The sequence below is a fragment of the Episyrphus balteatus genome, chromosome 4, assembly GCF_945859705.1.
Source record: "Episyrphus balteatus chromosome 4, idEpiBalt1.1, whole genome shotgun sequence".
NCBI classification, from domain to species: Eukaryota; Metazoa; Arthropoda; class Insecta; order Diptera; family Syrphidae; genus Episyrphus; species Episyrphus balteatus.
In genome coordinates, this window is record NC_079137.1 from 79,493,248 (window position 1) to 79,547,982 (window position 54,735).

The following is a 54,735-nucleotide window of genomic DNA, read 5'->3' on the forward strand; positions in this document are numbered from 1 at the left end:
CACAGATTTCGTACACAATTACAAAACTAGATTTCATATTCTATTTGCAGTTGAAAATCTGAGATTTTTACACAAAAATCTCAAAAGTTAATAGAAAACGATATTAGCCCCTTACCCTGTTCCATTGGAGGTGGTAGTTTACTCGTGAGTAGAAATCTAGTACAACAACTACACATTCCTATCTCATCGAGTAGAAGAGTATGTGCTAATTCTAGTACTAGATCTACTCATGAGTAAACTACCACCTCCAATGGAACGATGCTATTAGTAAAATTCACAGATAAATTTGTGTACATACAATCTCTTGGAATTGTTTAATAGTTTTAATTAGTTGTAGGACACATTTAGATGATGTTTGGAGAGTTTTATTGGGCAGGCTCAGAAACGTTAGGGACTAAACATTTAGGTAATTTCTCGGTCTCTGATTGGTCAGCTGTCAAAAAAAATCCTTCCAATTTAGGTAATTTTATTGAAAAGCTGACTGGAAAGTTAGGCAAGAAAATTTTCCCTAAAAATTTAGGAAAGTTTTTTTTGTCAACATGACAGCAGATAAATTTATTTGTGTGAAAAACAACTAAAAAGTGCATTATCGGTTATAATTAATTTTATTTATTCATTACAGTTAAGTGAAATTTGGTGTCTTACCCATGCGGCCGGTAAAATTCTTAAATAAATTTCGAAATTTGACAATAGCATCACATCCAAACTAATTTAGTCAATTTACTGAAATTTCCGTTCAGAAAATGACGTTGCCTAAATATCTAGTCCCTAATATTTCCTGAACGTGCCCATTGTCAAGAAAATAACTAAAACGCCACATTTGGCTTTTGTCAATAAATCCGTAAATAAATTTTTATACAAAAATTATATTTCAAACTCTTGAACATTACTGTACCAAAATAAATTTCAAAACAAACAAACCTTTCATTTTGACACATATGCCTTCTGTCAAAACAAAACAAGAGTAGAATTTAAAAAAAATGCACCTCAAATTATTTATAAAATAATTTTTAAGTATTTTAAATGTATTTATATAAAAAAATAATTTATAAATAAAATGTTAACAATATGTGATTTGAATCTTGATTGTCTTGTGCGAATATTCTGCTACTGCAGTCCATCTGACTTGGTCAATTTATGTCGTGCCAGTTCATTTTTCAACTCGGTCATAAACAATCATATTTATTTTGCCAAAACACTTGATTTACTTTTATGTGGACATCGAGATGATCCAGCTATTTGTGATAGGTTTTAATACTCTAGAGCTTCCATCTATCTTCTTAATTCTAAAAACACTTCTTTTTCCGTAGAACCTTTGATGAACTTTCATATCGAAGTCGTCTCTCAATTGGAGCAAATTGGCTCAATGGACGCTACACTGAAACCACTTACTTTAACAGCAATCGAATGTGTGCTGCAAAAATCCACTTGGACAAAGACAATTTATACATAACTCACCAAAGATATTTGAGAATTCATAAACGTTTGAGAGACGAGCCAGTAAAAAGGCGATGCACCGAAGAAATTTGCACAAATTCCAAAGCAGACATTTCGGATTTCTCAAAGAAAAACAACACTATTTTTGCTGGGCGTGTTTATGGCAGTGGATTTATTTATGAAGAGGGCATTGTCACCGATGTCCGTCTGCACGATGTTAGCGAGTATTTGTGGTGCGTTGATTTCAGCAACAATCTGTTCCTGTCGAGTACGGATAAGTGCACAAAAATGTGGCAAAGAGCTGACCAATTTGGTCTGCTTTATCTAGACTTGGCTAAGGAATACCCTGAATCTTATAAGACAATGCAGTTAAATCAAGATGGTGATAGATTCTATGGAGGCTTGTACACAGACAAAGAGAATAGAGCGCTTAGAGAAGTTGATATCGAGACGTAAGTGAGACTTATTATAAGGGTCAAAATCATGGAGGTGGAAAATTTCGAGGACCAAATTCTTAAAGAATGAACTTTGTTTTATGATAAAAATTTGGCTTAAAATACCAAAAATTAGTACTAGAAAAACGTTCCATTGAATGGTGGTCTCTTCAAAACGACTTTAGGTGTCTGGAAATAGTATCAATGTGTTTTATTATATTAAGATAGAAGGGCTTAAATAAATCTAATATAACTTTAATTCTTGGTTCAGAGACCAATTTCTAAAAAAAAAATGCTTTTTATGCATGTCCGAAATATTTACTTGCGATAAGGTACTATATAGGTACGTATGGGCAACTCCATGAAAAAGTGGACACGAATTTTGAACAAACTATGCAGTCTTTTTTACTTTTTCCCTATTTACAAACGGCAACTCTTTATGCAAGTTGCAAGAAAAGATTCCTTGTTGTATTTCCTAATGGCTAGAAATCAAATTCAGGGAGTATAAATAATCTAAAAGACTTTTTAAAGCATAAGTTTATCAACTACAGAAGAATTTCACATGAACATGACAGAAAAACAAGCCCACAGAAAACAAGATGAATGTAATAGCGACGATGACAATATCCCCTCATGATTACTAACATAAATTAAGATTTAAGTAAGCTTCGTTACACAATATTCGATTTTAAAATAACTTGAATGAAAATGCATCTATTCTTTACTTTTGCAACACCAAATCGCAAGTAACATAAGTTACCAAAATAATGTAACGTGAGTAACTAAACATTTTATAATTTTTCCTCGAAATATTGAACAAATGTTTAGTTTTGTGACTAATTTTAAAAGCTTGTAATTTTGTATGTATGGAATCTGCATTAAAAACAAATTAAGATTCTTAATTTATCGGAAAAACTTCATATTGTCAGACTCTTAAAACTCGTGTCCGATTATTGTAACGTGAGTTACCAACACACTTTCATTTTTCCCAAGCAAATGCTAAAAATAAAAAAAAATGTTTTACTTAACCCTCTGTAGACACACCTCTTTTTTGTGACGTGATAGGCACACGGGTGCGAATTTGTTTCATACTAATATGAAATCTAATATGAAATTGATGTAGAATCTTCCGAGGAATTCGAATATTTTCACAATTACGAAAAAAAATATTTTCACCCTTATAAAGAGACTTTTTTGTGACCACTTTTTTTTGAAAAATCGTAATTTTTTATTTTTGTCCTGCCAAATTCGCACCCGTGTGCCGAAAGAAGGTTAATTATGAAAGTAATAGTAGTTATGCTACATTCATGTACAGTATTTTCGTATCAATTTACATGTACTTGTACATATTAAAATTGACACAAAAAAAATCTATTTATGTATGTATTGGAAATTTTTGTGAATGTAACGTGGGTTACCATGGAATTGCCCATATCAAGTTATGCATTCGTAAAAAAAAAGTTGAGATAGCAATTTTCCATGATAATACGATGATAAAGAATGCGAAAAAAAGTGGGTCTGGAAAGTCCGTCTGTCTGTCTGTCAGGATGTGAGTCGGTCTGGATAAGGAGCTACAGCCTAAGCTTCAAACTTATTACGTAGCAATTTTTGGATCCTGTACAGAGGGGCTTTGGAATTAATTTTTTTTTACCAAAAATAACGGTAGGTACCTATCATATAACAATTTTGGAAAAGTTTAATTTTCTCAAAAACGGCTCATACGATTTTTATTTAAAAAAAAATCAAGCATTTGTTTTTAAATAAGGTCTATCTTCTAATGAAAAAGTTTTTTTTTCAAAAATCTTTATTAATGGTACCTCCCATAGAACCGTTTTCTAAATTTGAAATATTGCCTAAATATAAAAAAAAAATTTAGACAAAAATAACTTTTGGATTTAAAAAAAAAAAAAAAAAAATTAGAATCAAATTTTCGAAAACGTGACGATTCATTTTTTTTTGAATTTTTGGTTAACGTGTTGATTAAAAGTTTCTAGGAAATGGCATACCAAATTTATTTTAAATTTTTTTTCAAAAAATTATTTATAAAAAAACACAAAACGGCTCTAACGATTTAATTTTTTTTTCCAAAAATGCATCTTTATGAAAAAAATTAAACTGCATTCTTATATGTGAATTTTTGATCATATGATTGAAATTTAAAGTTTTATGTTATATTTGGGCTTTAATGATCTTTATTTTTGGATGCAATTAATGAAACACTAATTCATCTTTTTGTTACCCTACGTTTCGCCGGTTTCTTTCCAGCTTCCTCAGGGGATTTTTATTTGACTAATATAACCAAAAATACAATTACAAATTAGATTCATAAGGAGCATTCTTTTTTTGTATAAGAACTTACTTTTAGTGGTGAATTTGCATTTTTTTTTTTTGGAGCTCAATTTCATTTAAAGAGTTCTTTTTACATTTCGCCGGCGTAAAGCAAAATTGTTCTAAATCCACTTTTTACCGAAAATGAGATAATGATGCAGTTTTACTAATTTGAGGGTTCTTTTTCCGAATTTGAAAACCGTTTTTGTAAAAAAAATTGATTCCGCAGATAATATAATTTAACTAGCTGACCCGGCGGACTTCGTTCCCCCTTTTCCAAGTTTTATTTCCAATTTTTGATTTTGTAATGTGTTAACCTTTTCCCATTATACATAGGTACATACATATGTAAAACTGTTTAAAATATTAAACAAAGCAAATCATTTGTTTGACAGCTATTACAAATTTTTATCGGAATTTATTCAACCAATAAAGGTTATATAATTCACAAATATACAAAAACTGGCTCTGGTTTCACTTCTTATTTTTTTGTTGCAAAAAGTGCCTAAATCGATGAATCCCGCCTGCCATTATAGAAAAATATGACTCATTCTCCCTTTCTTTTGTGAAACTGTTAATGATTTGTTTTTTGCACCAGAGGCCTGGAATTCCAACACCAAGAACGATCTTTTTACTTTTTTTTTGTTTACACAACCTGTTTTCTTATGACGTTATCACGTAAAATTATCGTCCTTAAACCGACTATACAAACAACCATTGTTTTTGTTTTGTTGACTTTCGTTTTAACTTCCAAAATATTTATTTGCGGAATGTAGCATCCACTTTCAACGCTCATTTTTAATCCACTTTAAAAATAGTATTCTCTCTCTTACATATTTTGGTTTCATTGAAGTTTGTATTTGTTCGTTTCTTAACCGTTACCGTGTGAGTAATGTTGGAGCCAGTAACCGAAACAATAGCAATAGGATAAAATCTTAAAAAAAAAAACGATTAAAAATGAAAAGATTTCGTCTTAATTCTATTCATACATACGTCGAAATATTTCTTTAAAAAAAAAATAAATCATTTGATTTTTATGCGGAAATTGTATTAATGGTAGTTGAAACAACTTTAACAAATTTTAAGATGCAGTCATAAATTTAATTGAGATATACTGATGGTAAACAATTTTCTTTGCGGGACTAACATTTTAAAGAGTTAATTCATGTTTGTTTTTATTACCCTTGAATATGAGCGATTTTGAACCCCAAATATTGAATTTGCTTATAACTTGACAACATACCAGGTCCAACTATAAAACAAAACCTGTCTCGAACGAACCTTATCACACACACACACACACACACAAAATTTCATAAAAATCTATATCTACTGTCATTCGGACTTCAAATATGGAATTTAACTATAACTTGACAACAGCGACACCTACTGGGTCCATACCACACACACAAAATTTCACAAAAATCTCTCCAATCTGGTCAAAATATGCAATTTTTCTAAAACTCGACAACAGCGCCACCTACCGGGTCCAATTATAAAAAAAAACCTGTCTCGGACGGACCTTATCACATAAACAAAATTTCACAAAAAATCTGTTCAGTCGTTCGTTCAAAATATGAAATTTTTCTATAACTCGACATCAGCGCCACCTACCGGGTCCAATTATGAAACAAAACCTGTCTCGGATGGACCTTATCACATCCACCAAATTTCAGAAAAATCTCTCCAGGGGGCCAATTCTGGTTCTGTGAATAAGTGAAACGAAAAGCTTTTCACTTGTTCACTCATTTTATTCTCGTTCTGTGAAAAAATGAAAACAAACATCAAAAATATTCATATAAATATATATTTTTTTCACTAAATTATTTGTGATATCATAGGATGAGAATCGTTTTTCGTTTCAAATGAATCGAAAAAGTGAAAAGAGTGTTTGAAAGCTAAAATGAAAAAGTTTTTTTTTTCGATTCACGTTTTCACAGAACCAAATTGGCCCCCAGTCTGGTCAAAATATGAAATTTTCCTAACTCGACAACCGCACCATCTACCGGGTCCAATTATAAAAAAACCTGTCTTGGACGGACCTTATCACATAAACAAAATTTCACAAAAATCTGTTCAGTCGTTCGTTCAAAATATGAAATTATCCTAAAACTGGACAACAGCGCCACCTACCGGGTCCAATTTTGAAACAAAACCCGTCTCGGATAGTCTTTATCACATACACAACATTTCATAAAAATCTGCCCAGTCTTTCGTTCAAAATATGCAATTTTCCTAAAATTCGACAACAGCGCCACCTACCGGGTCCAATTATAAAAAAAAACTGTCTCGGACGGACCTTATCACATAAACAAAATTTCACAAAAATCTGTTCAGTCGTTCGTTTAAAATATGAAATTATCATAAAACTCGACAACAGCACCACCTACCGGGTCCAATTATAGAAAAAAACTTGTCTCGGACGTACCTTATCACATAAACAAAATTTCACAAAAATCTGTCCAGTCGTTCGTTCAAAATATACAATTTTCTTAAAACTCGACAACAGCGCCACCTACCGGGTCCAATTATAAAACAATCCTGTCTCGGATGGACTTTATCACATACACAAAATTTCACAAAAATCTGTCCAGTCGTTCGTTCAGAATATGCAATTTTCCTACAACTCGACAACAGCGCCACCTACCGGGTCCAATTATGAAACAAAACCTGTCTCTGATGGACCTTATCACACCCACCAAATTTCAGAATAATCTGTCCAGTCGTTTAGAAGGAGTAGGCTCACAAACAAACGCACAGGAGAATTATATATATAAGATGTGACATAGAACAATAAAAACAGGGAAGTAGCCTTTTGAAAATGAGCGCGAGTATTCTTGATTGTTCTAAGTCCCATCATTTTTTGTTCTAAGTCCACTTTTTATTTAAGACTGGTGCGTACTTGTATAGGAATTGTTCTATGTCCAATTATATGTTTTTAAAAATATTTAATAATAGTATCACCTACTAATGAGGTAAACTTGTATTGTATGGTTTACTCACGAGAAAAGAACAAACTTTATAAAAAACATAACTTAAAGGCGAACGAGCAGAAAAATGTCGCTTTAAACCAAATTGAAACTTAAAAATCATCCCCTGTAAAATTTGCTTTTGTGACAATTTTGCTTTACGCCGACGAATTTTAAGTTTTTTTGTCTACATTTACCAAATTTGTATATAAAAAGTTTTTAGTTCTAAGAGCAAGTTCGTGCGACCCAGTCGTGCATTTTATTTCTTTTGGTTTTAGATAGCTTTTTTGATAAAAGAAATATACAGCCATACTAAGATAGGCTACTGATTGAAAATACCCAAAAAATGCTGAAATATGTGTTTAAGTACACATTATTTATTCGGATTCGGAAATGACTTTCCCGGAAATGACGTTTAGACCTTCATTTATTTTTATTTTTTTTTTGTCACAAAGTAAAACGAAATGCTGTTGAAGTTATATTGTAGTGGCCTCGATTTTTGATCATAATATCACCAAAAAATGATTAAAATATTGACACTTTAAGAAATTTTGGTACAATGCGTCATTTTTCTTGGGATGACTTTTATTAATGTTTTTTGGAGTATATTAGATGCAATAATAAATGGAAACTTTTATAACCGAAACATATGCATATATTCCTAGATGCATGCCTGTTATTTTAATTATTGGTAAATGAGAAAAAACCTTAAATTCAAAAATTCCTGAAAATAAAATTTTTCACCTCCATGATTTTTACCCATAAATAGTCAGATTTTCTAATAAGTATTCTTTTTTTTCAGTGGAACTCAACGTATTCTTAACTCTAAAACCTTCTCTATTTATGACCTAAAACTCAAAGATGACAACGTATTCTTTACCGCTAACTTCGACACAACATTCCGAATGTACGATCGGCGAGTGGACGCTGACGTTGGTATATGGGAAGATCAATTCGGTTCGTCGATCTATTGTCTCGAGTATGATGGTCTCTATGCAGTTTTGTGTGGCGTCAAACATCATTGTCGAGTCAATTTGTATGACATTCGAATGCCTGAGAAATGTGTCCAAATATACTTTCCTTCGGCGAGAAATGGCCGCAGTTCACCTGTTTACAGTATAGCATGCGATAGTCGATATTTATTCGTAGCTACCGATCGTAATTTGCGAGTTCTTGATTTTAAAGCAGATTGGGCAGCTAATCGAGATTATAGGAATTTATTTAAAACCGTTATTAGAGGCTAAGTCAGTGTTCACAAAACAGTGTTGGGCCTTCTTATGTGAACACAGTATTGTAAATTTTCATTTATATTTTACCATTTTAAAAATTTATTTTGAACAAAAGTTTAAAAAGGTTTTTTAAAATCCGTCTGGTACGGGTTTTTTTTTGTAATTTTTCGAATAATGTTGATAAGAAAAAAAATGAATTGAATTTAAAGACGAATAAATAAATTTCCACACTTGTTTATGAAACATTATATTTTGTATTTCACATGATTTTTTTAAAAGCATTATATTTTATTTACTTGAATTTTCAAATTTTTTGTGAAGTCAAGGCTTTTTGCTCCAATTTTTTATTCGGCCCTATCGAGGTATCCGTCGGAGCGGAAAACTATCCGTTTTCATACTAGTCAAGCTTTGAGGTGTGTTCAAAGTAAAGACTCTCCGATTCGTATGAAATCGGATAAATTTCCGCTTCGAAGGATACCTCGATAGGGCCGATAGAGTAAGGTTTAAAAGCTGAAGAATTTTTTAGTTTTCAGTTATAAATACAGCTTAAAGAGATCTTTCATCTGACGTCTCACTTAATAAAAATGGAGAACATTTTTAAAATGCATTTTTCTCGAAAATCTAAAAAACAATGTAATTTTTTTACCTAAATGCATAGGCTTGTTCACTGTGAACTCATATCTGTAAACTAAAATTTGTTTCGAGACTTTTGTCCGCAGATATCTGCCTCCGAATTTAAGAAAAAATGTTGGATGCGTCAATTTATTAAGAGAAAAAGAATTGTTTTCCCCTGGAACCCCTCAATGTGTGCCACTGACTTTTATATCAAAAAAACATACAAGCACTTATGTTAGCGTCTTTGACTCATTTTATATGCTTTTTTTTTAAACATAATTTTTATAAATTAAGTCACAGTAAAAAAAAAATTTGAAAAAAGAATTCAATTTACAATCCAGAGAAGCTTATAGCATTTTCGTTTGGTAATTCTTAGAATTGTCCGGGACTGTCTGATCCGGAATGCCAAACGATCAAACTTGGATACTTCTTTTTGGTTCTGAAGTTTGGGTTTCTTTGTATTTGTGAAATCCAAATAATGCGAACTCCTGATGAAAGTTTTATTTTGTTTATTATTGTTCATTCCATAAAAAGTTATCGTTTTTTTGTTTTCTTTACTTTATTTCAATATAATTTTAAAAAAAATTTATGTTTGGCTAAGTAAAAAATCTCAATATTCAGAAATAAACAACAAACAATAACGTTTCCTTACTTTGACGTCTTAAGTGTGAACATGTGTGTGTGATTCTTGTTTTGATTCTGCCTCAAAATTCGGAATCGATTTTCTCTTCTTTTCAAAGAAGGTCAAAACCTTTTGCAGTAAACCGAGTGGTTGAGGCGTTGGACTGATAGTTCAATGTACTCTTTTGAGTACAATTTGAGTCTTATTCTGGTCGAATGTTCTTTTTTTTTTAATTTTTCAATTCAAAGTTATTTATCAAACATTATTCATTGCGCTATAGGGTGTTATTTTTTTAATTTGTATCTGCATTCGATTCCAAAGTTTTAACACTTACCCATGTCTATCTTTGAATTAAGCTCTATTATGCTTTTCAAATGTATTATTGACGTTCTGTGCTATTTTTTAAAATTTGTTATATATTTACTTTTGAATACGCTTGGTAAGAGGCAGAAACATTGTTTAAAATGTTCCACATACGCCAGAGTGAACGTTAAAATTCCAAATTGGTACAAACCTTTCTTCCTTTATAGATGGAAATTTTGTATCACATGTAACTTTAGTCATATTTTTGTGAGAATTATGCAAAGTAAAGCAAATATTTCAACGGAACCGATCCAAAGTCAATCTGATTTCAAAGCAATTTTTGTATGGATGTTCCATAACTTCAAACAGTTCCAAAGCATTTTTAGCATTAGGTAAAGAAACACTCTGTAAGTTTTTGTCGTTGGAATCTGGGTTTAATTTGTATTGACTGGATTTCAATGCCTCACGAAAACGTTACTAATATTTAATTTACATCAGACTAAAACTATCGTTATGCTGTCGTGTTTTAAACGTTCAATGCTGTAAACAAAGCTCAAGTAATCGTTAATAAAATTAATATATAAAACATCTTAATTTATAAATAAACATAAATTTATTTGTGTATTCTTCATTGTTTTTTTTGTTTTTGTTTCATTTTTCTTTTCTGTTTTTCTTTAAACTTATCTCTAGAACGAAATACATAATTTAAATCATACATACACTTCATATATAAAAAAATATATTTTATACACAGAAACGGAATTTATCTAAATAACACGTTTGACGGATTGATTTATGATTTTTCTACTATTTTATTTTTGTTTGTTCTCTTTTACATAATTTAGTTCTTCTCTATCTATCTACCATCGCTCTTTTAGTTCTTTCAAACTAATTACACCAGTTCGACCTTTTTTTTTTTAGATGATTTTTTAAAAAAACTTCCTCTCAAACAAAACAGAAATGATATATATAAATATATATATAAATATTGCATTAATGACAAAAAAAAATAAACAAAAATAGTAATCTATGTGTTTGAAAAAAATTGTAACAAACCACTTAAATTTAAGTTTGCTGCTCACAGAGATATTATATAGAACAAAAAAATGAAGAATAGAATAATTAGATCACATTTTTTTTTTTAATGAGGAACCACAATCAATTGTTAATTGTTGTGATCCTTTTTTATTTCTGTTGTGGATGATGATGATGTCGATGATGTTGCGTCTTCGTTTGAAGACGATGATGCAGTTTGTGAGGAGGCAGTATTATCTGAAACAACAGATTCTGCTGCCTGTGCGTCGTCATCAGTTTCATTTAGTGCAGCGGCTATTTCTCCATTGAACTGCAACAAACAACCCAAAGCACCAAAGTAACCTTCGTGCTCGAGGAAGAGTGCTTTCATTGTATGATCGGACCAAAAGTCCATGGCATAGGCAAGCAGTTTCATTGAAATTGGATTCACACGCAGAAAATTTCCAACAAAGACTATCTAAAAAATTGAAAAAAAAAAATTAGTTTTAGACGTTAAAGGTCTTGGAAATTTATTGTCAAGTACCTTATCAATTTTGGCATTTAGGGCACACATCCTTGCAATTGAACCAATATTATTTGTGATTGTTACAAGAGTGGCATTGGCGAGATCTTCGCGGGATACTGAAGCTCTTTTTTCTTTCAGGTGCATTTGACCATAGCTATTGTGGAAGAAAAAATTATATTTGTTCAAAAATTGGGAATTATTTGTTGTCGTTCGAAACAACTACCTGGATGCAACGAGATCACCAGTCAAACCAAATCGTTCATAGTCTCCACCATAGATGTCTCTGACTAGCTTATCGACTTTTCTGTTGTCTCCTTTAGTGGCAAGTTGTATAGCTTCTTCGAATGTTGTACATCCAGTCAGTAGACAACACAATCCCAGGAATGTTCCTCCGCCTAAACTGTAGAAAAATACATTTCAAATAAAACTCTTCTAAAAGAATGTTTTCTCAAAATAAAACTCACCTTGTACCAGAAATACGTTTATAGTTGTTCGGTCCATAGACAGCTAAAATGGAAACTCCTGAGCCAACATTAACCAATATAAAGGGATATGGTTGGGAGAAGTCAAATGCACATATCTGGCTCTTTCTATTAATTTTTTGGGTAAACAATTGTTATATAAACTTAATAAACAAGTTGTAATCAATTGGACTTACAAAATATCACTGGCATTCTCGTAAAAATAGCACTCGGTTTTGTTTTGAATCTCAGCAAAGAGAATTCCTTTGATTAATGTATCTAATTCATCAAATTTAGCTAGTTTCATGTTAACTTCCTAAAAATAGTTACGGAAATTATTAATAAATTGGGGGTTGGATGGTAGAAAAGGAAACTTACATCTCTGAAATTCTTTTCGAATTTATAGGCACCACCACCAGTCGCACAAACTGTTGTTACTAGTTCAGCCATACCTTTCGCTTTGGCTAAGGATAAAAAGTTACCCATGTCGGAGGTTTGGAATCGAATGAAATGTAGCGAGCCACGTCGTTTGCGAATCACTACATTGTCCATCTAAAAAACAAAAAAAAAAACATTTTTTTTTATTTTTTAACTATCTGTATATTTGATGTACATATAATAACTACTGAGGGGGTTTGCCTTTGGAAAGCAAAAATAACACTGGATATATAGTTTAGGACAGAAGAGCAAAGATCTCGATTGAACTAATTGAAAATAAGCAAGTTATCAAATCACTGCAAGATGAACGTATGTATGTAAGTCCAATGGTGGGTCAAACAAAAATGCCGCCAATATTGTGTCTATTAATGATAAGCGATTATGCTGCTTTGTTGTCAAGAAGGGAATTGTCAACGATTGTGAATAAATATCTACGAAACTCCTTGACCTTAAAAAAATTGGAAAAATGGAATTTACTGCTGAGTCCGAACAAGTAAGCAGAAATAATGTACTTTTTCATGACAATGATTAGCACCCAGGCGTCATAGTCCTTCGTACTAGCCATTAAGCCAACGGAATACCACGGGGCTTTAAATTCATGCTTAACTATAATCCCACTACAATCATTGAAGAGGTGATATTAAACTAAAGAGGCCCATTAGACACTCAAGAATGGAAGTAAATTGAATTCAAGTAGGTACCGTATTGGAGTTGGTTTTTCATGTCTGCGGATTTGTTCCACTGAACCATAAATTTGGCTTAAACAAATTCAAATAAAGAGTGTAATTTTTAGAGATACATACAGTGGTGGAAAAATAATTAGAAACACGCTCTTTCTTTTCAAAATGTTTGTATGTTCTTAATATGAATAAAAAATATTAGAAATATTTTTTAACAGAGGTATTTGAAGAGCTTGATGTTTTACTAAGGATCTCCTCTTTATTGCACCTTCTTTTTCTAAAAAGTAAGGGGTTGGTGTGTCAGGAATATTGTTAAGGACGTTTTATTATTTTTTTGGAACATGTGGCATTTTTCGAGGACTGCAACCACATTAACCAACTAATAGAAATTAGTTGGTGATAGTCCTTTTTATTAATTGTACGTTTAATTAATTGACCAAGTTTGGCAAATGTAAATGCTAAAAATCAAAAACAGGATATTTCTTAGTAATTTTTCCTCAGTGTTTCTAATTATATTTCCACACAAAATTGGACTATATTTTAGATTTTTTGCAATATTTTTCTTTTGTTGGATAAATTCTAAATTTTTTTTCCTAAAATGTTACAAGGATTGTATCATCACTCATGTTTGCTAAAAATTTGTTAAATATTTTGTATTTATAGTAAGAAAAAAACAACATTTTGTAAACAAAGGAGAACGTTTCTAATTATTTTGCCACCACTGTATACAATTTTTTTTTTAATAGAGTTCAAAAAATTTAATGGAATGACTGAATGCTCATAAGTTTCTTGGCTTTCAATTTTTTAATATAATAATTTCTAGCGATTGCACAATACGAATCCTATCCTGTCGGTCAAATTTTAAGCATACCCAGTCTTATTTCGACAATAATGCGTCGGATATTGGTTTTCTAATGATCACGCATTTGGACTACAGGTCATAAAAACTTTATTAAATTGAATATTATTCATCAAGTCCACAAAACATAAAAATTATGAATTTATTTTCATTATTTTAGTTTTCTTTCTTATTATAATAAAGTTTAGCCAGAAATAAAACGAAATGACGAAGTTTGGCAAACAGAGTGCGAATTTCGGAAATAATTTTTCATAATATTTAATATTGTTTTGATATACGTTTTTTCATGGTAATGTGCCAAGATATACAAAAACAAAAACCAAACAATCTTCAATAGTATGACACCTAATTTGACAGTTACCTTTATCGGGAGTTCGAATTACGTTCCAGTGCCTACGGCTCGCTTAAGATCTACTCTATCGGATCGCTATTTCATTGTTTAAAGTCTTCTCTCAAGGAACAAAAGACTAGCTATTCACCCAGTCATTATGCATACGCAAATTCTTTGTTCACCTCAATTATTTATTAATTTTAATTAAATTTAATAAGACCTGATAAAATTTTTCAACATACAAAAAAATGTTACTCATTCGCCATAGTAACTGAAATAAATACTGATGCTGTTGATATGAATATTTGAGATATATCTTCAATTTTTTTTTACGTTTCCATACTTGCAGCCAGGCTGAAAGTTTTCCTTCAATTTTAATATAATATTGGAACAACAACTTAAAGGTGCTACTACCAAATGTTTATGGCTAGAGTTACAGCTGTTTCATGGATGTCAATCCGATCATCAGACTCCTTTACGGACTCCTTGACGGAAAAAAATTTTCGAATAAAATGAAATGATTGGCGTCCGTGAAATAGCTTTTATAAACTTATAGCTTATATACACTTGGTGGTAACACATTTAAGTAGTTGTTGTTGTTCTAATATTATATTCGTGGTATATTCATTCAACGACACTTTCCTTGCACGAAAGAACTATTTTTTTTTTCTTAATTCATTAATTCTTTAATTTTTACTTGCGATATAGGTACTATAGGGCAAGTTTAGGATTCGTAAAAAAAATCGAACTCGAGATAACAATTTTACATGACATTACGATGATGGAGAATGCCAAAAAAGTGGGTCCGGCAATTCTGTCTGTCTGTCTGTCTGTCTGTCTGTCTGTCTGTCTGTCTGTCTGTCTGTCTGTCTGTGTGTCTGTCTCTATCTGGAGCTGCAGCCTAAACGAGTGAAGTGATTTTCTTCAAAGTTGGTAGTTAGCAGTTTTTGGTGATTCCCTAGAGGGGAAATTGAAATTTTTTTTTTATGACCAAAACTAACGGTACCTGCCATATAACGGAAATAGAAAAGGTAATTTTTTTCAAAAACGGCTCTAACGATTTTGATTAAAATTTTTGTGTGTAGTACTACACATAAGGGCCAACTTTTTAAATAAAAAAAATATTTTTTGTACCGTTATTAACGGTACCTGTCATAGAACGGTTTTTTTCGTTTCTGAATATCTCGAACAAAATTAACCCGATTTAAATGAAAATTTTTATACAAAAGTGTGTAAGTAAAGATAATATTAAAATTTTAGAAAATTTTCAAAAAACGCATTTTTGGTTTTTTAAAAAATATTTTAAAATTTTTTTTTGAAAAATCAATTTTTTGAAAACGGATCAATGAAAAATTTTGAAATTTAGTTTTTATGTGTAAATTAATTATTTCTTCAAAATGGCATACCAAATTTTTTTTTGAAAAATGTTAAAAAAATTTTATATATAAAAAATTATTTTTTTAAAAAACGGCTCCTACAATTTTCAAAATTTTTTTTCTAAAAATACCTTTTTATACGAGAAATAAAATGGCATATTTGTTTTTTTTTTTAAGATATTTTAAAACGGAGTTTTATTAATTATAAAAACAGATTTAATTTTTTTATACTACTTATGAAATTTCTTCAAAATATCAAATTTTAAATTTCTTGAATAAAAAGCTTTAACATTATAGTTACTTTAAGCATAAGAGCAAGTACGTGCGACCCCAGTCGTGCAATTTATTTCATGGTGAAAAAGCCACCAAGATTATTGAAAACTGTTATCTTAACTTGCATATTGTATAATTTACTTCGAGTCAAAATTTTGCTTTAAACACTCAAGCGACCGCTGAACATTTCTACTAGGAATGCTTAATTTGATTGAGCGATTGCTAAAGATTTCTAAACTTGTGCAAGTTTACATGGTCAGAAAAGGATTTAAGTGGGTTGGTGGATTCATCTGCCACGGAGGGCGAGACAGTGTAGAAGATATCTTAATAGAGTTCCTAATCGAATGATGCAAAAGCTGAATATACTTTCTTAAATCTACTTTATTTAATATAATATAATAATAAAAATTAGGCAATTTAAATCAAATTAGGCCTTCAAACCTGCAAAAAGTAAATAAAATTGATATTGCCGATTTGCTAACGAAAACTATATTAACCTTTATATAAGAAAAAGCAACTATTAAAATATGCTATTGCAAAAAACTAATTTGATCTAGGTTAGGTTAGGTAGAAATGGCTGTCAGGAAAACAACTGACACACTTAGACCATTTATTGGTCCGTTGTGATACCATGATTTTGTGAGGAAATTCCTCACTAATTAAACCAGTTGGAGCTTTTAATAAAGCGGTGAAGGTTGAAGATGTCAGTATTGATTAGCTCACTGGTATCTTCTAAGAAATATTTTTCCAGGTATTTTTTACGTCTACTGGAAAGGGCAGGACATGAGCAGAGAAGATGTTGGATTGTTTCTTCTTCTTCCTCATCAAGGCAACTTCTACAGAAGTCGTTAGAGATTACGCCAAGTCTTATGGCGTGTCTACCTATGAGACAGTGTCCTGTTAAGACACCTATTACAGAGCTGATATGCAATCTGCTTAGAGACAACAAATTTTTTGAACGTTTTGGATCTAGCCTAGGCCAGATCTGCTTGGTCGTTTGGCAAGTTATAATGTTTGACCATCGTATGTTTGTTGCCTCTATAGCTTCTTGCTTCAGCATGAGTTTGCACGTTGCGATTGGTATACCAATATTTGCCTTATTGGGTAAAATTGGTATTAGAGTTCCATTTCTGGCGAGTTCGTCTGCTTCACAGTTTCCCAGAATATCTCTGTGACCCGGCACCCAGAAAAGGTGAATGTTAAACTGTTCTGACATCTCCATGAGAGATGATCGACAGTCGCGGGCAGTAACGGAGTTTGTGGAAACCGAAGCTAACGATTTAAGGGCGGCCTGGCTATCAGAGAAGATGCGGATATCCGATGTAGATATCACGTTTTCTTTGAGCCAAGTCAGTACTTCTTTAATCGCCATTATTTCCGCTTGGAACACGCTGCAGTGATTAGGGAGACGGAAGGAAAGACTAACATTAAGTCTATCGGAGTAAACCCCGCCACCCACTCCGTCATTGGTTTTAGAACCATCTGTATAGAAATGAATTGAATCATCTCTTAGAAACTCGGCATTGTCCCATTCTGATCTATTTGGGATGGTGACTTCATAATTATTGCCGAAAACCAATTGTGGGGTGGTGTAGTCGGAGTGACTGTGGATTGATTCGAATGAATTCAGAATATTTGTGTGGCCAATAGAGTTATTGGTCCATTGAGAGATGGCTTGGAGTCGAATAGCAGTGCTCGCGGCCACCTGCTTGCTGAATATATCTATGGGTGGAAGATTGAGTAATATATCAAGAGCGGCGGAAGGTGTCGAACGGAGAGCTCCGCTGATGCACATGCAGGCTGAACGTTGGACTTTGCTTAACTTGTCTCGATATGTTACTTTTTCCAGAGCAGTCCACCAAACTGCTACCCCGTAAGTGAGAATAGGTCTGATGACTGCAGTGTATAGCCAATGAGTTATTTTAGGAGATAGTCCCCATTTATTCCCTATAGCTTTTTTGCAAGAAAAGAGTGCCACTGTGGCTTTTCTTATTCTTTCTTGTATGTTGGTTTTCCAGTTTAATTTGCTATCCAAAATAAGACCCAGGTATTTGGCTTCGCTGGCAAAATTAAGTGGAACACCATTAATAGAGGGGGGGTCTAGTTGTGGAATTTTATATTTCTTTGTAAAGAGGACAAGTTCTGTTTTTTGAGGATTTACCCCCAATCCACAGTTTGTTGCCCATTTTAGTAGCTTATTTAGAGCAGTTTGCATTAGTTCTATTATAGTATGGAGATGTTTTCCTGATATGGCAATGGCGACGTCGTCAGCGTATGCAATCACTTTGAATCCATCTACTTCTAGACCGACTAGTAGTTCATTAACCACTAAGTTCCACAGGAGTGGGGAGAGTACCCCTCCTTGTGGTGTACCTCTACTAACAGATCTTCTTGCTGAGAAATCTCCTAGAGTTGAGTTAATAATTCTGCTTTTCAGCATAAGGTCTATTAGCTCGCTCAGTGAGCTATCTACTTTAAGGTTCTTCAGTGCATTTGTGATTGCTATGTTGCTGACGTTGTTGAACGCGCCTTCAATATCAAGAAATGCAACTAAGGTGAACTCTTTATGATGGAGGGAATATTCAATAGTGCGCACTACAGTATGTAGTGCTGTTTCAACCGATTTCCCTTTACAATAAGCGTGTTGTGCTGTAGATATAAGATTGGGATCTATGACATTACGCAAGTGGATATCAATCATTCGTTCTAAGGTTTTAAGAAGGAATGATGATAGGCTGATAGGTCGGAGGTCTTTCGGATTGACATGAGAGAATTTGCCTGCTTTGGGTATGAATACAACTTTAACTTCTCTCCATAGGGCAGGGATGTGTTTCAATTTTACACATCCATTCAGAATTATCTCTAAGATGGGAATTAGAATATCTGAAGCCATTTGAAGTTCGGCTGGTATTATACCATCCGGTCCAGCGGATTTGTATGGTTTGAAGGCGTTGATGGCCCACTTTAGCTTCTCTCTTGTAATCAGACCAAGATTGTTTTTTGAATTTGTGTCTGGCCCTGATGGGTCGACTCTGTTTATAATGTTTGAGCTACTTGGAAAATGAGTATCTAGTAGCAAATTGAGTGATTCTTCACAGGAGTTGGTCCAGGCCCCGTTATTTGTTTTCAAGGCACTGGGCATTAAAGGGTTTGTTGAGAGAATTTTTCTTAATCTAGAGGCTTCTGAAGAGTCTTCTATTTTTTCACAGAAATTTCTCCAAGAAGATGTTTTACATTTTCTTAGCTGTTTTTTGTAGACTTTCAGGGATTCTTTGTATAGGTCCCAGTCTGAAACATCTCTAGTGGATTTGGCGAGATTGAAGAGTTTTCTACAAGCTTTTCTGTGCGGTTCTAGCCCTGAGTTCCACCAGTGTGGCTTCTGCTAAATTACTGGTAATTATTTTAAATATAGTATATTCAAATTTTATGTGTTGATTTTAAATTAATGAAATTAGCTTCCAGGTTTTTTTTTCTAAAATTCAGATTTTTCCGGTAGATAAAAAAAATAATATAATAACCTTCTCCCATAACATGAGAACTAACACAATTCTGCACTTTATGCGCACGTGAGACATTAAAAAGCCCATAAAACTAGTTGTTAATGAATAATTGCAAAAAAAAAAAGGCGTGTTACATGCATCTCTAATAGACCTTTCTCTCATATTTATAATTCCAAAAAGCTATAAATAAATTTCTTTGTATGTTAAATGCATTTCCATTTCGAAATACAACACACTCAATGTTATATTTTTAGCTTTAAGTTTACTTAAAGGTCATGTATGCATGATTTCAAGAGTAGGTCTGGGGTAAGTATTTTTGAAAAGGATGAATAATTTATAATTCATAGCCATCAGGATAAATTTCTATTAATTTAAAAATTCATAAGGGAATCTGTGCTTTATGGAAAGCATCTTTTATCTTTCTGTGGTTTTGTATAAGACAAAATAGCTTTGGTAAGCTTTATGGTATACTCAGGTACAAAGTCTGACGTTCGCCTTTCAATTTCAAGTGATTTTAAAAATTTTGTGAGATTTATGTAGGTGAAATATTTTATTTACGTAGTTACAACAGTCGGTTGTTGTATGACATAATAATTTTTTTGCGTCATTTTTACAATTTGCCATTTTGTAAGCTTCAAGCACACATCACAGCCACCAATGCAAACTTTTCAAGTAGGTATGAAAAAATAAGAGGAAAGGTCTGTAAAGAGCTTTGTACCGTGCATAGTTAAGGGCTCTTGATCTAAAGTGTCCTTAAGTTGAGTGATGGTAGTTCAGGGATAGAATGATGTTATTTTGTTTCTATTTAAATTTACGTCATGAAAAATACCATTTCATAGAAATGCCTTACAGATATCATTTATTTTATTTTATTTATTATCATGTTTGTAGGACTTATTTTCCAATGACAATTTAAACTAAAAGGTTTCCAAATTTCGAATCCTATGTAGTGTAAAAGCATCTACACATAAATTTCGAACATTCATGGTTCTTCTAAAAGAGGAACATTTGAACTTAAGCATTGTTCTTATCATCATTGGCTTGAGCACCTGAAAGTATGCTACGAAATGAGTTGTTGATTTGTATTCCAACCCAATAAATTAGCCAATTTGAAAGGAGTGATTTCGTACAGGTGATGTATTTGCAGTTGTTCCAAACCGCATTTTCTTAAAAAAAATATTAAGTCATTTGTGAAGAACTTAACATACTTTTAGTCTTTTAATATTAAGTCATTTGGAAAGAACTTAACATACTTTTATGCGCTATTTTTTTTTAAATTTAATTCGTTCCATTCTCTAAGATGGTCTTGTGCTTAAAATATTAGACAGAAATCTTATTAATCATTTTTGTTTAATTTAGTTATTTCTACTAACCTGCAAATGTGTATCTCGATGGCCAGTCTTTCCATAGGCTGAATTCTTTGTTAAATATCTTCGAATGTTGCGTAGAATTTCAGCTTCCTGATCTTGTTCATCGGGTGTTATATCTTTTGGTTCAAAATACACTAATTTTGTCAGTGTACCTCCAATATCCATACCAAACCATGGCATTGCTGCAACAACAAAAAAATGCAAAAAATTAGTAAGTATGTAGAAGGTTCTACTGCTTGCATAGGTAAACAAAGAAATCAATATATTTTCAAAATTAACATTTTTTGTATCAGTGCCTTAAAGCGTCGGTCGTCGACGACAACAATTGTGTGCTTATTACATTATTGAACAGAACATTCCAAAAGGTCTTTTAACTCCTGTATTGGTATACCTTACGTAGATAGAGGAACGTAGACAACAGAAAAAATTATAATTTGAATATCAAACAAGCACATTTAGTGCATATACTTGACTTCTGTATTTTTGAACTAATTTTTGTGTCGTACCTCCCATGTCGTAAGCACGTGGTTAAATCAGACAGGATATAGTTTTTTTTTTTAGTTTTTGAATTATTATTGAACCCGAAATACCAAACTATTGTATAAAGGGAGTTCAACGATTTATATAATGAAAATGCATGTTTTTTTGATTAAATTAAGCGTGCCGGGGTGTAAGGACTTTGAGTTTTGAACAATTCTCAATTAAAAAAATGTATGTTCATTGGAATTCATTAAAAAATCGTATAATTGTTTTTGGTAGATTGCCGTGGAAGTTGGTTGGTGGAAAAGTTTGTTTTGTAAACAAATTACGGACAATACTTAATGTATTCTACACTAAATTCTTGTAGTTACAAAAATTCAAAATTAAATAATTAAGGTTAAAGGTAACTGTTGGAATCCCCTATGTAAATTAGCAATCAAAATTTTGGCAGAAAACAAAACAACATTCAAAAAAGTAAACAAATGGTTTTAAAAAACATAAACTCGATCACAATTGAATTTTGAAATTGTATTAATATTCTTAGGTAGCTATACCCGTTTTTTGAGAAAAAGAAGGTTAAGGGTGTGAGTATAACAAAAAGAATCATTGTTTAAAACAAATCCGTTGGACGCCAAAAAACATTTAATTCGAATGAGTTTTTGTCTGAATATATTTTAAAGGCTGTAAGGGTACGACAGCATCTAACTGATGCGCCCAATGTCGTACCTGGACAAAACGCTTTGGAGTTGAGGTCACTTGAACTTTAAAGTTGTATTAACAACTTATTTCACAAAGTTTTTTAATTGAACTTATTTCAGTTTTAATTTTTGTAAACCTTTCAGCTTTAATAATTATTTTTTTTTATATTTTATAACATATTTGTGATTTTTAAACCAATATAAATATAAATTAGATGATAGGCTTGTCGCTGCGTTCCAGATAATATATTTTTTAGTGTCATATTTATAGAAGGTACGTTATGTTGTTCCAAAGTAAGATTTTTAGCTAAGAAATTTGGATTTTATAGGTTTTGAAATCCTGAAAAGAAGTTAAATAGAAGCTTTTTTTATTGTGGTATAAATGTACATTAAGGTGGTCCTTTTATTGCTTTTTGATGAAATTCCACGGTGGATGGACATCAATTAGTTCTTAAAAAAATTATCCAATTTTTGCCTAGTCTCACGGAAAATTGCCAAAAAAATCAAAGGAAATAGCGTTTTACATGAAAATTTCCCTTTGAATCCGGGAGAGGAAGTCAAATAAAAATTTAAGAAAATTAGGGGAAATTTTTTCTCAGCACCTATCTATATCCAACCGGATCGTGGCTATCTAAATTCATGTCCCAAATTAGGACCACCCCAATGTACATATACTTACAATTGGTTTTTATTCATAACGATAAGTGTATGATTTGGGGAAAAAGTGTAGGTTTAGTGTAAATTTATTGTGCGTTTCACAACGGTAAAATCATATCCTGAAAATAGTGAAGAAGCTTTTAGCCCCAATTTATAGGGCTTTAAGCTTTTGAGGACCTTAACGAAGAAATGGATACCAATCAAATGTAGTTTAAAAAGTTTACCAAGAGTAAGGGTTAACAAATCGGTGATCGTCAAAACAACAAAAGTGACATTTTTATTATTTTTTAAACGAGGAAACCCTTTATTTCTGACACCGCAATCGTAGTGGAAAATTTCAAATTGTCATTACGAACGAGTTTGTTATTGAATTTCGTGATTCATAGAAAATTTCCGATACGAATGGAATTCGTGATAGGCCTATTATATAAAAAAAAACTTCTATAAACAAATTTACCTTTAAGGAGTTTTTTTTTTGCGAAACACGTATATTTTCAACGCTTTGCCTTGTCTTGATCTTATAAGGTACATAACTGATCTTTTTATGGCAAATAAAATCTCAAGCTTACGTGTATTTTCTATGGAAAATCTTCCCACGCGGAGGGCGAGTACTTACTTACTCAAATTTTGAGGGAATTTTTCGATGGGTATTTCCAATAATATTTGGAAACTAGGATACAAAAAATGTTTACAAAAAAAAAAGCACTCTAATTAACCCGGACAATGTCCAGAGTTCGATTGGATTGAAAAGTCCAACAAATCTTGTTTTCAGATCTAAACAATTTTATCTTAAATATAAAATATTGAAGAGATATCGGGTTGTTCCAATAGTTTGTCTTTAATTTCCCACTAAATCTAGTGTCGCTCAGATCTAAATCTTTAAATCTGGATTTTTAGCAACACTAATCAATCTGAATGTTAACTGTTGTTTACTTTTGATAAGTAGATAGGGATTTTTTAAATTAAAAAAGTAAATAAAATTTAAAGTTCAAGTAGATTAAGAGCCAATTCCACACTTAACACTTAAATTTAGGGAGTATAAGGTATTAAAGGTAAATTACAGTGCACGAAGCGACACCGTTGACGATGAACCCAGTATAAGTATTCGATTGTTTTTTGAGCTATAGACTCAAGAATTGAACCACCGTTTGATTTATTCTTGGCGTAGAGAAAAAATGAACACATTGAAGTTGAGATTTATATGTATTTTATGGCTGGTCATGAGAATTCAGGAGGGCATATTCTACACGTGCCCTTAAATATTAATGAAATCTGTGACCTATACGTCGGCCCTTTGTTAGTACAAGTTTAATGACACTTTTTATTGTATAAACTTAAAATATGTAATTATTGTGTAACTAAAAAAAAAACAGATCAACTATAATTGAGAGTTCAGCCACGGCACTGAATTAATATATTAAAAACTTTGTTTTTTTTTTTTCTAATTATTATTTAATGAACTTTGATATTTACTTAAAATTGAAATTTCTAACATCTCCTTCATCGTAATTAAAACTAAGAAAAATAAAATAAATAAAGTTTACTACACGCGTTCAAGTTATTAACTGGGAAATCAAAACTTTTTATTTCAAAGTTATTGGTAGCGCAGGCCTTTTAATTAATTTAATCTATTTTTTTATTTTTGTTTTAATTTTTTTTTTGCATCAAATTGAAGAAAAAAAATTGTATAAGGTGATATTTTAGGTGATAGTATGATAACTTATCCATATCTATAACAAAAATAAACAAGTTGAGGATGATTTGACTAGTCTTGAGAGCTCGATACGGAAGTGCGTCTTTTTTTTAAATGTTTAATTATGGACAAAAGTTAAGATTAAAGATATTAGATATTATTAAATTTCGAAACAAGAAAGTACTTGTATTTGGTTAAATTTATGCGATTTATCACTCGCTTCTTGAAGATAAGTTTATTCAACTTGAGGACCCAATAAAATAGATACGTCAATGCAATGTTTTTGCGATAAACTATTAGAAAAATGCTCATTTTTTTTAATTAACAGAAAGACCTTTTGTATAATACCAATTTTAATAACTTTTTTTACGCATTTATTTCTTTGCATACTTGACAATTTATAATAATTGTTATTTTTTTTTTGCTCCTAAAAACTAATTTGCTCACTTCGCAAAAAAAAAAAAATATTAAAAAGAATTATAGCTTTTTCAGTGACCATTATGACATTTCCTGTATTTAAGTACATACATATTCACAATTTTGTTTTGTGGTTCTACAAATATTTTTTTTTACCAACTACCAATAACGATTACCTATTGGTTTTTGTTTGTTTATCAAAATATGAATCTCATCTCAAATTGCGAATAAGAAGTTAACACAAGTATTGATTAAAGGTCTATGATATGATAAAACGTTTTATTTTTTTTTGTGAAATTATTGGACACGCTATAAAGTCATGTCAAAAATCATTTGATGGTTTTTTATTTATTTATTTATTTTAGCAAGTTTAGATTTTGTTTATGTTAAGACAAGATAATTTGATAATTTTTGTATAACACCTACGTCTACTTTTTATCAGAAGAATGATTTAGCAAATTTTTATTTTTTGAATGTTCATTTTTATTTGTTTTGATAAAGTTTAGAATTTTCGATTCTACCGCAAGCAAAATTGAAAATATATGTATAAAAAACATATGTGTGAATGCTTAAGTTAAGAAAAAGGTATTTAATAATATGAAATGAAAGCTGTACTAAACCAAGACAGGAAAAGTAAATTCGGAGGTGTTTAGAGTTGAAGTTAACACGTTCCATTTAATTATTATGGATGGCTGGAAATTTTATATAGCTATCTTAGTAACAAAACACTTTTTGACACAGGTCTTTATAGCCCTTAAAAAAGTTTAGCTTTGCACAGAGTTTGGTACTATATTAAATTTTGAAAAAAAATGACTGTCTTTAAACTTGGTTCACTGCAGCTCTTAACCGTTGAGTTGTAGGTATCTATGTATATATTTTGGGCAGGATTTGTATTTGTTTATGTAAATTTATAGAAAATTTTTGAAAAACTTTGCCGATTTTGTTTTTTCGGACTTTGTGGACGAAATTATTTTTTCTTTTAATAAACTATATTTCGCTAGAGCACTAAGGTTTTGAACTAAACAAAATACCATATAGCATTTTTATTGGTGGAAATTGTTGGCAGCAACACGCTTACCCACATACCCCAAGTCCCAAAGAATCCTATTTAGCCCTTGAACCCTACCCATCATCCCAGGAGAGACACTATTACTACCCTGAGGTTCAGGAGACCCCAAAAGGTTTTTGGCCAAATTAATTAAAAAAATGAATTTAACAAAAAAATTTATTTATTAATAAAATAGTTTAATATGTTTTAAAATATAAAATGTTCCAAGAATTTGTGTTGAGGCACATTTGACACACTGAGTGGCTATGTTCCGAACAAAGTGCATTTCTGCAACTGCTGCACCTTATTTTCGTCTTGAGGTCCTTTTATCCTGGACAGATTACAAATCCTTTTTTTTGTGGTTAGAGTAGATGTTTACTGAGCTACTGGCCGCTTTTTTTTTAAATTTCTCCAATAAGTACCTGGAGATTGGTTGGCAAAGTTGCCCATATAATTCTTGTGTTTTCGAACCAAAATCGAAAAACAAAACGAGAACACAGACGTAATAACACTTGCATACAGCAGTGATAATAAAAGAAATATTAGATACAGTGAAAACACTCTTTAAAAGTAATAAAAACCTTAATAACCCATTAAAGAAATTCAAAAACAATCCGTCGAATTACCAAAATAAACTTTCACAATTACTACCCTGGGGTCTACGGGACCCCAGACAGTGGATATCTTGAGCTGTACAACTTGGAAATTAATAAATAACTAATTTTTAGATGGCTACTACGTTAATTAGAGAATTCTTAAAGTTTCGGTGGCGTCTATTAGGTACTTATTTGTTGTAAGATTCAAAAAAAATGTATGTTTGCAGTGTTTCTGGGCCCCAGGGTAGGGTTTAAGGGTTAGTAATGCAATTTTAGGTTGAGCTATGTATATTGTATAAATATCTATTAAAGTAATTGTTCTTGATAGGTCTTTTAAATGCCAAAATAAATTTATTTATAATATGCTGGAATCAACAAAATTAAAACAAAATTCATACGACTACTCCAAATGACTGTAATAGTACATTTATTGTAGTAAGGTTACTATTTTCAGTGCAACAGGTACATATCGATAATTTACTTGAATACTGTCATATCTCAAAAATCACGAATTTTGAGTTATTCGGTCTTTTCACGAATTCCATTCGTATCAGAAATTTGCTACGATTCCCTAAAAAATGAAATGGTAACGGAGTTACGAATACTAGAGTTATGCGCGACAGAGTTACGCGCGTCAAAGTTACGAAAAACCGAAGTTACGAAAAACCGAAGTTACGAAAACAAGAGTTACGAACACCAAAGCTATGAAACGATGTTCTTGGGTTGGCAACCATTGAGATGAACGATATACTGGAGGAACGTACCAAAAAGCTAGAGCGTATAGGTTAAGTAGCAAATCCTCTTTCTGTTTGATAATCTTAATTAGTTGAAAGTTGCAGACCATCAAAAATTTAAAAAAAGTTATATTTTTGACCTTTTAGGAAATTTCAGAAAAATCAAAATACGATTTTTATAAAATTCTGATCACCTGCAAACCTAATATTTAAAATTTCCAAATAAACAATGTATTGTATAACTTGTATTACAAAAATTAGGCTTTACTTCATTCAAAAATTTCGTTTTTGAGCAAATTTCTATCCCAAAGTAACTCTCTGATACAGGGGCATCTGAAATCTGAACTCGTCTGTCATTTTATTCTACTGCACACTTAAGCAATTTTACCAGATGATGATGCGTGTAAAATGCAAATCAAACACATCAGACATCACCCCATTTGTTTTTCTCATGTAAAAACAAGAAAACAAACACAACTAAACAAAACCCTATAATGATAACAAGACTTTGTTCAGACATTTGTCAAAAGTTCATCAGTCTCTTAACTGACCCTGAATTTCATTCACTTTTTTCCATTTTGACATTTCTAGTTTTGTTCAGATAACATTCGTACTTATTAAATCTAACACGCAGCTGTCATTCATATAAATTTAAACCCAGATTATACTATGTAAAAAATAATGCATAAGCCAAAATTTACATAATCAATCTCACACACAAGTGTGTTTATTTATATGGCGTCAGCTTAGAAATTCATTAATAATTTATCTATCTATACAAAAAAAAAAATACAGCCACCTGATACAACGACTAAATCAACATTAGACATAAAAAAAAACAACAAAACCAAGTCTGAGATCAAAGATCATAATAATTCCGCTCTTACTTATAAAAACATCGTTATTTTCGCTGCTTCTACAACTGCTGCTGGTACTATTTCTACTGCTGCATCGGCTGATATGACCACTGTCTACGTCACAACAGTCTTCACATTCACAACAGCTGCTATCCAACTTGCAAAAATGGTTCTCCTCATTAATCAAATCATAATCATTATCCACATCCGGATTGTCAAAATGACAGCGGTTATTATTATCCTTCGAACGACATTTGACAGATTTCGATTTCGAATTTGTGCGTCGAAGTGGTTTCCGGTCAGATGGTAATTTAAAATGACGGCAGTTGTAGGAGTATTTAACATGAAATTCTTTTGCTGGAACTTTCATTTTGACAGTTCCAAAAAAAAACTTGATGACAAGTTATATAATTTAGTTTGTATCTTAATCACACACTATGTGAAATAATAACACAAGACAGGGTGGGGGCAAAATAACTTTCGTAGTGTTGTTGTGAGTCGAAGAAGAAGACAAAGTGACGACTACGATAACAACAACAAAAACTCACACACGATCCAAATTTAAAAAACTGATGATCGACGAAACTGTGTTTTCGTTTATTTTCTTCAGTTTTTATTATTATTTATTTTTTTTTCTTTTGTTGGCTGTTAATTTTTATGCGGATGATTTATGCAAAACTTTCAACATAATTGTTGGCAATTATACCACAAGACTTTAATTTAATTTTTTTGAATTTTCAGAAAGAAGTTACATATTTTTTTTTTTTGTTTTTGTAATTTTCGAATATGATTGATTTTAATCTTTTGGTTTCCGTAATTGTTGCAGAGAAATTTTAAGTTCAATTTAAAATTTGAATTTTAAAGCGCATACGGTATGTATATGAAACCGACGTGTGCGGCGCGTGCGACTCGTGCAACTCCGGTTCGGATACCAAAAAAGAAATGAAAATCGATTATTTTGAAATTCCAAAGAAGCCGTATGGAATAGAAAATATAAAAGAAACGAACGCGCAAAATGAATAAAATGGAGCTATGGATGGAAACAACCGGAGAGTGTGTTGAGTTGAGCGCGATTTGTTTAAGTAGACTATATTCCCTCTCTGTGTGTGAGCTGTAAAAGGTTTTTGTAGATAATCATACGATTGTATTTCAGGGATGTCAATATACTACTTAATAGTAGTTGGTTGAGTTTAAATTTTAAAGTGCCACCATGAGCAGTTTAACCAAATTGTTTATTTTTTACTGGTTACCTAGTTCGGGGAAAATAGAACCTTGTTTCAGAAAAATTAATACAAATTGGTATCGACGATAAATGTAACCCTTTATATTCTTTCAAAGAATCCCCTGAAATCACATTATTCAATGTTATTAATACCGCAATGAATTACTCTTTGGCAATTTACTAGATCCGCATTGCAAAGATTAACTAACTTAACTTTTGTCAGTTATAAGGGATTGAAGAATACCAGCGATAGACTTCAAATTCGAACTTCGAATGCCTATTTTTTATTCAGTTCGATAGAGTCCAACTGAAAATCAAAAATATGTGTTACCTTTTTAAAAAGGGAACTTCTGTGTGACAACCTCATTTATCAAATTATTAAATGACTAAATATGTCATATCTTTTTAGTTTGGTCAGATAAAGCTACATATGCATGTTTAAAAAGTCAAACAAAAACCTAAAAAAAAATACTAAGAAATACTGGTATCTCAAATTCTATTTGCCAAAAGAGATCATTTTTTATTGATCTGAGATCAATTGTTCCAAATCTCGATTCACACACACCAATGATTTGACATTTATGTGAACATTTGTTTTTGTAAATTTTTGTCTAGGTTTTTTGTACATATATAAAAAAATTGCTCGCAAACAGTTACGAATATAAATGAATCATTTGGCAATATCTATTTGCCACAAGAGATCATTGGATTTGGTACAAAAATTTCTGTTTCAAATGGAAATCGACATAAGAATGAATTATGGACAGCATATAATTGTATTTAACCAACACTAAGAATGAATAAGATACAGTAGTCCTTCGATAATGTGAATTACCGATAATGCGAATTTCTCTAAAATGTGAATCGCCAAAAATTTTCATTGTCATCTCTATAATGTGAATTTCGAAAATTTTTAGACTCTGTAATGTGAATTTAGTTTGCAAAAGCTTGCATGTTTTTCTCGTTCGCGCACGCAATTTTTGTACAGGTCTGAAAAATGCATAACTGTTATTTGCCTAGACATATCTTAAGATATATTGAATGCAGCTGAAGGCTGTAGATTTTTGTGCTAGCATTTTACATCTTTTTATGAAATTTTTTTTACGTTTTTTTATGAAGAATTGATTTTAAAGATTCTTATGATTTTTTTTTTCAGTTTTTTAAATGGAGTGTACTCCTTATTACTTGTATTTTATTGATTTTTTTATGAATTTAATACATAAATGCTTAAACTGAGCTTAAAATAAATATTTTCTGTGATATTCATTGGTTATAAAGAATGTTTTAATCAGTTAAATGACAGTTGGAAAATGTTCCAGTAATGTGAATCCCTCTAAAATCCGAAAACGCCTTGTTTTAATTAGTTCACATTATCGAGGGACTACTGTATAACTTTTGTTGTGTTAGTCTAATCAACAACATGAAGAAATTTACATCAAAATTGTTTCCAATTAGTTTAAAAATAAAACAAAAAGATTTTCCTGTAAACAAAAACCTCGTAAATGTTTTAAAGCAAATAACTTTTACTATGGACGTTTTGCTGCAAAGCATTAAGAATGTAAGATATTGCAATATTCGTAGTGTTAATGCATTGTGCAATGTGAAAAGGACAAAGTAAGTTATATCACAACAAAAACATTACTGTTAAAAAAAGAGCCAAGTTCTCCTATGTTGAAATTATGCTGGCACAAAAAGTACTGAGATGTAAAAGTGTACCAAGTTCTAAAGTTTGGGTTCAAATTCGTATCAATAAAATTTTGATTGTTCTCTTGACAATTTTTCTTAATTATCGATTTTTAAAGTTATTTCAAAAATTGCCAAGTAAACAATCAAAATTTTATTGATACGAATTTGAACCCAAACTTTAGAACTTGGTACACTTTTACATCTCAGTACTTTTTGTGCCAGCATAATTTCAACATAGGAGAACTTGGCTCTTTTTTTAACAGTAATGTTTTTGTTGTGATTTCACTACTTTTTGCAAGGTATGGCTGTAGAATATAAAATCTCTATATTTGATGAAAATTCAGTGAAAATGGGTGGTTGCCACGCCCCCTGCCTGAAATTCTCAAATTTAAAATTTTTTCCTTTGTATAAACTACCAGCTCTACCATTCTACCAAATTTCAAGATTCTACGACAATCAGAAGTGCTCTATAATAATTTATGAAAACTCAGCGGAAATGGGCGGTTGCCACGCCCCCTGGCTGAAATTCTCAAGTTTTAAATTTTTTCCTTTGTATGAACTACTAGCTCTACTATTCTACCAAATTTCAAGATTCTACGACAATCAGAAGTGCTCTATAATAATTTATGAAAATTCAGCAGAAATGGGCGGTTGCCACGCCCCCTGGCTGAAATTCTCAAATTTTAAATTTTTTCCTTTGTATAACCTACCAGTTCTACCATTCTACCAAATTTCAAGATTCTACGACAATCAGAAGTGCTCTATAATAATTTATGAAAATTCAACGGAAATGGGCGGTTGCCACGCCCCCTGGCTGAAATTCTCAAGTTTTAAATTTTTTCCTTTGTATTAACTACCAGCTCTACTATTCTACCAAATTTCAAGATTCTACGATAATCAGAAGTGCTCTATAATATATGATGAAAATTCAGCGGAAATGGGCGGATGCCACGCCCCCTGAATTGAAAATCTCAAATTTTCGATTTTTTCCTTTGTATACACCACAAGTCCTATCACCGTGTAAAATTTCAAGTTTCTACGATATCGGGAAGTTCTCCATAATTTTGATGATCTGTCAGTGAGTCAGTGAGTCAGTTACGGTTTTTGCGATTTTTGAAGCCCTATATCTCAGAAACTACTCATCGTAGGAGGCTGAAATTTTGTGAGGAGTTTGGTTTTTACGAGCTCAACAAATGTAGTGAGTTTGAAATTTCTAGCATCTTTGGTGTGGAAGTTAGAGGGGGGTCGAAAATGGCCTGAGTTGTTTCCTGTAAATAAGGGTGTAGTGCCAAAGTTGCTAGAGAACTTGGCTGGGCACTACCGTGCCCCTTGATATTGATTTTGAATATAAAATATGATGCTCTGTCATTTTCCCTGAGCCTGGAGACATTAATCTTGAACCAATAGAACTCTTAATATAAGCTTTTTTAACTAAAACTATCGAGTCTTTTTTTTTTGAGAGTTTTCATGTGATTCAAACTAACAAAATATTGAAACAAAAAATTAAAAAAAAAAAAACTCAAAAGTATGGTTTTAAAAATGTTTATTTTGGTCTCTATTTGTCGGATATTCAAGGTAAGGGTTTTCAGGCTCAGGAAAAATGACAGAGCATCAGCATTTTGCGTTTAAAATACACTTTTAAGTTGTAATATTGAGAAAATCCATAAAAAGTGTTAAATGCAAAAATTTTATCCATTTGTTAGGAACGTCACAGGGAAAAAAACTATTGCAAAATATTTTAAAGACTTAACTACATCAATAAATGACAAAATTATTTTTGGCCGCGCAACGTCCGCGTTCCATACAAATTTGCCCATTCTCCTTTAAAACTACTTTCCTCTTTGATATTTTTGAATAAACATAATATACCTATATTTAACTTTATCGTTAAACAGGTCGTCTAACTTTAAAAGCAGCAAAACGCTTGTTTATCTTTTTAAAGTATACTTTTATTTGTTTATTTTTGTCAATGAAAAGGAGTTAAAGTAAAGAAAATAGGTTTAAGAAGTGAAAAATATTCTTTTAAAAAAATTCGTCTCATATTTGAACACATAATTCAACAAAATATATCTGGAACCGTACAATAAAAATTATGCTTCAGATTAACTTCACACAACTAATCCAATATGCGATTGGTCATTTAAAGCCAAGGCCAGTGTTTATTTTTTTTTTTTTTTAGTTTTAATATTAATTTTATTTTAGTAATACTTGATAAAAACAAAGAATAAAAATCACTTGAACTTAATTTGTTGTCTTTTCGGTAATGCAATTGTGTTTTAATAAATAATTCAAAAACAAATTAAATATTTCTGGCATTGTCATCCCTGTGACAAGCTTTATCTACTACTAACACACTACTTTTTAGTACAATACTGTATTTTTATTATTATTTTTTTTAATCTATCTTTCTCTATTGAGTTCAACTCTTATTGTTATCTATAAGCTAGATTATTTGAGTGAGAATTTGCCACCAGAATTATTTGCAAGTATACAGAGAACGAGAGAAAAGGTGAACCTGTGCTGCCTGCTACTAACTGTTGAGCTTTGAATTAAAAAAGATAAAAAAAAATTTGTAGGTGCTGATAAGAGACCTATTTTAGGTAAATTATTACAGATAACTTATTGGTTTGTTAAGTTCAAAAAACATTTTGGTGGAAATATTTCATGTATTAAAAAAAAGAAGTAATAATGATTAATAAATGAATCATAATTGGATGTACTACGGTTTATCAGTAGTGGAAAATTAGTGTTTAGTTATGTACACAATCAATTTCAATGATGAAAGTATAAGAAATTTCCTTTTTTAAGCCATGTTTACGTCAGCAGAGTTATGATATAAATATTTAGGTAGATTGATACGACTTAACAGAATTCGCTAAACTCTAGAAATGTCTTCTTTTTAACAATACCTAAGGTTGAAGTCCATATTTTCAAAATATTTTTATTTTTTTTTGTTGAAAACTTCGTTAAACAGAAAGGGTTTTTTCAGACCAAAGAAAACCAATTGCAGATTTTTCGCAACAAATGATTTTTTACATTGTAACGGGCGTGACACAGATAATACTTCACAACTTTTATCTTTATATAGTTTTTAAATAACAAGAAAGATGAATTAAATTCTATTGTTTGACTGGAAAAGGCTTTTGGATGCTTTTGGTTAAGAATGATTAGAAAATATTTTAAACACAATGTATTTTGCACCTGTGACAATGGAAATACCCTCAATCTTAGATTCGTTTGTTTATTTACATACTTCGACTGAAGCAACTGATAAAATTTGTTTTTGGTGAGAAACAAAATGAAGAAGTTGATACTGGTGAATAAATTTTTCATTTCCATTTCATAAAAAAAAAATTGAACTTTGACCTACTTATATTTTGAATGTCTGTATATTTTGGCTTAAAATCAAACAAGAAACAGTGTGATCTCATGATTTTGAAATGCAAATACAATGAGGAAACAAAGTGCAATAATAAATAATTGTTTTTTGTTTCGATTTAATCAAACATGCCAGTCACACATGATAGTGATATGTACACCACTCGTATCTGAGTTGAGTAGGGATACTTGCATTTTGTGCAAGTAATTCCTGAAGCTGTTGTTGAAGTGGCGCATGTTAAAGAGATCGGATACAAAAAAAAAAACAAAAGTTATTTAAAAAATAAATATATTACGACTTTATTTTAATAAAATATGGATATATCAGCTTGCTTTGGAGTACCTACCACTTACCGACAAATTTTCTTATCAAATTTTGAAACATGCCCAATCAGATTGCTTATCGATTGCAATTTCAATTTCAAGACAGTCAGGTTTAAATAACAATCAGGCGATTGCGAGTTATTTATTATTGCGTTGTATAATGTTTGAAGGACGTAAAAGCCTTTGTTTTGAGATGGGATTTATGTTGTTAGAATGTTTTATTTTTTAGCTCAATTGTTCACATATCTTTCTAATTTTTTTAGAACGACAAGTAGGAATAAAAGAGATAAAAAAAACTTTTTGTTAATGACCAGATTGGCCAAGGTGAAAGTTTAAAATTTGGCATATGAACTTGGTGATAACACAACACACACAAGTTGTTCTAGTTCCATTTAAAACATTTAATAGAAAATGTTTTTGATATAATTTTAAATAATTTAAAAGTTTCTATGTTTAAATGAGCCCAAAATTAAATGATTTTTCATTGAAACAGTACAATTACAGAATTGAAATTAACATCTACAAAAATTGTACGAGGGATAACGTTATTAATATTTCAGAAAAGAGCCAAATAAAGACTAATTTAGTGTATAAACTTAATTTAGATACAAATCAACTATTAAATTGAATCATCAAACGTTAACTACCAGTTGACAGTTGATAAATAATAAAATTTGATGTTTTAAAACCTAACTTATTGGAAAACTATTGAACTTTTTAAGAGAATTTTTCAATTACATTACAATTATTAACGGTTGGCATCATTAATTGTTTTAAAAACTTTTGTTAATTAAGTTATAAAATATCGAAATTTAATTTTTATCAATTGATAGTTGTAAATCACAATAAGGGTGACTATTTAAGTTCCTAAAATTTTTTATTTTGAATTATTAAGTCATTTAACCTTAAAAAACTTCTTGATAAAATCAATTGGCAAGTTCCTGTTTCAACCAATTTCCTGTTTTGTCAATACCTAAGTTTGGTTATTCTTTATCAATGCAAGTCATTATTTATTTTTAGAACAATCAAAAGAGTTAACATTAGGAAAATAAAAAAGTTTTTCCTTTCACTTATTTCATGATAACAAAATTGTTAACTCTTTTGATTGTTCTAAAAATAAATAATGACTTGCATTGATAAAGAATAACCAAACTTGAGATTGTGTGTATGCATGTTTTTAAATGTGAGGTGACCTTGTTGTTGTATATGAATTGATAGGTAGATACAAAACATATAGCCCTATTCTGCTATTCGATTCACGTGAATCGAAGGATTCCCTTTCTTAATCATGCCAAATTGGCTTTGAAAAACTTCTAACTTTCAATACCAAAGTGTTGTTCCCGTCTGTTTTAGAAACTCTAAAGAAATAAAAATTGTCTAAAATTAATTTTAAACACCTTTTGAACGTTTCTTATCTTAGACTTTCACGTGAATCGAATAGCAAAATAGGGCTGATAAATCATTGGTTTTGTATAGTGTAGGTAAACAAATTTAAATTGCATAAGTTGAAAAAACTGCAATGCAATAGCTTTACCGCGGCAGTCCTCGAGTGCCACAAGTCTTTTTTTAATTAATTTATATTTTAATACTTATTCCAAATTATGAAAGAGTCTGATAAAACAACATCAGTAAAAGAAATGGGTTACCTTTGATAGAAAATTTTTAAAATTTGTAAATGTCTTAACTACTAAAAAGAGTGCACGAAAAAATTATTTTTAATTTTTTAGAAAAATATTTAGCTAAAAAACAAATAACCGTCAATATCATGATAACAACGAAATTGAGGGTTATTTTTAACTGGTAGAACATTGTTTAGATAAATAAATATAATTTTTTTAGTGCTTAAGCCATTTACAAATATTTCAAAATTTTCTTTTCAACGTTTTCAGTTTTACCGAATTGTTAAGTAAATCACTTCAAAAATACTTGTATTTTATCGATATTTTGTATGGAAACATTGAAAATTCATTCGTCACGGGTTTGTGTACAACAATAGAGATTTGAAACTTTGGAAATTTTTTTTTAAATTTATTTAGAAAATTTTGAGTACGTATACATTTTAAAATTCTGCTTTGTTTAAAATAAGGGACTCAATTTTAAAGTTCAAGTGACCTCAACTCCAAATTTTAATTTATAAAGCGTTTCGCCCAGGTACGACAGTGGGCTCCACTTAAAATTAAAATAATTTTAATAATTTTTATTATTTTTGTTATTTTTTCTTCGTTATAAAATAAGGGACGCCAAAATGTGCAAAATTGTAGCTTATTTTAAGTTATGTGTTGAAATGTTACATACAAATTATTTTTTTTAGCTATCTCAGTCATTTTTCATTTTTTTTTTAAGTTTAAAAAATGCAATTCCGGTTCGATTTTAAATTTTTGAAAATTTTTGGTTTCTTCTTATTTTATTTAATAACAAGAAAGCTATTCGGCTTAAAAATCGAGGTTTGTACGTTTCATCTTCAATCTACGTTACTTAACATTTCTGCAATTTTTTTTTAATTTGTCAGTTTTTTTAGATTTCGATGCTATTTTAAACGCATTCGTTTGTTCTGTGTTTTATTTAAATATTTTAGTTCTTAAATGAGTGCATTTTTATGCAAATGGTGTGTTCTCAATAGCTGACACTCAAACAATTAACGACACGGCTGAAGGTTTTGATTATGTTTTTTTTTTTTGCCGACTAACTATTTGACTAGTTTGTAATAAACTATCTACAATTATTTGAACGACGATAATTTTTAAAATCACGCAATTAAAGCTCAGCTAACCCACGTTATCTATGTATGTATGAACAAAGAAAATATGAAACTATTAATTAAAAAAAAAGCTTAAATTAATTTTTTTTTTGTAAATATATAATTAAGTTAACCGATAACAATTTCGGTCATAAAAAAAGTTACGTGAGCCAAAATAAACCAATTTTGTAATTAATTTTATCAAATGAATCAAGTAGGTATATATGTATGTATGTATGCAAAAATCATGCAGTCATTGTATAGCTATAATAGGTAATAAAACATAGATACATTCTGACTCAGAATACCTACCTATTTTCTAAACCAAAACAAAAAAAATTATTTAAAATTAACTTAAAAGCGTCAGCTTGTTTCCGGTTGTCTGAATATGCATGCAGCAATTTACTCAATTGTAAACAGAAATGTCTCTTTTTTTGTTTGTGTACAAACATTTTATATTTTTCTTTACAAATCCAGTAAGTGTAACATCTCATTCAAGGTCAATGACTTTTTGTACCTATTTGAACCACAATCCACAATATGAGTTAAATTGGAATAATATAAAAAAGAATGCAAATATACAAGTCGAGTAGCTATGTGTGTGCAAAATTGGAATGCACAAAGAAAATGTTTTGTAGATAGACGTGGACGATACAGTGACGGTATTATGTGTGGCACACAGAGAAAAGAATCAGAGCTTTAAAGAAGATATATAGAGCAAAAGAGTTCTTTTGTTGTGGTCTACGATAGAGGTAGAATAGTATCGTATGACATGAAGTTAGTTAGAAGTAAAACAACATCTTCGTTGTTCGTTGGAATTTGTTGGTTAGGTTTAAGGTATCTAAAGACATAGTCAAAAAACAAGAGACTTCAATTGTTATGAACCATTTAGTCCACTCAAATTAGTTAAAAAAAGGGCAAATAGCCAAATTAATTAGGTAAAAGCTGAAAATTGGTGGAGACCTTAATTAAGACATACTGTTGAACATAGTAAAAGTCCTAACTTTACCTCCAGGGCCGGATCGGCAATATTGACAAAAACGGGCGGCGTCAAACTAGTTTTCTTATCATATCTCTCTTATTTGCAATCCGATTGCAAAAATGGCAAAGTAAAAAATAAAGCTTACAAAATTCTCTACAAAAAAAGATCTTATTAGTTTTTTTTTCATATCTCGAGTAGATATTGTCAGTTGATAGTAAAAGATGCCGCCATAAGACGACCTACCCTCATCGTTATACCAGTTGAGGGTTATATTTTCTTAAGGGTAGTATCTAAAGAAATATAGTTTGCACAATGCACATAGATTGTCTGGCGACATCCTGTCAAGGCATAGGGTTGCCACCCTTTAAATTTCAATTTTTGATTTTTTTCAACAACGCCACCCTACAGTAGCGAGCAAAAAAAAAATGCAAACAATAAAAACATTTGCATTTTTTTGGCTCGTCTAAAAACGCATATTTAGGTAGACTTTTGACCAAATAATGGTTTTGGAGTAAAATATTCCACAAATTGACTCTATTTAATGAAAATAAAACAGTTTCAATATGCCAAATTTGGTAACTTAGTTCTTGTTCAAAACTCTTTAAACCTTTTTCGTTTGCATTTTTTTTTTTTTGCTCGGTACTGTACTTTTATGCTAAGTCTTAGAGGTGTAAACAAAACATTATATCAGAGAAAATTAAATTTAAATATTTATATATTCAGGATTTTTTGAAATATGAAATTTTAGTAGGGTAAACTGAGGTGAATTTAGAAAAAGGCCAAACAGCTATACATCCTTAATAAAAAGTGATAGAAAAGAAGATTGATATGGGAATCGATAGATATTGTTAATATATAAAACAATTTTGTTGCAAGGCAAGAGGAGCGGAGGAGGTGTCGGTAAGGTAGGAAATAGGATGAGGTAGGAAATTGGGCAAGGAAGTGTTTAGAAAGGGAAGGAAGGAATGTTAAGTTCCAGGGACGTGGCCTGCTTGCGTTGCGCGGTATTAAACTCGCCGGATTGGGGGGGGGGGGGGGCGGGGGGACATCTTGCCCCCGAAATTTAACCTCACCTGCAAACAAAAACAGGCTGAGAACCAAAAACAAACAAAAAAAAAACTTTTTGGAAAGATGTGACAGCAGACGAACTATCATCATCTCAAGGCCACTGTGGATGTTGGTGCAGTGTGGGCCAATGCCATTTTTGGATTGTTAATATACATATTAAAGTTTTCAGCTTTTACCTAATTAATTTAGCTATTTTTGCTTACTTGACTGGACTAATTTGTTTTACATATTAAATAATAATGCCCAGTCTGAAAAATAGGTTGTTGCAATTGAATGTGTGAAGGAAGGTAACGTTCAAGTTTTTGTAGATAAACAACTACTCGACTCGACAACCCACAAACCAGACTAGATTCAAAAACATTCCCAATATAATAATAAAAGTGTAATAAAATGCCAGATAAACAAAATGATTATTAACAATTAATCATTTACTTTTGCGCTGCGCTATTTCCCATTGCAAGTTGCTTTTTTGCTGTTTGCAATGCGCGCGATTTAAAAACAAATTAAACAAACAAGAAATAAATTCATGTGACAGAGGCAGAAATCATAAACATACATCAATTTTATGACTTAACTTAAACTACTTACCCTTTGCCAATTGAGACTTTAACATTTTTGCTGTGATAGTAAAATAATTTATTAAAGTTTTTTTTGATTGAAAGTTTACTTGTTTTTTTTTTGTATGAAAAAGAAAATATTGTACAAATTATTTTAAAAATGTAAAAATTCCACAGAACATCTATCTTTTCAGTTATTAATCTTTTTTTCAGATTCGAGAAGAGAGAAATCTATCTCGTCGTCGGTCGTCGTCTATGGTCTGTCCACTGAACTGTGGAGATAAATTATGATTTAAATAAATGTTTAAAAGTTTCTTCCTACAGATCTTGGACTTTTTTTTACACAATTTTACTCTTTTTTTTTTCTTGAAAGCAAAAAAACGACAAACCACAAAATGAGCACACTTTTTCTTTTTTATTTAACCTTTTGGCACCAAAGCGAATCGAAATTATGGAATGAGTTTTTTATATCGTATTTGTTTTGCTTAAATTGTTTAATTTATGATATTTTTTTCATCTTACTTTGTGGTAAGTTGGGTATATTTTTTTTTTATTCGTAAAATTGAGAAAAAGGAAAACAAAAAAATGATTTTTTTAGCTTTTTCGGTTGTCGAGAAACTGGAGAGGAAAAAGCACTGTGTGAAGAAATTTCCATATGAGAGTCTCTAGAGTGCGCTAGTCGTCGTTGGGGCAGGTGACATGTGTCAAAAAAAAAAAAAAAAAATGGAGTTGTATGACAGGTGTGGTGAATTTGTTGCAAATTGAAAGTTGAATGGTTGAACATTAGGTTCAATTTGATTCAATTGGGATAATTCGAAAAATAAGAATCGTTTGTTAATCGCTTTTTGTTCACTGGAAGAAGATAATTCATTTAATTAAGACAAACGATATTTGTGACCTATTCCTTTGGCAAGGCGCTACTAACACAACAGCTTTTGTAAATTGAAATCTCTCAGGTTTTACTTTTCATAGAGCTTGTATACAGCTTCAGAATTTAATTGCTTATAGAAGTTCGAACTTCTGTAAACAATTCTAATAAGTTGTTAAAATACTGTTAAAAAAACTTAGCAGAATCGAAAGCTTGTTTTTCGGAAATTACCAATTTTTTTTTTGGTTTTGGCATTGAATAATCTGCCTTGGACATTTTTTGTTTTTGACAGAATAATCTAACTCGGACATTCCTGCAATTTAAAATAATAAAGTTTATGATTTTGTTAATAGCTGAGTTCCTTTGGCCTTAAGTATCTACTGGTTGTACTTCTGGTTGTATTCAACTCCATTTCTTCTGTAGAAAAAATGTCTTTGAATGGATTTAGATGTACTAAAAAGTACTTTGCTGAGCCCAAAGGAACACACCCAAGTAACAATTTGGCTTGCATAAGGTCCAATTTTTTCGATTCGACAAGCTAAAGTTTGTATATAGGTTTAATTTAAGGCAAGTCAACCATTTTTGAAAGAACGGAGGTCTCCTTAAGACTTTCTAAAAGTGTTTAGAGGAAGCATGGTTAATTTTAGTTAAAGAAGGCCTTCTTGAAACCTTTCAAAGGAAGCCCCGTATTTTCAAATGACAGAAGGTCCTGTAAGCCCTGTTTCAAGAGGTTCTTTTAAGTATGCAATGTTTTTTTTCTTAAAAGTATGCAAATAAAATTCTTCCCATTTTAGAACAACAGAAACAGTATTATGGCCAAAAAAGTAGAAAAAACAACAACAACAAAATTTAATAAAATCTTTTTTTTTGTTCATAAATTCAACTTCTTATAACAACCTCTAAAAGGCCTTATTAGAGGTTGTCATCCAATGCAAATGATAGTTTCCTTAGCGAAGCTATAGTCTCGCTAAAATGTTTCGTAGTTTTGTAAAAAGGCCTGCCTAAAGTCCTGTCCCTTCCCGATGTGTATTGTGTAGACTCCTTTAAGGCAGCCCAATACCAACGACGACCAAATGACAAAAAGACACTGCCGTTATCGTTTCTGTACGAAACAAAATTGCAATCGCAACGTCAACGTTCAAAAAAATGTTCTTCCAAATAATTCAAAGCGAACGTTTTTCTGAATCATTCAATTTCATTCAATTTGCTAACATCCCTGGTTATCACAAATTTCACCACGATGTCAAAATATATTCACCATACTTCCATGTTCAAACTTCAAATTTTATACAAAAAGTCAAAAAATTCCAAATTTCGAACCTAAACAAAAACACTGAAGATTTCTTTGCAAAATTTATTTAATTATTTGTTAATTTATCATAATTTAATTGTTCCTCTCAAATGGTTGATACTAAAGACAAAAAACTCCTCTATCCACCATGCTGGTCCGACGACACCCGCATGGACGTATTAATGGCTCCATTTCGTTTAAAATCCGTAAACCCGGAAAACTACGTTTCAAAAATGTTATTCTGGCAAGAAATGATTACAAAATATTGCGAATTTAAAGGCTCACCATCGTTTAATAAACGTGAATTGCAAGTAGCCTTTCAACGTAAAAATAAAACACCATACGGCTTGGATAATGTTTTAGAAGAAATGCGTAATTTACGAAAAATTCGTACAAGAACCGAATACATGTATGACCCTGAGAATAGTTGGACTGGTTGGGCAATAAATAGTTTTGTCAAGAAGCCATTGTGGTGGGGTGTTAAAAAAGTATGGACTGCAGGAGATGATGATGATGCTTTGTTAGATTATATACAATTAGAAATAGTCAAGGTAGACAGACTATCATAATCTTTGTTTTACTCGAGATTTAACATTTTCCCTTTTTTTAGAAAATGTGTGCTGACCTTGCTATTGTCTTGCAAAAGCATTCGGGGAAGCTTTTGCATTACGATGAAGTCAAAGCCATTATAAGTGATGCCATGAACTTGAATGACGACGGACTCCACATTTGCCTTCACACATTGTTTTGCCAAAAGAAGGTGGTTCTTGAGTTTGTTGTGGAGAATAATGAACGAAAGATTCATTTGGTAAAGATTCCTGGTAAGAACTTCTTTTTTTTGTATATTATTTTTTAGTTTAAAAACTCTTTAAAATAACTTAAATAACACTGGCCAACAATTTTCAACTATAATTTTATAGATTTGGGTTCAGTAAGCTCAAAAATCATATTGGTTTTTTTTTTTTCTAGCAGCTCTAGTTCTTGAAATATTTTTCATTATTTTGAGCGTTTATTAAAATTTTCCAGAAAAATTTATATCAAACTTACGGCCAATTTCTTCACATGAGTCCTAATGTCTACTTTTCACGAGTCGATTTTAGCCGCACGATATGTCGGTCGACTAGGATTTTTCTATGGGGAATGTCAAATGCAAACGACAGATATTCGGCTCTTGAAACCTGTCGAGTTTCAAGAAATCTGTGGCCGATCCTTTCTAAAAACAAAACTGAAATTATACTTAAGCTAAGCAGGCCTCAATTGTCCCAATTGATTGGTATCCTTACAGGTCACAACTCAATGGGAACCCACATGAGTAGAATGGGTATTATCTCATCGGACTTATGCAGAGGGTGTCAAGACGAAGAGGCATAAGAGGGCTCATACCACTTCCTTTGCGAATGCCCCAGTTTAGCAAAAAGCAGAAAAGCAACTCTTGGAGATTACTTCTTCAATGAGTTAGATGACGTCTCGTCCTTGCCACTAAAAAACATCATGAAATTCATCCAAATTTCAGGATGGTTTAGGGAGGCACAAAACACAAATCCCAACACCTAATTCCCTATATATCCTTCCCCTACCCATCCAGATTCCTTCCCACCTTTACCCTGGGGATCACAATGGATCCATCGAGATCCGAGTGGGATGATTCGACCTGTCGGATTATCACCCCGTTCAACCTAACCTAACATGGGGAATGTCACTTTAAACAACAACAACATCTTAAAGGTGCTACCACCAAGTGTTTATGGCTAGAGTTACGGTACTGTTTCACGGAGGCCAATCTGGTCATCAGACTCCTTTTTATTCCATTTGTGTGTGGTGCTTAGTCTAGTAATTTTTAGTTTAATCCTTGTATATAGAAACTATAGTACTATCATGAACGTGAATTTTTTAGGTCCGCTTCCTTGGACTAGGGTGCGCTGCGGTAGCAAAATGGCTGATATGGAGAGTAGAATGAAGGAATAAAAACTGTGTGTTAGAGGGAGACAAATATTTGAGTCTTTAAGGAAAGAGTAAGGGAGAATACCGAAAATATGTGTTTCTATTTTGACAGCCAGAAAATAGAGGAGAAATGTAAACAAACATTTCCAATAATTTTGTATATTCTTGTTTCCTAGGTGATTTAATTTTTTTCAATTTGAATATTTTTTAAAAGACTTCGATGAACTTTTGTTTTGGAACTTTTGTTTGAATTGTTCTAACGAGATGTTGCAACATTTACTTGAACTCTTAAGCATTTTGTCACAATTATTTAATTTACGAATTGGCTTTGGCTTCTTACGAAGTTTTTTGAATGTTCTGAATACAGGGTGCCCCAAAGTTTAATTTCGAACAGTTTTACGATTTTATTTTAAATTTTTTTTTGCATAATTGCTCGTTAAAGCCTGGTACGCTTTTCGCGCTAAATTTTAGCCGAGATAAAATTTTATATCAGCTAAAATTTAGCGCGAGCAGCGTACCAGGCTTAAGGCTAGGGCAAATGGGATAATTTACCACGGTGTTTTCGTATGGTAAAAAATCAGTTTATTTTTTGATCTAAATCTGTCAAAAAAAAAAAACAATTTTTGATCTGTTCGCAACAACAGTTTTTTGACAGATTTAGATCAAAAAATAAATTGAGTTTTGTACCAAACGAAAACACCATAAAACAATAATAAAACAAGGTACGAAAATAGCCGAAGAGTAGTCATTTATGCTATTATTTATAAACATTGTTTAACTTTAAACAACTGCTTAAATTTGGAAAATGTGTTAAAAAACCACGTTTTAGAAATTCAACGGTTTTTTTGATTTAAAATACAACGAATTCGAAACAAGTGATTGTTATACCCTCTTTACTCTCTCTAACCTATCTAATAAATAAACCGTAAAACTTCGCAACAAGGAAATAATATCAGCCTAACACATGTCGTGCTTGCCACATTGGTAAAATTATAAACAGATTTTTTAAACATTTTGCAGATGTGTGTTGAATAATAAAAATAAATTTCTAATAAAATTATTTTGAAATTAACAACATTGTTTTTTTAATAATTTTCTTTAAAAAGTTCAATATATTATGATCATTCCACAGTAATTATAAGTGCATATTTTTTTTTTAAATATCCAATTAACTATTTTTCAACTTTTTCAGTGCCTAAATTCTTTATGACTCTCATATAGACATGAGTTGTCAAGAAGCATTTTGAATTTGAATGAAATTAATTTATAAATAAATTTTGTACAAATTCAGAATGTTTCTGGACAATATTATGCCTGTGCGAGAATTGAATAACGTAGGCACTGATAACGCTGATATACAATATGTACCTTTTTTTATTTATTTTATGTTATTCTGTTGTTCTTATATTAGCCATGTTTTTTTTTTCATACTGTTTAAGTCAATAAATTTTGAAAACTTATTAAACAAAACATAAACAAAATATAAGTGCTTAGCAATCTCATTTGTTTATTATTTGAATGAAAAAAAGAATACATATTTAAAAATTACGAAAAAAAATATTAATTTTACCTTGTAGGCAACCGTGCTAGTTGGTTTTATTTTTTTCATACTCATTCTATGTCCCTAACAACATTAACCCCACAGGCACAGCTCAAAAAATCTAACTTCCATTTGTGCTTACCCATCTCTCTCTATCTAAAGAGCTAAATGGCCACATTCCCCTGAATACGATTTTCTTATTTCTACTTCCAGTATTACACATTCCTCCATTACATTAATATTCTTATTCCCCCACCTCTCCACAAAATCTCTCCAATTTAGGTCCGCTTCCTTGAACCAGACGGCGACACAGTCGTTTCAGCTTATGATAGTACTATTGTTTATATATACAATGGTTTAATTTAAAAAACTTTTTCCGCCACACTTGAGTATTGAACCTAGACCAAGCGAGTTTAGAGGCCAGTACACTACGCACTGCGCCACCTCACCACATGATTTAGCTTCACCCAATTGTAGTTTTATCAGTTCATCACTTTAAATGAATAGACTTAGCATTATTACTAGCTCCTTCAAGTATGATTATTGTTATTCGGCTCTTTCATGGAAAATGGAATAAAAAGGAGTCTGATGAGTCGGATTGGCATCCGTGAAACAGTACTGTAACTCTAGCCATAAACACTTGGTGGTAGCACCTTCAAGATGTTGTTGTTGTTGTTGTTCAAAGATTATAATGAAATTGACGGAATAAATAAACTGAAACTTAATGTCACTTTAGTCGCCTGCGACTTTGCTTGTCTCACCTCAACCAAAAAAAAATTGTTGGTTACAACAGTCTTGTAATAATAATAATACTAGTGCGAAATATAAAAATCACATTCAATTATATTTCTAGGAGCTCTGTTTTTTTTTTTTTTATATTTCTGTTTTCCACATTTTGGGTGTGATTTCGTACTAATTTTATATTTATTCTTATTTTAACTGTTTGTTAACATTTTCAAAAAAAATGGATCCTAATCTGTGTCACTTAGGCCGTGTGTGAATTGCGTTAAATAGTTAAATTCGTGTTAAATTTTTGACACTATTGAGGTGAATAAAAAATTTTCAGCTGTTAAAAATTTATTGGGCTCTGGGACCTGGTTAAATTTGAGTTAAATTTTTTTTGCAGATGTTTTTGTTTTGTTTTTTTTTTTATTAAAAAGGAGTATCATGGCAGAAAAAAGGCAACAAAATTTTAAACAATAAATTTTTTTTGGAAATTTTTTTGTTCACCTCAATAGTGTTAAAAATTTAACACGAATTTAACTATTTAACGCAATTCACACACGGCCTTAGTCTAAAAATCACACTCGTTTTTTTCTAGAAGCTCTAATTTTTTATTAATTTTCATATTTTGGGGGTAATTTCACATTATTTTTTTTTTTTTAGATTTTATTATTACAAGCGTTTTTTAAATACAGTTTCGTAAATATTAGATGGTGTTTTCTATTTCAATTGGGGCTTAAAACTACACTATAAAAACTTGTTATTAATGTTAAGTTATTATTTTAACTTTAATGATTTTGTTTTATTTGAGCAAAATAGTGTCGACAGGCGGAAGTAGGCTATTAATAAAATTTATGAATTTTTCATATAAAAATATAAATAACGAAAACTAAGTTATATATCGTCGGTCTAATAAGAAAACCTCGTAGGTAGGTAGGTAGGTAGAGATGGCGGTCAAAGCAAACCGTGCTTGAGGACCCAATTAGCGCAGGATGCGCCGTTTTAATACCAAAACTTATGAAACCTGTGAGTGATAATTGGATTTATTTGAAATAAATTTTAAATTGGTTTTAAAAAAAAAGGGGAAAAACAAGTGTTAGGCTACCTACCTACCCTTTGATCTTTGATTCTGAGATGTTATCTATGACATTAAAGAATTCACTCCCCAGAGAGAGTGCTCTATTCCTAGCAAGGGCGGGACATTGGCACAGAAAATGGAAGACCGTTTCTTTTTCTTGTTGGTCCAAGCAGCTGGGACAGTATGTATTGTGCGGTATACCCAACTTTGCTGCATGTTCTCCTATCGGCCAATGTCCTGTGCACACCGCAACGATTCTGCTAATGTCTTTTCTGGGTCTAGAGATTAGATCATATGTTTTGGATTTATTATAGGTGGGCCAGATTTTTCTGGATATGACGCAGCTAGTCAAGTTGTGCCACCTATTGTTAGCTTTTATTAGGTATTTTAAGAAGATATCGCCCTTCATAACTCCTATGGGAATGTTAACTATTTCTGCTAGTGACTCATGAAGGGCCGATCCTTGCCTGGCCAGTTCATCCGCCTTTTCATTGCCCTCAAAACCACTGTGACCTGGGATCCAGATGAGAGTGATTGTGAGACTACCACTCAGCAATGAAAGTTCCTCTCTGCACTGCTGAACCAATTTGGAGGATGTCGTGACTGAAGCAATTGCTTTTATAGCTGCCTGACTATCTGTTAGTATAGCTATATTTTGGTTTTTATTTTTATATAGTCTAAGTAATTTGCAAGCTTTTTTAATTGCCAGTATTTCCGCTTGGAATACACTGGCGAAGTTTGGTAGTCGAAAGGATTTTGAGATATTGAGGGATTTATAGTAGACACCCACAATCCATTTTTGAGCCATCAGTGAAAATACAGGTGTCGAAGTCTCTCGTCACAATGCTCTCTTCCCAGTCTCGTAACTCCACTTTTTTTCAAAAATGAATTTTGAATGCCATTCTTTAGAAAATATGTCAGCGGAGCAACACAGAAAATTTGGGGTCATTCCGAAAACTCTAAATAGACTAAAATTCAAATTTTGCACAGCGCGTTTCTTCCCAACTACTCTGTTGTTTGTATACTCTTTCTTCTCTCCTGTAAAATTTTGATTTTGGGAGTTACGAGGTTTTTTTATGAGGCCGACGATATGTAGATTTTCTTATAGGAATATTAATTTTAAACAGAAATAATAACAAAAACCACGAAAAATAATTATAGCCAGTTTTTTGATGAAAATACTCCTATGTGCAATGGTCGGGAAAATTGTTTTGTGTTGGGATAATACATAAAAAGTAAGCTTTTTTTTAAAGAGGTTTCAATAAAAATTTAAATTTATTTAAGTTTCGTTCAGTTTTTAAGTTAATAGGAAGGCTATTAAAAAGTTGAATGCCTTTATAGGTATAGCAGGTTGTTTTGTGTTGCAGCTCTTCTTTGCAATGGAAGTCTAAAATCGTCCGTACTATTTCTTAGATTATAAAAGGAGTTTGATATTTATACATATATGTAGCTCACGTTTCGTTGCAAATTTATCTAGGATACATTTCATATTTGATTTTAAAAATCATTACAAGTGCATTAAATTTAAGCACTGTCCTCATTGCACTATTTTGCAGTACTTGAAATTTTCTTATACTTTCACTATTGGACATGAATACTGTTGACGAACAGTCATCGAAGTGTCGTAGAATCAATCTATTATAGATAGTCAACGATTTAAAGTAATATACTTTCGGATTTAAACAAAAAAAAAAACGATTTTTTGGAGATTTTAGCGCTTTGATTATAAACATGTTGATTAAATTTGAGTTTAATGTCGATAAAAACTTTAAATCATCATCTACAACATAAACCAGGGAATTGTCTGCAAATAATGATATTTTTACATCAGAGTTTCAGTTTTCACGATATCGTCTATATATAAAAGAAATAGGATTACACCCAATTTCGATCCTTGTGGCACACCAAGATCAACCTTTATTTTTTTCCAAAAACGTTTCATTCACCTTTACTTTTTGGAATCTTTCCGACAAAAAACTTTTAAACCATTTCTGTTTAACTTAAGTTTTTCAATTAATATGTTTCTGTCTATCGTTTCAAACGCGCCTTTTAAGTCAAGAAAAACACCAATAATAGTTTTACCGATATCAATTTCTTTTTTTCATTCATTAATAACCCATCATTATTTCCCATTGTCTATTGTCAATTTTCACAGGCAAAACTGACCAGAATCCAGAAATCACAGAGACCGACAGGGCCTTTCACAATCTTCAGATGACGCAAAAGAATCTAACAGTTCAATTGGAATCGTTAGAAACAGATATTAAAGCAACAGACGACAAAGCGAGACAATATTTGAAAGAAAACAAAAGGCAGCTAGCCAAGACGTATTTGAGGAAGAAGCATCTTTTGGAAAAGAACTATGGTAAAGCCTTTTGATTCTATTTAATTCTCATTATTTTCACCTATTCTTCTTTTTAGAAAAACGTAGCATAGCTTTGAACAATGTCGAGACTCTACTTTCGAGTGTTGATGAGGCCCAAAATAATGGTGTCATTCTTGAAACGTATAAAATTGGCTCGAAAGCTTTACAAAAAGTTCTCAATGATTCGGGACTTAAGTATGACAATGTTGATGAAATTATTTCTGATGTCAAAGAGGCTGTTGATAGTCATGATGAGATTCAAGATACAATTGCCAGTGCGCATTTGAATGAGAAATTCGATGATGGTGATTTGGAGAGGGAACTTAGAGAAATTCTCGGAGAACCAGAACAGAAGACTGCTGCTGCTGCTGAGGTTGTGACTGGAGGAAATAATAATATTCAAAATATTGAAGTTACTGATGAAGAGTTGTTGGCTATGCTGGAGGGATTAGAAGTTGAACATGATTCACCAACAAAATCGTCGTCAGATCCGAATGCCAATGAAACTGTCTAAAGTCTAGTTTATAAGAAGTCTCATTTTTCTATTATTCTATTATCATGGTTAAGTTTATCTTATTATTTTTTTTTGTAATAAAAAAGTTCAACGATCAAAAAGTAAGCCAGTATGAGTTTTTATTTTTGCTTTTCTTTTATGGCCGAAATTCTTTGGTGTACAAAACACTCACCCGTTTGGAGGTTTGGTTACTGATTTATTTGCATTCAAATATTTTTGTTCTTACATTCGGACGCAGATATTTTCGGACCAAAGTTTTGAAACAAGTTTTGGTTAACAGACATGAGTGCACAGTGAACAGGTCTATGCATTTGGAAAAAAATTACATATCTATTTTTTCTGTTTTTCGAAAAAAATTCAAGGGCCCTTGCCGAAAAACATAATTTTTTTTAAATTACCTCAAAATTCAAAGAGTGAGATATCAATGAAAGTTTTCTTTAAGCTATATTCATATATAAAACCCAAGGAGTTGGGTGTTTTCAAAAACGTCGGAAATATACGTTAGTACAATCGTCTGTCTGCTTTACTGCATTAATGAACACACCAATTCTGCAGAATGTTTGCAGGCCTGTGTAAGTACAATTTTTAGCAGTCACTGAGTGTTCATAATCGTCAGAATAAAATATTTTTAAAACGACCACAGAATGAATATCCACGTTGAATTTTTTTCGAATTCCACAAGCAACTGTAGAAGATAACATTTTTAGCACCACCCTAATTAATATGTTTGCTTTCCAATTTTTTTTTACAATATTTACTTATTTATTTATTAACATAAAAAACATCGAATCAAGAGCCAAATAAACTTCTTCGTGAGTTCTGCAACCAAAAAATTTTGGCTACGCAATCTGCCCGACGTTGACGACATAATGACGTTCAGCAGTACTGCAGTTGGACTAAGTTAGTCCGATCGCAGATCTGACTTTATAAACACGTCTAACGCAGGCCTAAGTTAGGCAGACATTTATGAAAACACCCGTTCAGTAGTAAAAGATAGGGGCATACAGCTACCATACGTTAACGAACTTATGCCGTTATTTGGAAATTTGTAAGTTTCTGAAATTGTACTTTCCCTATACCAACTGCTTACATTTAAAACTTATCTAAGTTAAATTAATTACTAACAGTAGTGTTTATGCAAGTACATCTTCCTACATCAGTGTGTTTGTGACTATCAATAACCTGATTATCTTTTTTTGCTTTCCGTTTCTTCATTCGTAATACGGGCCTTTAAAAATATGAACTTAAGTTCAGAAGATTTATCATCGATTTCATTAACATTTAACGGGCTTTTAAAATTTTAAATAATGTTTTTTTTTGTATGGGATAAACGTCATTTTAGGATGTAAAAGCCTAATAAATATTTAAAAGGGCTTTATGAAATTTAAGTCGTTACTTAAATAAATAAATCAAACACTTGTATTGTTTTCTTGATTTTCTTTTTATTTCTATTCTCTGATTTACAAACCAAAATTGTTTTGATCTCCTATTTTGTTGGTTTTATTATTATTATTATTATTTTTTTTTTTTGTTGTTAGGGGAAAAAGAGTGACAAAAAATATATTTATGTATCTCTTCACATAAAAAGATTGTTGATAAATAGATAATTAAATTTTGTTTTGTCAAACATAAACACAAGTTACATAAATATAATTAAGACTCTATATTAAAATGTTTTTTTTTTTTTTTTTTTGTTAATATAACTATATAATATGTATAAGCAAATTAGAATTTAATTCTTTTTATTTAATTCTTTTATTTTGTTTTGTGTTTTATTTTTTTTATTTCTGTGAAACATAAAACAATGTTTTTATTTTTAAAACTCGCAATTGACACTTTTTTATAATTATTTTGTATTTGTTTTTTTTTGCTTAGCAAATCATTCTGTATTTGGTACTCAGTCTCATTATGAAGTAACACATTTATTTTTTTAGTTGTTGAATAAAAGTTAAAAATAATTTTTGTATTTATTTTTTAAGAATAAGCAAAAATAAAATAAAATAATAACGATGAATTTCCCAATCGAGTGAATAAAATTGAACTAAAGATATAGTTGTTTTGGGTTACATTAAAGAGTAACGACAATTTCTATTTAAAAAAAATTAAAAATATAAACATACTCTGAAAAGAAATTAATGAACATAAGAATAAAGAAACCTTTTTCAAAGATAGACAAGTGGATACATTTTTAACTCCGAAAATATGGGGGTTCCCACAACCTCTCACATCTAATTAAAACCAGCGTCACGGGTGTAATTGGACTTAACTCAAGATGTTGAATGATGAAAATTATTTGATTTGTTCTTACAAACTACTTGCTTTAAGGCCGTTTTCTACAAATTTCTTTTAAAATTCAAACTACTGAAATCGCAATAATCAGTCACATTGTGAGTTTTGTAAACAAGATTTCGTCCGTAAAAAATTGAATTAAACTTTTCCCCTATTATGAATTTTTTGCAAAAAATTCTAATTTCGAAAAATATCTCTTGTTGACACCATTTTTTCGAAAGAAATACAGGTCTTGAAATAAGGTCTTATAAAAGCTGTTACGATTTTTGTTTAAACAAATTTTCTCGCATCAAAGCATAACCTCAAAAAGAGTAAAAAAAAATTCATTTTTTAACGCTAATATTTCAAAAAGGGGAGTTGAGCAAATATTTCTGACTTCGGATTCGAACTCAGCACTTTTAAAACCTTCAGAAGTTATTGCGGCAGAAAAAGGTTTTGTGGGCCAATGTAATTTTTATTTGATAATTCAACAAGACAGATTTAAATTTTCAGAACCAAGTCGAAAACGACATTACGCCGAACTCATATTTAAGATCTCGTAGCTTCCCCGTTGTTCGAAAATTGCATTTAAATGACATTTCGTAGACGATTTGTCAGTTCATACTAAAAACTCTAAATAATCCTAAATTAAAATTTTGCATAGCACTTTACTAGGCTACTTCACTAGCTTTGTAAGACATTATCATATCTCCTGTAAATTTCGAAATTTGCGACTTACGAGCTCTGAATATGAAGACGATTACACTGGTCAACAAAGTTTTAGTCACTAAAACCAAAATATACTTTTCTAGTAGTTTTTAGGGTGCTGAATCCGAATCTGAAGTCAGAAAAATTTGATTGGCCTTCGTTTTTGAAATATTACCGTTACAAAATGTCAAAAAACGTAATTTTGGCTGTTTTCGAGGTTATGTTTTTATGTGGAGTAATTAATTGTGAATAAATTTGTAACGGTGCCTATAAGAGCTAGTTTTATTCTTTCAAAAAATGTTTAAATCTTTCCGATATCTCTTTTATTTCCCGAGATATTTAAAATTTAAGTAGCGGTCTTTGAATCAGAAACAACACTGGCCAACCAAATTACACTTTTTTTGCCACAAGAATCAAAATATACTTTTCTGAAGGTTTTTGGGTTGCTGAACTCGAATCCACAATCAGAAAAATTCTATTAGCCTTCGTTCTTATATATATATTTCAAGAACGGAGGCTAATAGAATTTTTCCGATTGCGGATTAGAGTTCAGCAACTCGAAAACCTTCAGAAAAGTATATTTTGGTTCTTGTGGCAAAAATTCCATGACCAGTGACTTAAACTTTAGATTAAGTTTAGTTTCTCTTTGACTTATTAACTGAAACTTAAGATATCTCGAGCAATAAAAGAGATATCGGGAAAATTTAAAAAGTTTTTGAAAGAAGAATATCTGTTCTTATAATAACCGTTACAAATTTGTTTATAATGAATTACCCCACATAAAAACAGAACCTCGAAATCAGCCAAAATTACTTTTTTTGACATTTTCTAACGGTAATATTTCAAAAACGAAGGCCAATCAAATTTTTCTGACTTCAGATTCGGATTCAGCACCCTAAACTACTAGAAAAGTAAATTTTGGTTCTTGTGGCAAAAAAAAAGTTAAATTTTGTTGACCAGTGTTATTAGTTATCTTTGTACAAAGATTTTTACATAGAGAAAATTAAAAGCCTTGAAGGAAAATTTTCAAAAGATAACAAATAAAGCTTAAAAAAGACTAAAGATTAACTCTTTAAAAAGAAAGCATTGGACTAAAAAGACAAAAAAAGGAAGAAAAAAAAGTTGAACAAATAAAAAAATTTAACACAAAATTTTATAATTTATATTTTTAAACAACACTAAAAGTAACTATATAATTTTTTTTTTGTTTTCTAAATCAGAACATTGTCATTTTTTTGTATTACAATTATTACATTCCTAGTTTATTTTTTTTTAAATGAATTTAATAGAGAAGCGTTTTTCAGCAATTTTTATTATAATAATCTTATTATTTTTTTTTTTTTCAATTTAGGTTTAGAGTTACTATTTTTTTTTTCTTTTTAAATAATAAAATAATAATAAAAACTGGCAGCTAAAATGTATTTTATACCTTTTTTTTATAAGAATTTTACATTTTGTATCTCTTATTTGTATATTCTTTTGTATATGCAAATGGACATTATTTTTTGTTTTTTTATTTTTATATTTTTTTAATTACTTT

The 54,735-nt window shown here is 31.1% G+C and overlaps 3 protein-coding genes across 3 annotated transcripts; 2 read left to right on the forward strand and 1 right to left on the reverse strand.

Annotated features, from left to right (window-relative positions):
* Positions 1-953: 953 nt before the first annotated feature.
* On the forward strand, positions 954-8,607 carry LOC129919478 (F-box/WD repeat-containing protein 4). The gene is made up of 3 exons (XM_056000363.1): positions 954-1,248; positions 1,311-1,889; positions 7,971-8,607. Exons 1-3 carry the CDS (start codon positions 1,058-1,060, stop codon positions 8,410-8,412), a joined length of 1,212 nt encoding a protein of 403 aa, XP_055856338.1. The 5' UTR covers positions 954-1,057; the 3' UTR covers positions 8,413-8,607.
* Positions 8,608-10,527: 1,920 nt separating this feature from the next.
* Positions 10,528-28,467, reverse strand: LOC129917945 (pantothenate kinase 3). The gene is made up of 8 exons (XM_055998195.1): positions 27,976-28,467; positions 20,769-20,947; positions 12,317-12,490; positions 12,136-12,254; positions 11,942-12,067; positions 11,701-11,877; positions 11,496-11,631; positions 10,528-11,429 (listed from the first exon to the last, which is right to left on the reverse strand). The coding sequence occupies exons 1-8, from the start codon at positions 28,313-28,315 to the stop codon at positions 11,103-11,105; spliced, it is 1,578 nt and encodes a 525-aa protein (XP_055854170.1). The 5' UTR covers positions 28,316-28,467; the 3' UTR covers positions 10,528-11,102.
* A 13,588-nt stretch (positions 28,468-42,055) lies between these two features.
* On the forward strand, positions 42,056-50,324 carry LOC129918939 (charged multivesicular body protein 7). The gene is made up of 4 exons (XM_055999706.1): positions 42,056-42,609; positions 42,669-42,879; positions 49,496-49,705; positions 49,762-50,324. Exons 1-4 carry the CDS (start codon positions 42,169-42,171, stop codon positions 50,217-50,219), a joined length of 1,320 nt encoding a protein of 439 aa, XP_055855681.1. The 5' UTR covers positions 42,056-42,168; the 3' UTR covers positions 50,220-50,324.
* The last annotated feature ends 4,411 nt before the right edge of the window (positions 50,325-54,735 follow it).

Coding starts and splice junctions, on each gene's coding strand:
- LOC129919478 (XM_056000363.1), top strand. CDS start 1,058: ATGTTAACAATATGTGATTTGAATCTTGATTGTCTTGTGCGAATATTC. Junction 1,249..1,310: donor GATCCAGCTATTTGTGATAG/GTTTTAATACTC, acceptor CTTTTTCCGTAG/AACCTTTGATGAACTTTCAT. Junction 1,890..7,970: donor AGAGAAGTTGATATCGAGAC/GTAAGTGAGACT, acceptor CTTTTTTTTCAG/TGGAACTCAACGTATTCTTA.
- LOC129917945 (XM_055998195.1), bottom strand. CDS start 28,315: ATGAAAGTTCCAGCAAAAGAATTTCATGTTAAATACTCCTACAACTGC. Junction 12,255..12,316: donor TCGAAAAGAATTTCAGAGAT/GTAAGTTTCCTT, acceptor AACTATTTTTAG/GAAGTTAACATGAAACTAGC. Junction 11,878..11,941: donor AAACGTATTTCTGGTACAAG/GTGAGTTTTATT, acceptor ATTTTTCTACAG/TTTAGGCGGAGGAACATTCC.
- LOC129918939 (XM_055999706.1), top strand. CDS start 42,169: ATGGTTGATACTAAAGACAAAAAACTCCTCTATCCACCATGCTGGTCC. Junction 42,610..42,668: donor TACAATTAGAAATAGTCAAG/GTAGACAGACTA, acceptor CCCTTTTTTTAG/AAAATGTGTGCTGACCTTGC. Junction 42,880..49,495: donor TCATTTGGTAAAGATTCCTG/GTAAGAACTTCT, acceptor CAATTTTCACAG/GCAAAACTGACCAGAATCCA.